At 38.2% G+C, this 71906-nt stretch overlaps 4 protein-coding genes across 4 annotated transcripts; 3 read left to right on the top strand and 1 right to left on the bottom strand.

Moving 5' to 3' along the window:
- Positions 1-4513: 4513 nt before the first annotated feature.
- Positions 4514-9859, top strand: LOC142643124 (receptor protein kinase-like protein At4g34220). The gene is made up of 2 exons (XM_075817664.1): positions 4514-6513; positions 8993-9859. Exons 1-2 carry the CDS (start codon positions 4866-4868, stop codon positions 9655-9657), a joined length of 2313 nt encoding a protein of 770 aa, XP_075673779.1. The 5' UTR covers positions 4514-4865; the 3' UTR covers positions 9658-9859.
- Positions 9860-16201: 6342 nt separating this feature from the next.
- LOC142643125 (putative carbohydrate esterase At4g34215) lies at positions 16202-18354 on the top strand. The gene is made up of 2 exons (XM_075817665.1): positions 16202-17078; positions 17844-18354. The coding sequence occupies exons 1-2, from the start codon at positions 16518-16520 to the stop codon at positions 18063-18065; spliced, it is 783 nt and encodes a 260-aa protein (XP_075673780.1). The 5' UTR covers positions 16202-16517; the 3' UTR covers positions 18066-18354.
- Positions 18355-26464: 8110 nt separating this feature from the next.
- Positions 26465-30662, top strand: LOC142642195 (D-3-phosphoglycerate dehydrogenase 1, chloroplastic-like). The gene is made up of 5 exons (XM_075816542.1): positions 26465-27304; positions 28214-28590; positions 28667-28777; positions 28866-28961; positions 29747-30662. The coding sequence occupies exons 1-5, from the start codon at positions 26743-26745 to the stop codon at positions 30416-30418; spliced, it is 1818 nt and encodes a 605-aa protein (XP_075672657.1). The 5' UTR covers positions 26465-26742; the 3' UTR covers positions 30419-30662.
- Positions 30663-31547: 885 nt separating this feature from the next.
- On the bottom strand, positions 31548-39379 carry LOC142642017 (sodium/proton antiporter 1-like). The gene is made up of 10 exons (XM_075816365.1): positions 39024-39379; positions 38195-38371; positions 37933-38061; positions 36503-36679; positions 35731-35837; positions 34553-34673; positions 33497-33558; positions 32524-32826; positions 32003-32297; positions 31548-31919 (listed from the first exon to the last, which is right to left on the bottom strand). The coding sequence occupies exons 1-10, from the start codon at positions 39276-39278 to the stop codon at positions 31809-31811; spliced, it is 1737 nt and encodes a 578-aa protein (XP_075672480.1). The 5' UTR covers positions 39279-39379; the 3' UTR covers positions 31548-31808.
- Positions 39380-71906: the final 32527 nt, after the last annotated feature.

Below are 71906 nucleotides of genomic sequence, written 5' to 3' on the forward strand. Positions count from 1 at the left end.
GATTTCCTAATGTATTTATTTTTAATTAATGTCAATTTTTATTTAAAAGGAAAATATTTCCTATTATAAGTTGAAATTTCAAAACCCATCCTTTCAAATAGAAATAAAATCAAAGCCCATAATAGTGAAACAAAGATTGAAGAAAAAGGAAATGAGGTAAGAGTTTTGATCGAAAAGAGAAAAGAAGAACATTATTTTTATCTTCTAAAAGTGATAAAAAAAAATTAAAAGAACTCAAATTATTAATATAATGATTTTTTTATATAATAATTTATTCTTCTTCATAAAAATTTGTATACGAATCATAAAATATAAGGATGTTTAGTTTAGATAATAAACTCTAAAATTTTAGGTGCATGAGTAGAGTTTTAAAAATGTTACATTTTCATCATACATGAGTTTATATTAACTAGAATATTGAAATTCACTAGTCGTACTAGATGCTTGTTTAACTACTAATATTATTTTCATGTAAATTGTAAATGAAATTTTGAAATAAATAAAAACCACATAATAACCTATTTATGTGTAAAAAAAAAATTAACACAATATAATTAATGCCATTCTAAAAAAAATTCTTGCATTAAAAAAATATGCATTCATATTAATGGTTTTGATTTATTTATGTGCGTATCGTGTACAAATTTTATTCTTATGAAATCAAATTCTGACTGTTGTCAAAGATTATTTATGCATTCTCTCAATTATTTTATTTTTTGCTTTTTGCATTACTTTATACACCTGCTAAAAGCTCTGTAAACTTTCAATATGAGATAACTAAAAATACAAACCCACCAAATTCTTTCCACATCTCAATCTACATAATATTTTTCACACGAAAAATGTTATATCAAATAATTTGTGCTAGTAAATCCAAAATAAATAATAAAAAAATAAAATTGCTTGATCACAAGGATGGCTATCGATCCACTTGTTACGTCCGTGACACTCAAAAAAGTAAAGTGCAAGGATGAACAGAAGTTTAAAATTATTGGCCCTCTTTCACGGGTCTTGTCTTGTTTACTGATTACTACAGCTTGTAGTGCCAAAATTCAGTTCAAACTCAATTTGATGACTCTGCTTGCCAATCAAGAAAAGAAAAATATGTACAAACTGCCGCGCCAAAACAACCTAACTTGATGCAATTTTGAAAAGAATATCATCACACATCATTATCATAATTTGAAGTTTTGAACTCGAATAAATCATTATAAGACAGAATGGTCTTATTTGGTCTGTTATGCTCATGATAGACTCTGGCACTTTCACAGAAGCATACCACATTTCCTCCACAAATCACTGTTAGGGTCCATTTGAAAATCGCTTATTTTCTTAAAATCGATTTTTTTTTTTTCTAAAAGTGTGAAAAAAAAAAGCTAAAAATTGAACTTTTAGGGCAATAGGACCTGCTTTAGAGAGAAGGTATTTGGTATCAAATAATACCATGTCAGCAGTATCAAAATCCAATAAGTATAAAACATGTTAGCAAAAAATGACTAACATACTAACAATTGAATTAATACATGTGTTAGTGGGTAGTTATTTTTGCACATATCTCTCTCGTTTATTGAATTTTGATACGGATGATGTGGTATCATTTGAAACAAAATACTTTTTTTACTTTAAGAGCAAAAATAAGCTAACTTTTTCTCAGATCCCAAACGAAACCTTGTCACATGAAGAATTGTTGCAAAAAAATTGCACATTATTTTGGTGGTACTAAATTTTTTTGTTTACCAATAGTAACAACTATAGGACAAAGAGGTAATCATATAGAAATACATAATTTAAAAAAGTGTATTGTTTTGTCTTAATTATATATGTTTTTTGAGAACTAATATAGAGTATTGTCCACAGCATCATGAAAACTAAGAGTCCGTTTGGTACATGTGTTTAAAAACTGAAAATTATTGTTTGAAAACATTTATAGAAATACGTGTGGATGAAAAAATGCGTGAAAATACGTGAAATGTTGTTTAAAAACTGAAAATAGTTGTTTGAAAACTAAAACCAAACACCCTCTAAATTTCTTGTCTTCCTGCTCTTCTCTCTTTGATAATTCCCATTTGTCAAATTTTCACTCTGGATCGTTGAGCCAACGTGTGCTAAGCTCCACATTCTAACTTGACTTGTCATTTTATCTTTTTTAGGATATAAGTGCATATGTGGCTAATGCTTCACTCGGTTATTACTTATTACAAAGCCAATCAAAATTGGATGGTGACAAAAAAGGCCCCAATAACCTCAAAGTACTCCATCTTTCGTTCTACCGGAATTGCATTTCTTCAAAAGCTCCATTCTATTAAGCTTTTCTAAAATATTTTAGTATATATAAAAAGTGTGGACATTACGTATGCATTTTTTTAATATCCAAAAATAAGAACTCATGACCATGACCAAAAGTATCAATGGTGCTGGATTTTTTTATATCCTTGTTGATGGAGTTGTGTGACTTTTTTCTTAATTTCAAATACGCATGGATGAAAAGTAAATGGCCTACCAATTAATAAAAGCATCACAAAATGGTATAATGCTGTTTAATATTAGGATTACCCATGACTTGCTATCTCAAGTATGAATATATATATATATATATATATATATATATATATATATATATATATATATATATAATTACAATCATAGGATATGATCAACTGCCAATATTATAAAAAGGGGAAGGTAGGGAAAGAGAAGAGGATTAGCTTGGGATGTTAAAATTTTCAGGTGTGTCCAAGGGTGGTTGCTGCTGTGGCTTGATAAAAGGTAGAGTAGTTACTATAATAGGTGATGGCCCATTTCCAACAGTGAAGTTGGGTGGAGTCCTTTTAATTCTTGACTATATTCATTTTCATGTCAGTATGTGAAACAGTTTAATCTCTTTTGCCCCCACTTTCCTTTCTTTTTAACTTGACTCTTCTGATGTGGGGTACATACATATTAACATAGGCAAAAGTTAGTAAGCACGTATAGGTGTTTATTAAGATTGTACAAAATGGATCCTATTTAATAAAAAAAAATTAAATAAATAAATAAAAAGGACATAAAACTAGGCATTTTAGTTATTTTAAAATTTTTTCTTTCTACAGAGTTGATCCCACTGAAAAATATAACATAAAATTCCAAAAAAAAAAAATTGTAACCAAAAAAAGTAAAAAATTGTGATTAAGGGTAACACAACCCGTTAACGTATATGTCTTTGCAAAATTGCCCCCACTATTGTTTGACTGTTCAATAAATACAAAAACAAAATGTGGTACAAAGCATAAATGCACAAAACAGGACCAAGGAAGAGCTTGCTGCTAAAAGAAGTGCTGATATCTCTGCTTTTCCATATGATGTTCATATAAAGTTTGAAAGCAATGCCTCTTTTAAAATGTATATATATATATATATGGAAGAAATGTTTGCTAAAGCCAATGGTTTAGCCGAATTGCGTTTAGCCACTAGTAATCCACCACAAAAATTGACAATTCATCAAAAACTGTCTTAGTTAACCTTGTCATTACAAATATTAGAATTAATGCTTTTACCTCCTCTGTTTTTCAATTTCATAAAAATCTTCTTAAAATGATTGATTAATGTATGCCCTAAGAACATCCATTAACTGAAGTTATAAAATATTAGTTAGAAACAAATTGGTGAGGGTCTATAGCTTTGCTACCTAAAACCAATAATAAAATGGTGGTTCAGGGACCCCCTTGCAAGTTGGGAGTAGTTAACAAGCATTGGCTTTATTGAAAAATTTGACTTGCAGGCATTACAATGGGATGATGGCCGTTCATTTGTCACTATATGTAACCATATGTGAGTTAAATATAGAATGTATTATATAAAAGATGCTAAATTGTAAAGAATTTTGACAATTTCTTTATAAGAATTGGAGTTCTATGTTTTATACACTAATATGCATCATTTATATTCTTTTATCCTGAGTTAAAACTCATGACAATTGAAAATCTTAAAGTTCATTTTATTAATATGGGTAAAAAAGTTGTAAAAACAAATTTGTTATATGAATTAAACTGATAACCATGATTCAAACTAAGTGTTTATATTAATAACCACAAGATCTAACTAAGCATGGCGGTCAACAAAAGTAGGAAGCACTCCAATAAAAAAAAAGAAAAAAGTAGGAAGCACTAAAAAGCTCAATATAACCCGTAATCTTTTTCCTTAAAAATAAATTGTTGCTAATGAGGACATCCAAAAAGTTCTCCTAAGTAGGTTGTTAAGATCATTTTGTGTTGTCTAAATTAACTTCCACTCATAGTAAAAATTGGAAACCATTTTAACAAAATCAAAAAATAAAATTTTGAGTGAGTCACTCAATTGCAGCAGGTTGGACTTGGTTCCTCTGCAACATGATATGGGCTCCAACTCACTTGGGTGTTCTGTAGCATAAAAGAGATTCCTCTCTGCTTTCCCTAGTTTCAATAACAAGGACGCCCAAGTTTACTAAAGAGTAATTCAGAAAGAGCTGGAATTGGCAGAGGCAGTACAAGAGGGTGGTGCCTATTTTCATTTTTCCCATGTTCAGTTAAAGTACCATTTACTACTACTCAACTGCACAGAGTTAGACCCTGACCATCCCTTTGCTTTCTCTTCTACTTTCACTGCTTCTCTCTGTAAACTCACACCAACTTGTCTTCCATTTTCTTAATATCAATCTTTTATTACCTCTCATTTTGCTCGCTGCTCTCCACAGCCACTTCCTTGTTGCATCTCACACCAAAGTTTATAGATTTGGTCACCAAAACAACCATACATGTAGTTGTTCACCCTCTCATTCCTAGACTACCACTATTGCTCTTATTTCTTCACAATGAACTTGTAGCAAACATGCACAACCAGTTCAAGAAACCATGAGGGCCAAATCCAACACCAACAGCCTCCATTTCTGGTGCAGAATCACTTCCTTTGTTCTGCTTCTACTTCCTTCACTTTCTCTCAACTCAGATGGGGTCTCTTTGCTTAACTTCAAGTACTCAATCCTAAGCGACCCACTTTCAGTCCTAAACAACTGGAACTACGACGACCAAACACCGTGCTCATGGACCGGAGTCACTTGCACAGAAATGGGAAACCCTGGCACACCAGACATGTTCAGAGTCACCAGCTTAGTCCTCCCCAACAGTCAGCTTCTGGGTTCAATCGCTTCAGACCTTGGAATGATCACATACCTTAGCCATCTTGATCTCTCCAACAATTTCTTCAATGGGTCTTTGCCTATTTCAATCTTCAATGCCTCGGAGCTTCAGGTTCTTTCACTGTCAAACAATGTCATCTCTGGTGAGCTACCTGAGTTTACTGGTAAGTTAGTAAGCTTACAGTTACTCAATCTTTCTGATAATGCATTGGCTGGGAAACTACCAGAAAATCTCTCTGCTTTACCCAATCTTACTGTTGTTTCTTTGAGGGGTAATTATTTTTCTGGTTTTGTTCCAAGTGGGTTTGATTCTGTTGAAGTATTAGATCTGTCTTCGAATCTGTTTAATGGGTCTTTGCCTTTGGATTTTGGTGGAGATAGTTTGCGTTACATGAACCTATCTTACAATAAGATTTCAGGACATATACCACCAGAGTTTGCAAAGCAAATACCTCAAAATGCCACTATTGATCTCTCATTCAACGGCCTTAGTGGACCTATTCCTGAGTCTCTAGCTTTGCTCAACCAAAAAAGTGAACTCTTTGCTGGAAATGCGGACCTATGCGGCAAACCTTTGACAAATCTTTGTTCGATTCCTTCCACTTTGTCTACTCCACCTAATGACACAACCAAATCTTCTCCAGCAATTGCAGCTATTCCCAAAACCATTGACTCAACCCCAGTAACAAGTTCTAATGGGACTCAGGACCGAGCACAAGGTGGTCTAAAACCCGGTACAATAGCTGCAATAGCTGTGGGAGACTTGGCTGGTCTAAGCCTCCTTGTCATGGTCATTGTGTATGTCTACCACTTGAGAAAGAGAAAGAATACTCTCAATCAAACCAATGCAGCAAATACTTCGGAAAAGAAACCAGAAGTGAGTGCGAAACAAGACCCAGCTGTTGCTAAAAAGCCAATGGCCTGGTCTTGCTTAGGGGAAGAGATTTCAGAAGCAACAAGTTCTGATGGTGACCAAGACGATTTTAAAATGGAAGTTGTAGATGAAGTGAACCCAAATGATGAGGATCAACTTGATCAGAAAGGTAAGCTTGTGACTGTGGACGGAGAGACAGAGCTAGAGCTAGAAACATTGCTGAAAGCTTCAGCTTATGTCTTGGGAGCAAGTGGAGCTAGCATTGTGTACAGAGCAGTGCTTGATGATGGGAGAGCATTGGCAGTGAGGAGGATAGGAGAGAATGGAGTTGGGAGGATGAGGGATTTTGAGAATCAGGTCAGGGCTATAGCAAAGCTACGCCACCCCAATTTGGTTCGAGTTCGTGGGTTTTACTGGGGAGAGGATGAGAAGCTTGTTATCTATGACTTTGTCACCAATGGCAGCCTTGCTAATGCTAGCACCACTCACAGTAAGCTCTCTCTCTCTCTCTCTTCATTTCTCTAGCGCATTTTAGCAAAATCCCTAGTATTATTCTTTTTTACACATCCAATTTTACACCTAATTTCGCACATTATTGGTTCAAACCCAAGCAATCAAAGATTTGAGATGGAAAAAATATCTAGACACCGACACATAGGTTCAGCTCAGTCGGTCCCAAAAATATGTATACCATGCATGAAACTGACACATACCCATAGGCTCACCTCATTGTATAAAGCGAATTACATGCATTAACATTGCATTGTGTGTGATTGGTATCTGATTTGAATGATTTTGTTGTACATGAAGATCCTGATATTTTAGTTGTTCCACATTGTAAAATTACAGAAAATGGTGTTAGACATAGTTAACAATCTCACCCAATATATTACCTCCAACATAAATAGGATTTATAGAGGATAGTCAACAAATAATGGTGGTACCAATAAAACCATATCGTTGTTGAATGGAAGAGGATCCTCGACTTTTATCCTGACTTGTTAACCTAACACATGCCAATGCATGTGTCATTTTCGAAAAAAGACCCTAGCTGACTGTGACTGTCTCAATCTCTTTCTTTCATTCCTTGTAATTTTAGGCATATTAAGTTGTGCTAGTGATGACACTGAGTCACTGACCAGTGAGTGAGCACGCATTATTGTGTTTGTTTGTGCATTTTTTATTGTTTGTGTAAGTTGATGATTGAAAACTTAGGAATATGATTCCCTCCTCGATCCTTGTGTGGCTTTGAGAGAAAAACAGTGAAGACTGATCGAGAATGTAATGTAAATGCCCCACTATCTGGACCCGATGTTATTGATGGTTTGCTGATCATATATAGCTGTTATTTCTTTTTTATTTATGTATTTATTTTATATACCATACCATGGTTGTTATCAAATATCAATCATGACAATTGGAACTTTTTATAATAAAATTAATAAATAATTTTACCATTTCCTTTTTGTTCAGTACATTATATGATTTAGACATTAGAGGAATAGAGCTAACTGTTCTAGGTTATTGTTACTTTTCAAATTTGTATTCCCCCTTCGATATTATGATGGGTCCAAGTTAATAACTTTTGCGTAAAAAACTTTCCAATTGTTTTTAATTTTTAATTTTTAATGTGGATGTATTATAGGATATGATTAAATAGTTTAGCAAAACATAGTACTTTGCTAATTGCTACACGAATTCCAAAACATATATGGTCTGGAGCTAATATTTTTATATACTTTGCTCAAGGCATGTGGAATCCATTTAATAATAGGGTTTTTTTTAGATAACATTTAACTATAGGTTTAAATGCCAACTGTAGTAACTAGGGATGGCAATTTAGATCCGGCCCGCGGATACCCGGCCCGGCCCGACCCTAATGGGCCGGATTTTACCCGGCCCGATAAAGAATAGGGTCGGGTATGGGTTTTAAAAAAAAACCCGAAGCGGGTTCTGGTCGGGTCCGGGTTTTATAAAAAAATCCGAAACCCGACCCGAAACCCGCCCCGGATAAAAACCCGGTTATGGAGGATAAGACATTTTGTAAGAATTTCTTAGTCTTTTTCATTTGTTAGTTGGAGGATAAGACATTTTGTAATTTCCTAGACTTGTGGGATTTATTTTGTAACTTTTTAAGTGATTTGTTGATTTAAAATCTTAGTTGTGATTTATTGATTTATGATTAACTTATAATTTGGTTTGATTTGGTTGCCCTATAATGTGGCCTAAATGCCAAATTTTGGCATTTGGGCCATGTTAAATGGCTTGAATAGGCTTGAATCTAGGGAAAAAATTTAATGGGCTTCAAAAAAAAAAAAAATTTTGTTAGGCTAGATTTGGGCCCAAGAAGATAAACGGGGCCCGCGGGGCCCGTGGGGCCCGGCGGGGCGGGTATGGGCCCCGGGAAAAAAACCCGATTAATAATCGGGCCAGGTCCGGGTTCCGGGTCTTGGCCCGCGGGTCGGGTCCGGGTATGCAAAAACCCGGCCCGAACCCGACCCGTTGCCATTCCTAGTAGTAACTAATATATTCAACTACATTGTGCCTTTCAAAAAAAAAAAAAACTTACATTGTGTAATTTACTGAAATTCGTAGTTCGTTCGAAATCAAAATTTGGGTTTTCAGAGGCCCCGCACAAATTTGACAGTTGAGACCCTTATCAAACTTTTGTTGTTATATTAATTATGTGCTCACTTTTTCTCTATATCTATATAGTTTCTTTAACAACTGAACTATTTAATTTAAGAAAATTTTAATAAATGTCTTAAAAGTATTGGTTTAAAAATTATTTTTAAAAATGTTCTTATATGAAAATGATAAAAAAAAATTTTAATATTGTTAACAGCTTTTTATATTTCCCATAAAAGTTGTATTAAAATTTTTCTAATATTGTTTATTAACAACAGTCAGAAGGTAGTCTTTAGTATGAAACTTTAATTTATGGTTATCAATGTTTTTGTTGAATTCAGAAAAAGCAGGCTCATTACCAAGTCATCTTCCTCTTGAGGTCCGGGTCAAGATAGCAAAAGGAGTAGCTCGTGGACTAGCTTACATCCATGACAAGAAACACGTGCATGGCAACATTAAACCAAGCAACATTCTCTTAAACTCTGATATGGAACCCATAATCAGTGATTTTGGTCTGGACCGGCTTGTCTTAGGCAACACTAGCCACAAAGCAAACACTTCAGCCCGGTTCTTGGGAATTCAAAGATCCGCAACCACTCGTGAAGAATTGTCTAATCCTGGTCCCAATTCTTATGCACAAGTTGGCTCCTCAATGGGAAATGCATCATCATCACCATATCAAGCACCCGAGTCCTTAAAGAACATCAAGACCAACCCCAAGCATGATGTGTACTCTTATGGGATAGTTTTGCTTGAACTCTTAACTGGGAAAGTGTTTTCAGACCAGGAATTGAGCCAATGGACCGGCGGTTCAACGGCCGAGGAAAAGAACCGAGTTTTGAGGCTGGTTGATGTGTCAATCAAAGCTGAAGTGGAAGGCAAAGAGGATGTATTTCTGGCTTGCTTTAAAGTAGGACTAAGTTGTGCTTCTTTCGTACCACAAAAGAGACCGTCAATGAAAGAAGTCCTTCAATCCCTAGAGAGGGTCTCAAATTCCTTGTGCTAATGATGTACTTGGGTCCCACTTTTGTGTTCTTTTTCATCTTTTTTTGACTTGAATGTTGCATAAAGTGCATTAGGAATGTGGATAACCGATGTGAAAAGTGACGTATGTTTGACTGATTGTAATCAAATTTTTAATATGTATAAGATACTTTTGGTGGTGATTGTAGTTGATGACAATTTGCAAGAAAAAGAGGTTCTATAAATTAAGAGTGAGTATTGGCTAGAGAACCTGTTTTGTGGGGTTGGGTATGTCATGTGTAATATGCATCTCTGGCTGGCTTTGATGTTATGGCCCTAGTTAATTAAGCACTCTGCATTGCAGGTTCTTTAATTTACAATGTGATCTTTGATGAGTTTGGTGTCTTGTTGGATCATAATGGATTAGTTGGTTCTTATTAATAATTTAATATTGAACAGCTCCAACGGGTAACCATAAATAAAGTGGAGTAGGAGTTCAATTATTAAATGATAGTTTAATTGACTTAAAATTATTAAAAGTTTAACTACAAAATTTATTGAAGCCTTAGGTTATAACCTTACTCAATATTTTTTTTATTAGAAGTGAATTTTGATAAATTCACAATTGGATTACATTTTTTTTTCTTATATCCTCTATGTTTGTAAAATTTTTTAAAAATTAAATATCAATAACTATATCATCAATAAATTGTTTAAATTGCAAGCTTTTGTAGTTTAAAATTATGCATAAAATATAATCTTATAAATTATATAGTAAATAGTATCTAATTGACACAAAGTTTGTCATATGTATTAAGATCGCAAAAAACATACAATCCAACGGTTAGATTTTTAAAATTTGTAATAATGTTAATGATATTAAGTAAAATTGTAGTCTTAGATTACAATTAATTTTATAGCTAAATTTTATCTTTATTAAAAAAAAAAAAAAAAACCTTCCAATCTTTATAAAATGTTAGGTAGAATTCTGAAAATGTTAGACTCCAGTTGAGCAATAACACTCAGAAAAAAAAAAAAAAAAATCGTTTCAATTTGAAATGATTGTACATTTCTATCATTCTAAACAATAACAGAACAAAGAAAAGCCAAAAATTATTGATTAAACTTTTATGTTTTATTTATAATTTACTCATAAAACAATTTGGCATAATAAAGGGGATAGAGAGGGAAAGCTCAAAATTGGTTACTTGGTTAGTCAAACACAAATTTTTATTAAGGGTTTTCTCATTTTCTTTATTTCATGACCATTGTGAATGTTGAAAAATGAATAATGGAGATGAACAATGGATTCAAAATACTGAAACAATTTCATAAATTTATTAAGACTTTAATTAACAAAAAAATAAATATATAACGTTTTTATTTATTTATTTTGTTTATGCTTATTTTAATTAAGGGAAAAACATTTCTTTTTACATTTTTTTTTATCCAATATATCTATCCGACCTACGCTGAAACCGTGCTTAACGTTATCAATGAGCCTTTTGTATATTTAATTTCCCAATACTACTTTGTTTAATGTTATTATTAAACATGACAAATTCTTCTTGGGTCTGTTTCCAGCACAATGATACCCCTCCTGACTTATGAAACACCTTTATTGGAGTTCTCTTTCAAATTTCAATTTTCAATAGACTTTTTTGTTTTTAGAAAAAAATATATATATATTATTCTTAGAGCATCAGCAGTGGGCCTTTCAAATGTCAAATGTAAGATACATTTGGCATTCAGGCTCAAAATATGCTCAGCAAAGGAATGGTTAAACTGGGAAAGACCAAATTTTATTTGGCATAGTACTAGAATACCATCTTAAATGTAAGATGGTACTGTAGCTGAATGGGATAAAATTTTTTTTTTTTAATACTCTCTCCCCTTTTTAAGCCGGGAATTTCTCTCTCCTCTCTCATTATTTCTCTTCTTTTCTCTCTCTTCCTTCTCTTTTTCTCATTTGCTCTTTGCTCTCTTCAAACCCAAGACCCTGTGAGTTTTGACAACGGTAGAATCGGATGAGTCCGATGGGTCAGCGTGAGGGCTCTGATGGGTTTGAATCAGAGCTCCAATGGCTCCGATAATGATTCTGACGAGGCATCGATGGTGGGTTTCTTTGGAGGTGTGGGTTTTGACAATGGTGGAGATCGTGGGTTTTGATGGCGGTGGGTTGGTGGGCTGGGTTTGGATCGGCGTGAGGGCTCCAATGGGTTTGAAACTCTTGGATTGTGTTCTGCTTTTGTTTGGTGTGAAGATGAAAGAAAATAAGAGAAGGTTCTGGGTTTTGTTGTTGTTTTAGTTTGCCTTTTTGATGGATGAGAGCGTAGTTCAACTCAGCTTTGTGTGTTTTCTGTATGAATTTTCTTCTGGGTATTGTTTGTCTGGTTAGAAAATTGGGATGGAAAAGAAAGTTTTGATGAACTGTGGATTCTGTCTTGATTCTTAATCTTTTTTGTCGTGATTTTTCAAGAATGAAAAAGTTTGTTTCAAAAGAGTGATTACTTGTGTTTATGTGTGTGTGGTGATGGGTTTGGATAGGTGGATCGGTGTATCATGGGTCTATGTGTGTGTGTGGCTCTGTGTGTTGAAACCGGTGCTAGAGGTTAAGGGAGTAAAATAGGAAAAGGAATAGAAAAAGAGAAATAGTATAAAAAAAAAAAGGAATAAAATAGAATATTTAAATAAAATGGGAAAAAAATAGAATTTTGGGATGTTGGGTGTGTTATAAAATGGTATGATATAATTGATAAAATAGTTTTTTGGGATGGTAAAATAGGATGGGATAGCATTTCTTGATGTTGATGCTCTTAGAATGTTAGTTGGACAAGTATAGGTATTTGCAAGTGTTGTTCCTTGTGTTTGTAGAATGTATGGCACACGTGAATTGAAAATGGTTGATAGAATTATGAGGGGAATAAGAGTGGAGAAGAAGACTGATAGAATTTTTAGGTGAAAAAGAGTAGAAAATAAGAACCGTGGAAACTAAAGTAATATTAGTGCTGTTTAAATAGGATACAAGTTTTATATAAGTTAAATTCTTAGATTTTAAACTGTATTACTAGATACGCGAATTAACCAAATACAACACAGACCAAGATGGGACAGAATCTCTACAAAAATCTTAGTGTCTTTGTTTTTTTTGTTTACAGTGTGTACATCAATCATTTATAAATCTTTGCAAAGAATCTGCAAAATTCTCAGTTTTACACTATGCACATCAATCATTTTTTCTTCCATAAATTTCTCTCATGGACAAGAATCTGAATAAGAATCTATGTACTTTTCTTAGAGGAAGAATCAAATTACTAGAATCTATATTATTTGTTTAATAGGACAAATCAAACAAAATGACATATACACAAACCAAACTACTTCGGTCAATAGACTCCTATGTATGATATCAGTAGCTTACGTTTTGTTGGAAATGAACAAAGAATATATTCCAGTTACTCTGGAGAAGAAGAAAGGAAAAGATGAGGTGACGTGAGTGACTCGTCCAAAATTTTTTTTTTAACTAGACAATTCTCTCTCTTTCTCTCTCTCTTCTCCAATTTTCGACAACTCCGTTACCATAATTTTTTTTCCCACAAATCAACTGAAACAATTTTTTTTTCCTTCTATTTCAGCAACAGCATTGCCACAAATCAATTGCTACAATTTTTTTTCTTCAATTTTCGGCAACTTCATTGCCTAAATTACTATTAATCTTCAAAATTCACTCTATTTTTTTTCCTCTATTTTCGGCAACTTGGTTGCCATAATTGGTTTTTTTTTTTTTTTTTCTTTTTCCCTCCCATTTTCGGCAACTTGGTTGCCACAATTCATATTTTCTCTCTCCTCACTCCCCTAGAATTTCGGCAACTTAGTTGCCACAATTGGTTTCTTTTCAGCCACTCCTCTTTCGGGCACTTCACCTGGCAACTGGGCAGCAAATTCGGGCAGTAAGAATTTCGGTAATGAGATTACTGAAATTCAAATCCTTCCATCACGTCACTTGACTTTTCTCTCTCATACTTTTTGTTAGAATTTCGGCAACACTGTTGTCAAAATTCACTATCTTTCTTCATTTTGCCAAATAACTTTGAACAATACCTATAACGCCAATAAACTCAGTTTTCTGCAATATTCAGCCAAAAGACTCATTCCAACTGCCCTCTATGTGATCATAGGAGTTGCAAAAAAGGGCACATATGCCTTCGACATAATAATTTTGCTACCTGTTCCGATTAGAAATAGGTCATATATATTACTCAATCTCAACTTTGTTTCTGGTTAGAGCCAAACTGAAGCATAAGGCTTGCCTAAGTATCTCAACTGCCCTAACAGTGGTCAGAGAGTATCTCACAAACACAAATTTTAATCTACAGGATAAAACTCTTATTTCAGTTTATAATTTACAACTCAAAACACTATCTGCTGTATACATACAGATACCTACCCTCTGTAGTATAAGATTGTAATCAGATACACACTACTATCCTTATATCACACTAAATGCCTATGTCTCCATACTCAACCACCAACCCTTATATCCAGAGTCCAGTTCATCATCTTTACCAAGGGCCTGTCAGAGTCCTTCTCAAGCATTGTCTTTTACCTCCCCACTGCCGATTCATTGTGTCTAATTTCTGCAAAAACAAGTAGATAAAAAGAGTTGCTTAGCCTCCAGCTCTACCAGTAATATTAATCAGCAAGTGTCGGTGCATTTTCATAATTTACAACAATAATCTGTTTAAGCAACAAAATGAAATCTTGCTTCACTTGTTAAGTTAATGAATTAGTGAACTGGTTTTGTTTCTGAATATGTGCGTGCACGCATGAGAGAGAGAGAGTTAAATATGCATTTTCTTGTGAATTCTATTTCCTGACTGCCACCTTATTTGGTTCATGACTCTCACCCTTGGTCATGGTAATTTATTTGTAAGACGCATCTTTAAATTCAGTACTTCATTGCTTTCTCATATACAAAGTGTATACAACATAATGCATAAAGGTCTTGAATGTGATTCCCATCAATTGTTAAGTAGCAACTTGTTAGACAAGAAATACTAACGTTGTCCCCAAGGTATAGGCTTACTGCCAAGAAAAATAGGTGCCAAAAAAAATTTGATTTTACTGATAAGCCTTCTTCTTTTTTTATCAAAAAAATGATTCTCAATAACAAGTTTTGTTTCAGTACATCCACTCTTTTAATGCGCTATTTTCAGTATACATTGACAAGAACTAAAAACTCTTAACCATTAAGCTGCCACAGATTCAAATGGAAGAAAAAGATGTCTACTCTAAGAAATACCCTTTTTATGTAGCCTGCTAACTTGTAAGAAAGATCGTGGACACAATGGAGCGATTTGTTCACTGAAACCCTAAAGAGTGTGGATTGTTACGGGTATATGAAAATGTGTTTTGTTGTTTGATCGAATACTCTGTATCAAATATAAAAATGTAAGATAACGAGACAACTCAAGGGGACATCTACCTGGTTTTTCTGCATTTCAATAATTTCTTCCTGCAAAAAAACAGAATAAGATCAAATTAGGTCTCTCACAACCAAAATTACCAAATAAATGACCAAGATTTTTTTTTTTTTGTTGTTAAAGATACCTGTTTTCTCTGTAATTCTTGGTTCATTTCTTTAAGTTTTGCAACTTCTGTTTCCAGTTCCAAGGTATAGGTCTACCAGAAACCCAAAAGAGAAACAACTTCTATAAAAAAACATATCGAAATCTCATAAATTTATATAGCCATTTCTGAGACACGATTCAACAAAATATCTTCACTTTCAAATAAATAAAATCACAATGATATGGACTTTTTTTTTCCTAAGTTATATGATTTAGCCTTTTAGACATTAGCCAAGTTAATATGGAAGAGATTTACTTTTTTTTCCTATTTATGAGATTTATGTTATACCGGCTGTCTAAGTGGACACTTCACTTGATTGTCTCCCAAAAGCCACAAGTTACTACAGATCCTAGAAGCCAGATCTGTGTAGTAGCTTTAGAAATCATTGGCTGCAATGTTTATCTTGGGACTGTTCTAGGTGGAGAAGCCTTCCTGCTGCATCAATTTCTTTTTTCATCAATATTTTTATTATAAGTAATTAAACTGTAGAAATACACACACACAGAAGATCCCCAAATTATTACTATCTGAAATTAAGGAGATAACAAAATCAAGAAATGAAGAGCACTACAAGCATCCAGTTATACAAAAACCTCATGAAACATGAACTTAGTAAATTTAATATAAGTTTGAGCTGTTGAAGGTCCTTTTGTTTCACTTTCTCCATAAACAATAGTTTTACTGCTGCTATTCACTAAAGCCATATATTCTCTCAATTATCAGATAGAAACGACTATGGATAGAGTATTATAAATTAAAATAAACTTCATATTAGCTGTAGCCCTGCACTTGCATTCTATATGTATTTTAAGGATATAAAGTTATATAGGACTTTAAACCACACCAAAATACTTGCTACAGGGGTTAATTTTTATTACACAATTGGCAGGCATAAAAAAGCAAACATAGTAGAGAGTGAATTGTTGTAGCCCAATGGATCTTAAAGTTTTTCTATCAGAAACCCAAGTCTCACCAGGCTTAAATCTTTCCCATAATCTCCATTGGTACAATTACAAACAGGCCTCTAGTCTAGAGTGCTTAGCCCAAACACCGAAGTTTTAGAAAGAAAAGCTTAGGATACGACCACTCATGACTCATGACTCATGACATGCCCAATGTCCATGTGCCCCTCTTTATGAACAAAAATGGCTACCAACCTTATATTCACTCCTTTTTAGTTTTTACGTTGCTTGAAGTTGAAGCTCTTTGAAACAATACCCAGTTCAAAACAAAACCCAAATTGTGATAATAGTGAATTGTGAATCCACGCAAATGGAAACTCCAATTCCCAGTTCAAAACAAAACCCAGAAATGGAATCATCACAAACCAAACAGATCTTCCTCCTGTCAGGTCAGAGCAACATGGCCGGCCGCGGAGGCGTAACCAAACACCACAAATGGGACGGCGTCGTTCCACAAGAGTGCCAACCCAACCCCACCGCAATCCTCCGATTCAGCGCCACGCGCCACTGGGAGGCGGCGCGTGAGCCGCTCCACTCCGACATCGACACCAAGAAGGTTTGCGGGGTGGGGCCCGGGGTGTCGTTCGCCAACGCGGTGAGGGAGCGCGTGGGGGTGGTGGGGCTGGTCCCTTGCGCTGTGGGTGGGACCGCCATAAAGGAATGGGCGCGTGGGGAGCAGTTGTACGAGAGCATGGTGATGAGGGCGAAAGAGAGCGTGAAAGGTGGTGGAGAAATCAGGTGTTTGCTTTGGTACCAAGGGGAGAGTGACACGTCGCATCAGCATGATGCCGAGGCGTATCAGGGGAACATGGAGAAGCTCATCGGCAATGTGCGCGAGGATCTCGGTTTGCCTTCTCTTCCAATTATCCAGGTTATTAGCCTTGCATTGCATTGCATGTTTTAATATTTACTTTGGTCTCTATTCAAATTTCAAAGCTAATTGACTCTTTCTATATAGAGATGTTAATGTTTCCATATACTCTAACTCAATTGACACCAAGTCCAAGTGTTAGGGAGAAATTCAAGTACAAGGGTTAGCAGCATATTGGCATTTGGTTAGTTCAATATGAAAATAATAAATTCATTTCACACCCAACTACATTAGTTTAGTTTATATGAAAAACAATAAATTGATACAGACAATTTCACACTTACTTACCTAATTTGCCAAGTTTTGATTGATGCATGATAAAAATATTATACATTTATTGCAAATGTGTGTAACATTGTACATATTTTGCGTGTCTATAATATTAATTTACATTGTTAGTATAATGTAAACTAAGAGTTCTTCATGGAAATATGTACTGACATCATTAACTTCTCTTCTTTAGAGGCTTGTAACTTTTTATGAGACTTGTAACTAAGTGACATTGACTGCTCTTCTATACTTGGAAAACCGAGATTCAAAAAATTCCCCAAATTTTAAAAGCAGTCCAATGTTCCAGATGTGTATATAATTACAGACTAAGACAAGGAAAAAAAAAAAGGATGGAATAAGTTAGCTTTTGTGGCACCCACGGTTGCTAGGTGGGATCATTATGGACCTGTTTAGGTCGCACCTAAAATTTCATTATTACGGGGATAGTAAATTTGGTTCATCATATTTTGTACTGATTGCGATGGAATTATACAGGTTGCAATTGCATCAGGGGATGAAAAGTACATAGAGAAAGTTAGGGAAGCACAATTCAAAATCAGTCTCCCAAGTGTTGTATGCATTGATGCCAAGGGTCTTCCACTCAAGGAAGATAATCTTCATCTAACCACAGAGGCCCAGGTTAAGTTGGGCCACATGCTGGCTGATGCATATCTCACCAATTTTGCTCCACCTCAAATTCTTCCTCCTCATCCTTGACTTCAAACAATGAGGAATCCATCCTCTCCCCTCCTTTCAGGTTTTGCAAGTGGTTTTCCCTTTGATGAGCTTTAAAGTTTCATGACGATGGGCTTGTTTTGTTTACATAATTTGCTTCTCTAAATTGATACTAAACACAATAAATATGATGACAAGACAAATTTCACAATATTGTTCGCAACAACTGAGAGGTAAATTGTGATTGGCATACAATAGAAATGATGTTGTTGTACTTGTTCTCAAAAAAAAGTATCATTATTGTTCTAAATATGTCGAATTTTTTATTTTTTCAGCTTTGTTCGGGTATATTGGGCCTAAGTATGTAGCATTTATTTTGGTTTGGTGGGCACTTGCCCAAAAACAGAGTGATAGATGGGCCTCGGTGTTTACATCAGAAAGAAGTGAAAATTTTCCAGCATTCTATGGACTTTACACACACACACATACCAAAGAAAAGTCTTCTAGTATAACATCGTAGTCCTTGTATAAGGTAATTCATATTGATTGAAAAGGCTGTAGGCACTCCAAGCCAAAAGGTGGGATGGCTAATTTATAGTAAACCAAAGAACACTCCCTTACAAACTGGTACAAATGTAACAAATCGCATGAAAGGGAAAGGAAGACCTGCTCTAATAGACTAATACCAAACCAAAGTAAAAGACTGCAGCATATGCGTCATCTAGTACATTGAGTAGAGAATGCCCATCTCCATAAACCCATTCACAAAATCCTAAAATGTTGCACAGCAAAGAATTAAGAAAAAGTATGTTGGGGAATAGTACCTGACCATCTAAGTGAAAAGCCTAGAATAGAGCTACAACAATGGAATGCAATAACTCGTTGGACCAAACTCCAATATGTTTGAAGAACTTTGAACAAGTAAAAATCTTTTCTACTGCTACAAACCTTTGGCGCAATGGTCATTGTACGAGTATAAGTATTTGTGAGTTGTAGGGGTCAAAAGCTGAGGTTTAAGACTCCAAAAGAGAGTGTCACATACATATGCACTTAAATTAGGCTAAAATAAAATTTTATCTCATACCAAAAAAAAAAAACAATTATTTTTTGTTTTGTATAGCAACTAGCATAACAGAAGATCTCATAAAAGGAGTAGGGTCGACTCTAAACATTCTGAGGGCTAAGAGAACAACCAAATTGAGGCATTTTTTGTTTTTTATTTTTTTTTAGAAAGTTTCAACTTATGACGTTCGCTCCTAATGATAGCTTTTTATCATCAAACCAAAACACCAATCAGTTTTGTATTTAAATATTAAAAAGTATTTATTTAATATTTTATAAAATTATTTATTATAAAGTATAATTTTGAGTTTGAGTTTGAAGAATAAAATCTTCTTGATAGTATGATTGATCCACTAACTAAATCAAGTGGTTGAGTACAATCTAAACAATAATGCATATATATTAGATTAAACACAAATATTATATATTATTTCTAAGTGTCAAGAGTCTTGTAACTTAATTAGTTGGCACCTCCTAGTATTTTCAAAAAAATTGAAAAATAGTTGATTAAAGGTTTTCAAGTCGGTCTCTATCAAACCATGATAATGTTATTGTAAGTGCACAATTGCACCTGGACCCAAAGACAATTATGGGCTCAGGCCCAATGAGCCTTAAACAATGAAATTTGTAGAATGTGGGCTTGAAATCTAGATTTGAGGTACTGAGAACTTGATAACAGACTATGGTGTGCAAACACTTGTAAACAATGAATGATAATTGCAGATGGACCTCCTCGGACGTGAGCCGAGGACTACTTCAGTATTATTTCTCTTTCTTTCTTAAAGGTTACAATTCTTTTCTCCCTCCCTTGGTTACAGACTGCCCCCCCTAAATACTTCTTCCCCTAATGCTTTATCCACGTGTCGCTCAAATCCCCTCCCCTCTAGATATTTCTTCTCTTAGTGCCTTTGAATAGTAACCAGAAGTTTCAGTTCTACTGTTCAGGGGTCACTTCCCCATTAATGCGGTCAGGAAGGTAGGTGCAGAGTCTTTAATGTGGAGGTGGCAGCCTTTGCTCATGATATTTTTCTAACACTGGTGTATCTAGAAGGTTCAGGGTTTCCCCCTCTTAACCAACAGTCTTTCCGGAATTCTGCCTTGACCTTCGTAATGAATCTCCGAGTTCTCTTGGGTCTGTCCGAGGAGAAACTCACCCTCGGATGTGTCCTCGGACCCTCGGCGTATGGGCTGATTCATAGTAAGAACAGATCGGCCCTCCTTGCTAGAGCCCAAAGGCCCAAATGCCCGCTTGGGTCCTTTTACTCCCCACAGTTATAATCATTTAATAATTAACTAAAATACAAAATAAATGTATTTAATTTGTAAAAATTAGCAAAATAGACTGAAAAATATCTAAAGAAATTTAAACAACTTTCAAATGAAATTTTTCACTTTTTTTTTTTTTATAAAATAGAAAATTATTAAAAAAAAGTTGTATTTAGTAATCCTTCAAGTATAAAGTATTTTAAGTTATAATAAACCAATTTTCAAAATAGATTCATAAAAAGCATATTCACATGCAGAAGCATAATTCTTAAATCACAAATAAATTTAGCAAATATTTTTTTCCATTCAATTCAAACAATTTGTAATTTCTATCACCTTTGGATTGTTCAAAGCGGTTTTACCAATAAAAAATTTTGGCTAATATTTGATCATTTAGGGTCTAGAACTCTAGATTTGGCCAAAGCATGCTAAAAGGCCGAAGCAAGTATCTTGGTATAGACCATGTGTTATGTGCTAGACTTATTAGTTGGATTGTTGATTCACCTATTTTATTTTGGGAAAGAATTTGCTGCAATCTTCTATATAGCAATTGCTGCATATAGGTAAGGTGACAGCCTAAGAGAAGTAACTAGTGTCTAAGGGTAATGTGCATAACTAGTTGCACATGACCAACTTAAACCATGATTTAGTGTCACACTCTTGAGCTATCACTCTGCCCTGTATGCAGCATTTGCAGCAAATCCACTCTCTTTTATTTTTTATTGACTCTACCTTGCATTTTATAATAAGTCTAAAGAAAGATTATTTTTTATAGTTAATTTGGCCAAAATACATAATTGATTTGTAAAATTTTCTTCTTCTCGAAAAAAAAAAAAAGATTTGTAAAGTTTTCTTACTAAAATGTCTTTGAAGGTTGAAACGAATGATGTTGGTCTGATTGGGAAAAAACTAATTAGGGGTAATTACAGTAAACCCACGTGCTTAAGCTCAAAGTTACTTTGCCTACTCGTGATTTAAAAAGTATCACTTTACCCATCTCGGATTTACTCTATTTGTTTTTTGTAACCCACCTCTGTTAAAAATAAGAGTAAATATGTATTTTTGCACTCCTTTTATGTCTCTCTCCTTTCAACACAAAATCAAAAGAAAATAAGATTAAAAGAAGTAATTTGTAAAAAATTAGAAACTTGACTCAAGAACTCTAATACATCACAAAATGTCATTGCAACACTAAGAAGAAAACAACACAAAAGGGAAAATATACTAACTCTTAACTCTATCCATTGTTTCTTCTTACCTGATTTTATTTATTTCTTAGGCTTTCTCTATCTCTCCTCTCCCTCTCTTTATCTCTTTGTTTTGTCTTTGTCTCTTTCATCTCTAACTCTGGTTCACATTGGTGGTAGCTTTAGGTCACGGTGGGGATAATGGAGGAGCACAAGAGTGGCGGTATGGGTTTGGGTTTTGATTGGTGGAGGAGCACAACTTCCTTGAGTCTAGGTTTGAAGGAGAAGCGTGACATAGGGGTTGTTATGGTCGATTTTAGATTTTGGGTTGCTGGGATGGTCACACCTTGGTTGCGATGTCTTAGTAACGGATTTTTTTTTTAGAGAGTTGTAATGTAATGAAATAAATGGGTAAAGCCAAACTAATTAATTATCATTAATTCATATAAAAAAATTATCATTAGATGTCCGCTCTCATAATCAAAATAAATTTTCTTCATAATTTGAAAGTGGAGATATGCTAGGGACATTAATTTTGATACAACTTTATGACATGACTCACTACATGGCAAGTTACGATTGGTAAGAATATGTTAGTGAGCCATGTGGAAACACATCCTTATCAATCACAATTCACAACTCACCATTAGCACAAAATTAGGCCCCGTTTGGTAGAGCATTTTAAACATATATTTTCAGTTTTTAAACAATATTAAACACATTTTTATATATTTTTTTACTTATAGGTATTTCAAAAAATTACAAACAATATTATTCAAACTCACCTATGCTTAGAGGACGTTTGGATTCAGCTTTTGCGTTTCTACGTTTTGCGTTTTCACTTTTTTTTTTCTTTTTTTTTTTTGCTGCAGCTGCAGTGGACAAATGCGCACTGCGCGCACTGTGCGTGTACTATGCGTGTACTGTTTACGTACTATTTTATCAATTTTTTATTAAAAATGGGTTCCGCATTACTATTTATACATTTAAAAATTATTTTACTACAGTGTTTTCAGTTTTCAATTTTCAACGATAAATTTAATCCAAACGGACCCTTAATGTTTGTCGCATTTCTCGCTTTAAAAGGGAACAACTAGTACACGAATCCAATTACTCATCTCCTTTTATGGTCCAATCGAAAATGATATATTTTTTTTTTTTTAAGCCTCACCAACTCAAAGCATATGCCATGCCCATACGGGTCCCACAAAGTACTAAAATTTGATAAGTCATACTATGCGGTACAAGTACTGAAATTTATGTTGCTGTTGGAACGATTTCCTGCCACGCGACTTGAAGGGCGTGAACGATGATGCATCCCAAATATTCTTCACCAACCCTAAACCAGTTTTATGACTGATTTTTTGTTTTTGTTTGTGTGTATATATTATATATATATATATATATATAAATTTATAGTAATTATAAGAAAAAAATTATAGTATATTAGAAGGATTTTACATGTATATCCTTAAGGTTTTACCAATTTTAGGAAACTTTATATATATATATATATATATATATATATATATATATATATATTAAAAAAAAGACTATTTTTTAAAAAAAATTTCTTAAAATGAATTAACCGACCCATATTAAGAATGGGCTAAAATAAGCATATCAAGTCTAGGTGATGATAACTGATCGTTAGACTTCCCATAAATATACAAAATATAGTGTGTTGAGTAAGTCCGATATACACAAAAAAAAAAAAGTTTACTACTAGAAGTTCCTAAAACAGCAAAAGTAACTACATTTGTTTGCTTACACATAGAAATAGAATAGATGTACTAAGAGTATCTCCAACAGATTCATCAAATTTTTGTATTATTTAGAGAAAAAAACAGTGACATTTAGTTATTACATACCCACTTTTTCAAATACATTTTCCAACAGATTATCTATCACATTCTCTATCTCATTTAAATATTATTTCTTCATTCATTCATTGTTATTTTTTTAACAACTACACATCTTCCAACATTTTTTTATTCAATATTTGATTATTATAATAGAAAAAAAAAACATTTGAAGAATGAATAGTAGCCCATCAGATTTGATAAGTTACTGTTCATGAGCAAAAAAAAAAAATCAAAGTATAGAGAAGCTGTTGGAAGTTAGTTTTATGGTCTCATTCTCTATTATAGACAATATTTTACCTTTACATATACCATTGAAGATGCTCTAACGCGTCAGAAACGAGTCTACGAGTAACCACAACAAAAGGAAGGCTGGTCAGTTGTGAGGTGTCCACAAATTAAGCTGATCTGGCCATGGGCAAAGCTGGTAATTAGCTCAGTTTCCTTAAATTAGTAACCCTGAACCAAAAACATATTTGTGCTTAACTTGATTAACTCCTCTGAGTAATTCTTTAAGTACACCAGAATTTGAAGAATGAACCACCACCAACTAGGAGTTGATAAGGAATTAATACTGTTTTTGAGTTTTGACATGTTAAACATTTAAACCCGGACTGATTGGTGCATAAAAAACCACCACAGTTTGATTGGCCAGATTTTTTTTTTTTTTAATGAGTGAGACTTTAACCTCAACATCCTAGGGAAAAGAGAAAAATTTGAATATGTGCAAGTGTGCAACTTGTATTTTGTTACTGATAACGAGTCCAAAATAGGGTAACAAGAGATGTTGTATTTGTACTCTGCTTTCTTTTTTTCTTTTCTTTTTTTAAGAAATATTTGTACTTTATGGTCTATTCGAGAACAACTTATTTGGATGGAATTAAAAAAAATTTTTATTGAAAGTATTACAGATAAAAATAAAAATTAGCTAAAATAGTAGAATGAGATTTATAAATAGTACAAAAAATAAACTGAATAGTAGCAAAAATAAGTAAAACACAATCCACTTCTTAGTTCTTACAAGTGAATAAACCAAACAAGACAAATGGTCAATTATATTTGAAATTTTGAATTAGTCAGTAGGACTATTGAAATTTTGCTCTATTTATGTTATAGACTTCAGTGCATGTTTTGACAATCAATTGGCTAGTTTTTTTGGCTTAAACTTTCTATTATTTGAGCTAGTATCTCATGCACCAAAAGCATGAGACCAGCCTCTCACAGGTAGGTGAGCCCCGCACATGTGAGGTCTACTTGCTTGTGAGAGGTAAGTCTCATGCTCTTGACACATGAAAGATTTTTTTCCTATTATTTTTGGGTACTTTTTTATTTCTTATTTTATAAAGTTTTAACCTATGACGTCTACTTCTGATGATTATGCTCTTTATTATCAGATCAAAATATCAATTATCATCAAATCAAAACACCAATTGATTTTTGGTGTAGGTGGTGATTGAATCCCAAATTTTTTATTCAACCATTAGAGACTTTACTAGTTGAACAAACTAGAACCCTATTTGTGGATACTTTATTACTTTTTATATCAATTTTGTGGATTCTCGTTAGCTCCATTGGTAAAATATTTTATCATTAAATAAGAGATCTAAGATTTAATCTTCATCTACACCAAAATCAATTGGTAACTTAGTTTGATGATAAAAAACAATCATCGAAGACAAACACCATAAATTGAAACAATTTTAAAAATAATAATAATTTCAAATATTTTAACTTTCATCTTTTTGAAAATAGTAGTTTTTAGGTTTTTGTCTTCGTCTTGTAACATACAAATAAACTAGAAATTGAAATAAGCAATTCTCAAACCGGGACTGTACCACTCCCTTCGTACATGATCCAGGTACATATTATTGGAACTTTCGTGAACACTGAACAGTAAAAGGCAACAATTATTTTGGAAACCAAAAAGATGAATGATGAATGCTACCGACGAATCGTTTAGATCGAGATTATATTTTATTTTTTTAATATGCAGCAAGTCAATTGGCACACGTACATCTCCCCAAGAAGAACAGATTTGTTACCCCCAAATAGTCCATAGACGTTATTAATGTGGATGTATATTTAACTTTTAGGATCAATTTGTTAAAAGTAGTTTCTCAAAACAAAAACAAAAAAAATTGTTAAAAGTAGGTCAAGGAGTAATTGTATTTAAATGAAGGGTGATGTTAATGAATACACTTAAGACAATTGTTAATAAAATATAATAAGAAAGTTTTGATACAATTTTTATAGAAAATATAAAAAACTGTCAATAACATTTATTATTTTATTATTTTTTCAATAAAATGTTTCTAAAAATAATTCTTAAACCAATGCCTTAAGGGCATTATTAACATTTCTCTTAAAGAAAATAAAGTTTTAAAAAATTATACATAAATAAATAAACTAAAAGTTAAACCAAGCATAATATTGAAAATATACTGAAATTAAATTAAATAACTACTATCAATTTTTCATGATGCACTTCTCTCAAAACACACACACACACACACACAAAATCCATGATACACAAAAAAAAATATTTAAAATTATTTTTTCTAACTCTCAAAAGGCTCATTACATGTTCATTTATAAAAATATATGTATTATTTACTATTTAAACAAATTACTTTTCAAATATCACATACAGGGTCGAAGAAAGATTAGTTCTAACTTCCAAATTTGATTTGAACCCAAACTTTATTAGTATTTTACAATTAATAAATTTATAAAAATGTAATAAAAATTTGAAAAAAGTTAACAACACCTTAGAAGTATTTGTTTAAAAAATATTTTTAGAAACTAAAAAAAAAAAGACAACTGATTTTATTACCAGTTTTTTATATGCCTATAAAATTGTGTCAAAATTTTTCTAAAAAATCTTATTTCACAATTAATATTTTTTATTAACAGAAGGTTAAATTCTTTTTATATATTTAATTTATAGATTATCTTTGTAATCCAAGAACCCAAACACAAAACCATGGTTAGGGGTAGGTCAAACGTCACTGACCAGATGTGTTATTAAAATCCCATCCTCACTCTTACTCTCACTCTCACTCTCACCACCTCTGGCGCGTCGCCTAAAAACATTGGTGATTGGTTTCCATATTTTCTGAGTAAGTAAAAAAAAAAAAAAAAAAACTTACAGATTTAGATTTAGATTTCGTTCAAACACTTTAAAAACAAAAAACAAAAAACCCTGAGATTCGGATCTCTACCAACCAAACCCCATTGACACTATATATAAATACCACACCGCATACACATCTCTCCCACCACTGCATTAATAATTCTATTCTATAATCATCAAATTCATACATACTCCGCCGCCACCGTAAAATGGCCACGTCAGCATCGCAAACTCTCCGAACAACTTCGTTTCTCAAAACGCCGTCGTTGTCGTTGTCTTCGTCTTCGTCTTCGAGACAGTCACTCAGCTCGGCTTTCTCCGTAGCTCTCCGTCCGAGCCGGCGGTTCTCGAAGCCCTTGGTGGTGATCGTTAAAGCTTCTGGCTCTTTGGACGCGAAGCCGACAGTTTTGGTGGCGGAGAAGCTCGGCGAGGCCGGCCTGAAGCTTCTCAAAGAGTTTGCTAACGTGGATTGCTCTTACAATCTCAGTCCCGAAGAGCTTTGCACCAAGATCTCGCTCTGCGACGCGATTATCGTTCGGAGCGGAACCAAGGTTAGCCGCGAGGTGTTTGAATCGTCCGGCGGGAGGCTCAAGGTCGTTGGAAGAGCCGGCGTCGGGATCGACAATGTGGATCTGGCGGCGGCCACCGAGCACGGTTGCTTGGTTGTCAACGCGCCCACGGCTAACACCGTTGCCGCCGCCGAGCACGGTATTGCTCTCTTGGCTGCCATGGCTAGGAACGTTGCTCAAGCCGATGCTTCTGTGAAAGCTGGTCAGTACATAATAACGTTTAACAATATTTTTTCTTTGTGGCATTTCGTCGAATAGTTATTTCGGTGGAGTATGGATCCGTGTTTGGTTTAAGTGCTTTTTGCTTTGAAATGCAGGGAAAAAAAAGTACTTTTGAAAATAGTTTCTTTTGCAGATCTGCTTTCTTTCCTTTTTATTTTAGATTCTGGAATTATTTTTTTGTAGGATTGATTTTATTGATGGTACAAAAAAGTTCAAAGATTTTAGGCGAATATTCTCTCTCTTAATAGATATGCTTTTTAAAATGTTGATTTTGCATGCTGGTTAATACTCTGTTATTGTTTCTTACATGCATACACTTTGGTTTAAAGATTTTATCTTTGCTGATTTTTTTTTTTTGGTTGAAAATTTTAAATTAAAGGGTCTTTTTTTTAATAAAAAAAGAAAAAACTTTCTTAAGAAAAGCCCTTTGGACTCGTCTGTAGACAGTAAAATCTACAGGTATATACAGGGAATTACCCCTGACGGGCTAAGCTGTTTATGCACATACCCAGGAGGGAGAATTCCTTATACTTTGTTTTTTGTTCTTGGAAATTATTTTCTTGTTTGGGGTTTAGAGAAATTTCCATGCTAAGCTTAGTTCCACATGTGGCTAATGTATCTTGATTCTTTCCTCTTGAGCCACCTAGTGGGCAACTTTTAATTTAGCATTACTTGTGGATAAAAATTCAACCCATTTATGAAGAATCTGATTTTTAAAAAAAAGTGTGTGATTGTCTCCTAGTTGGTCTCTGGCGTTTTCTGTATAAGCTATGTTTCTATATTAATTTGTCATATCATAGTTAGTAATTGTGAATATTCTGAAGATATTAGCTTCAAATAGTAGTGAAGACACATCGAGACTTAATTTAACTCAATTTGGTTAATCCAGGAAAATGGCAGAGGAATAAATATGTAGGTGTTTCCCTTGTGGGGAAAACACTTGCGGTGATGGGGTTCGGAAAGGTTGGATCAGAAGTTGCCAGGCGTGCCAAGGGGCTTGGAATGCATGTGATCTCACATGATCCATATGCCCCGGCAGATCGTGCTCGTGCAATAGGTGTGGAGCTTGTGAGTTTTGATCAAGCTATAACAACTGCAGATTTCATCTCTCTGCACATGCCTCTTACACCTACTACGTCAAAGATTCTCAATGATGATACTTTTGCAAAGATGAAGAAAGGAGTTCGAATTGTCAATGTTGCTCGTGGAGGAGTAATTGATGAAGATGCACTAGTGAGGGCACTAGATGCTGGAATTGTTGCTCAGGTTCTTACATTCTCATACTTGATTCACATATATCTTATGGTTGAAGAAAGTCAATGACATGGTCTCTTTGTTTTAGGCTGCACTTGATGTTTTCACAAAGGAGCCACCACCAGCAGACAATAAGTTGGTTCTGCACGAGAATGTTACTGCAACTCCTCATCTTGGTGCCAGTACAATGGAAGCTCAGGTGTGTCTAATGAACAGGATTTACAGTTTTACTAGCTTTATTTTGTCTCTTACCAAGTAAACTGATAATATTTGGGTTTGATGCTCAGGAAGGGGTGGCCATTGAAATAGCTGAAGCTGTTGTGGGAGCCCTTAGAGGGGAGCTTGCTGCTACTGCAGTCAATGCACCAATGGTTCCTGCAGAGGTATCATTGTATCTTTATTTACTTATCAAAAAAAAAATTCATTGTATCTTTATTTTGCTTACGGTGTCAGGATCTGGTATTTTATATCAATTGTATTTTAGACTTTTAGTATATAATGTGGTCCCACCATCATTTATCTATTAGTTTATGTAGCACAATCTAAATTCCTTTCTGCTTTTTGTGATAAGTAGTAAATAGCTTTATTAAAGATAGAAGAATCACTGATACAAATGGAGAAACAAAAGAGTTTTTTGGGGAAAAATAAGAACGCAAAAAATGGATATTCTCTCTCCCCACCAAAAAAAGCTTGGACTTTTCAGCTCATTTGATAGTTATTGTGATTTTGATGTAGTTTCTCTCAGCCTATGTTTCCGGTTCAGGGTTAAATGTTGGAAACTGTTCATCTAACTGTCTCCCTTATCTCAAAATATGGTTAGGAAATGATCTTTTTTTGTTTTGTTTTGTTTTTTTTTTTTGTTTTATTAGATTGCAAATTTATGGTAACTAGATTGACAGGCTAATACAGGCAGTATCAGGAACATACCCATTGTGGTGCATGCAAATTATATGCCTAACTTCTAGATTTATTGTTAATGGTAACTACAAGAATAGAAAATTAGCTATATGCCTTGTCTGCCAAATAATGGCTGATGGCTATTAATTATGCATTGTGTTTGTACTATTAAGAAAGCGGCATCTCGGTTGTTTTCTTTCAACTTTGAAGTGAATTTTAGCTATAAGTAGCACAAAAACATCATGTTTTGTCATTCCTTTTCTATGTTCAGGTGTTATCGGAGCTGAAGCCATATGTTATACTTGCTGAGAAGCTGGGGAGACTTGCTGTGCAATTAGTAGCAGGAGGAAGTGGTGTGAAAACCGTTAAAGTGACATATGCTTCTGCTAGAGCTCCTGATGATCTTGACACCAGGCTTCTTCGTGCCATGATCACCAAGGGTATCATTGAGCCCATATCTAGTGTGTTTGTGAATTTGGTTAATGCTGATTTTACTGCCAAGCAGAGAGGTCTGAGGATATCAGAGGAGAGAATTGTTCTAGATGGTTCACCTGAGAGCCCACTTGATTTCATCCAAGTCCAGATTGCAAATGTGGAATCCAAATTTGCCTCTGCAATATCAGAGTCTGGGGAGATTAAGGTCGAGGGACGGGTGAAGGATGGGATTCCCCATCTGACAAGGGTAGGATCTTTCGAAGTTGATGTCAGCTTGGAAGGTAGTATTATACTCTGCAGACAGGTCGATCAGCCAGGTATGATTGGAACAGTTGGGAGCATTTTGGGTGAGGAGAATGTGAATGTCAGCTTTATGAGTGTGGGAAGGATTGCCCCTAGAAAGCAAGCTGTAATGGCAATTGGTGTTGATGACCAACCAAGCAAGCAAGCTTTGAAGAAGATTGGTGAAGTTTCAGCCATTGAAGAGTTTGTTTTTCTCAAGTTGTAGTGTGGGTCACAATTACTACATCTTTCTTGTTCCTTTTTGGATGCGTGGTATTAGTCATAACCCCATCCTAGTTCCGATTTTGATAGTTTCTATGAGTGTTGTAGCTTGATGGAAAGGAAGAACAATAAATTAGCTTTGCGATGAAAGGTTTGTACTGCATTGAGTTGCCAAGTTGCCAACTTCAATTTTCTGTTTTAATCTGCCTAGTTGTAATCGTATTACTTAATGGATGCATGTTTGGTTCTATCTTGGTGTGTAGTGTTGTAGTCGTGTTCCAGGAAAATTTTACTTTTGTTTTCGCATGGAGAGATTTTAAGTATTCAACCATGATGGCTGATTGATGAGTTTTTTCTTGGAATTTCCCCACCGATAATACTGATTTCCTTAGGAGTTGTAAAGAATGCAAGGATGGCTCGTTGCAATGCAAGCTGTCTTAACTATATTTAATTTTCTTTACTGCTTCAAAAATACATCTTAACGCTCTGTTTGGGAGTTTATAAGGGAATGGAATGAAATTATCATAAGGGAATGGAATGAAATGTATTTAAATAAAGGAAAGGAATGGAATTAAATAACCTTGATTGGATGTTATATATAAAGGAATGAAAATGAATGGAATGTAAGTAATTTTGTTTAGGAGCAACATGGAGGGAATTGAATGAAATCATTTTATAACCATATTACTATTAGACCTCTATTTTAAAATAAAAGGGTTGAATATATAAGGTTATTTTGGGAGTTTTAATAAAAAATCATTAAATTTAATTTCATTCATTCCCTTTCCTCCCAATTTTGGGGAATGAAAATTTGAAGTTTTAATATAATAGAGAAGAATGAATGTTCTCTCCTACTCATTCCATTTCTTCCCACTTAAACTCTAAAGTAAGGGAATAAGCTTTTCATTCCTTCCATTAAAACTTTCAAACAAAAGAAGGGAATAATATTCTAAAATTACTCTTTTCATTCCCTTCCCTTTTATTCTATTCTATCTTCCCAAACGAGGCCTAAAAGAAGGTCAAGTTAAACTCCTTGCAAATACATCACTATATTCAAAGATGTGTACTTCGCAATTGTCTATTGTTATAAAGGAGTGGAAACTGAAACATTGATATTTCCCCAATCATTCTAACCTTGAAAGTAAGACTTGTTGGATATAAAGCATATTATTACATTTCTCACTGAATTCATCATATTGTAAATCTGATTGACATGAGGTCAAAATGATCTCAACCTATCTTTTCTACTGGTTTTCCTTTGACTTTCTATATCTCAAAAACCATGTCCACATTCCGAACAACTAGGTGGTCACAATCTTCACTACACTAATGCGAATTGCCACAATTTTTTACTGCCTTGTTTGAAGCCAGGGAAATAACCAAGCAAAAGCTCTCTATAATTTATGAACCTGAGCTACAGTTGTAGGTAGGGAGATGGGGAGGTTATGTATTGCTAGATAGGCGGCAATACCAGCAGCATAACCAGCAAAAGCAAAACCACTCACCTGCACAAAGAAGAATGACTTCTTTTACTAAAAAGAAAAATAAATGTTTAGTCAATAAAATGTCATTACACAGCAGTCCATACCTTCCGTAAGTACCAAAAGAAGTCCACCTTTTCCATTCCCATGAATGCTACTCCAGCTGCCGAGCCAATAACTAACATGGATCCACCAGTGCCAGCACAATATGCAATCAACTGCCAAAACTCAGAATCCTGGGGGAAGGATGTGAGGTCATACATCCCCATCGTTGCTGCAACCAGTGGAACATTATCTATAATTGCTGATACGACTCCAATTGCACTGGCAATCACTTCACTACTAGAAATGTGAGCGTCAAGGTAATTTGCCAATTCCCGAAGAATCCCCGCAGCCTCAAGGCTAGAGGAAGAAAAAAAAAAGTTTGTTATAATGAAAAAATAATAACTTAGAATATCTCACGTGTATATGTATTAAAGTATGTTTTTTAGGAAATCAAATTAATATATCATAAACATCTTGATGATAATTCTTCCAGAGACATAAATACAGCTACTATGTCTAAAAATATATTATGTAGCATAATAGTACAGGAAACACAGAAGTTCAAAATGTCCTCCATATTCACCTGCTAACGGACAAAAGTATTCCAAGGAAGAAAAGAACTCCTTGAGTGTCAATCCGTGATAAAGCTTGTGGTACTTTTAACTTCTGCCTTTCAGATTCACCATAGTGGATAGCATCAGTTAGAATCCAAAGAACTCCAAGTCCAAGCAGGATACCCATAAAAGGAGGCAAACCGGTTAGGGCCTTGAACACTGGAACAAAAATCAAAGCTCCAGTACCTACAAAAAAAACAAGCTGTCCTCGGGGAGCCATCTGTTCAGATGCCATAACATTGGAAGAATCCTGTCCCTTTCCATTAACTTCACTGGATGGAAGAAGAGAAACTCATATCACATCATCCATAATCCAAAAACTTAAACCTAACCTTTCTAAACTAAAATTCACTGGCTTCGCTTTGACATTACAAGAAGCAAGACTGTTTAAACCTAGAACCTAAGATCACTGAATGGTCTACAAGATCGGATCGTAAAATTGGATTGGGGAATTGTAAGATTTGACACACTGTGTTTAATAACTTAAAAAAAATTATCATCTTATATTGACAAATTTTAGAAGTAGAATAGTTTGGAATGTAGCTCAAAAGGTAAAACTTTTTGTTTACAAGTTATAGATAATTTGTTAAGGTTATATCCTTGCAATTAAAATTTGATACAATGTATACAGAGTAATATGTAAGCATATTCTTATTAACAATATCTATATTTTAGATAAGCACATAAATCACAGCTCACAAGATGATAAAAGTTTTCTATTAAATTGAAAAATACATAAGATCTTAATTAAAAAATAGATTTTTTACAATTTAAATCTAGATTCTACCATGGTTTGGGACTAAGGCATGGTTATTATTCCACCAGATTCTACAACATGGTGTTTTTTAAAGCGTTTCGGATTGTTTGATGGAGTTGGGATTATAAAATCATATGGTTTTACAATTTAAATCTAGATTTTAACAACCATAGCAAGAAGAGTACCTAGTCAGGGACATAAGAGCCAGTGGGACAGCTAGAGAAACAGCTGAGGGTACAAATAAGTCCTGTAACAAAAGAAAATGCTATAATGGGAACTCTTTATTTAATTTCAGCACTGTGCTTTTGTAATTAAACATTCCCAGTCACTGCATTTGAACAAGTATATCTCAAGTGATTTAAGGACCTGGCATTGAAAGAGCCCCAGCTGGGGAATGCTAAACTTTAACCAAATGCTTTATAAGCTTTTCTTATCACTAACTATAAACAGGTTTCCTTCCCCATATATATATATATATATAAAGGTGTTTAAAATTTCATCATTGCAGAGTAGATTTGTATGAGTGAAGTGATTGACACTCAACTTTGCTGTAGTTTAAAATCATCATCAATAAAATTAACTTTTATTAAAAAAGTGAATTCCATAAATTTACAGGAGAAATTTCAACTCCGAGAGTTACAAAAGCTTAACATACCTGAAGTCCAAAGTTTGAACAGAAAAGTGTTTTTCACCACCACAGTTAACTCACATTATACAGCATTTACACCCCCAGTTTTTTTCAACATAGATTCATTTGGACCATTTCATTATATGATCCTGCTTAGCTCTCTTTCTCAGACACATATGCAGCAGATAAAGAGAGAGCAAGTATGAATTGATTACATTAAACACTAAAATCTTGCAAGCTTCACCTTTTACATAGCGTATATTTAGCTACTTGGAACACGCAAGCACACATGTGCATCCAACCGCACACATATCCAGTCTGGGAACCGAACTCCTAGTACTGCAGTCAGGTCATTAAATTCAAAAGTTCTATATTCTATTACGTTTTAGTGACATTAGGGGAAGGCAGTCAGCTAATGATGTTTTGGTTGGATCTCATTGGATTAAATATGCAACAGCAGCATGAAATGTATTGTATCAAGACAGTATAATGAATACCTTGGTGAGAATAAATCACATGCATCATGCATAAGTCCCATATATGGACAATGTAAAACATAAATGCAGGCATATTCTGTACATGTGATGATTTAGTTAGAATGATGTTAAAAGACCTTCATTGTCTGCAAAGTTGATATCTGACCATGTATCCACAGCATAGTAGTGGTAACATCACCTATGGGAGTCCATGCACCACCTGCATTTGCTGCTATCACAACAACAGCTCCCAGAAGCCTGTCAATTAAATCTGAATCAGAAAATGGAGACTTATTAATAAAATCAATAATTGAAAAAGAAAAATATGATTAGCAAGGACTTGATCTAAATTTTTCGAGAAGAGATAAGAAAGCAAGCACACAGCCAGTTTCAATGAAGCAGAGATCTCCTTAAAGCCATTAAGGTCAAGCTATTTGGACATGGCAGCAGACAAAAGTGTCTGAGAAACACAATTATCCTGTTATGATATCGTTATCTGCACTTCAACAGCATCCCCTTAAACATTTTTAGTTAAGATAAGGTTCATGACTACGAAGGCAATAAATTCTCTTAAGTTTTGCACAATTTATTGTCCTTGATTCTGGAAAGAAATAAAAAGATGATATACATTTCATAAGTATTTACTTTCAAATAGCCTTCTACCAGTCATGTCTTCTAAGATTGTGGCTCAGATAAGGTAAGTAGATGGTTGGAATATGCAGTGACAAATAGAAAACCTATCTATCATATTAGAGAACCCCTAGTAGATAAAGATCGAGAATAGGATCTTTAATTCTTTATCTTCCTTGCTGATGTGACAGCAAACTCCACATTCTTCATGATAACCATCTTGTACTTTGGTAAGTATTAAGAGTGTTGGAGCATATCAATATATAAATCATACCCATGCCCATCATTTTAAGCTTTTAGATTAACTATTTGGTTAATATGGTATCAAAGCTAAATTTCCTGGTTCAAGCTTCCACGCTTTCTGATAATATAAGATACACAAACAAAACAACCCCCCTTGGAAATGCGCGGAATTAAGAGATCCACCATTAACACATATTCCTGAAATGCATTCTCAAGAAAATAATTACAAAAAAGATACATTTGAGAACCAGAGCTCTAAGTTAAACAACTTAATTTCATATAGTTTTTGAGGATGGTACAGTAGAACTCAAACTTGCTGTAGTGAATATTTTTGTTTGAATGAACTGTTGAAATTCAATACATGACAAGAGACTAATTTTAATGCAAAACTCATGAAGATTTAAATCACATGAGATAAAATAGAGTAATAGTCAGCTCATACTTGCGAAATTCTGATGGAGGTACTAGTTTCCTCAATAAAGAAACCATGACAATGGTAGATGTCAGGTTATCAAGGACCGAACTAAGGAAAAAAGTCACCAAACCGATCTGCAATTTTCATGACTGTGTCAAACTTCATAAACTGATAAGGAAATGTAGTGTAGAAGGAAAAGGCTGATACAGGAAGATTTAGAATCAAATAGACCACTAAGGTCCCTGCAGAGAAATGCATTGGTGGAATAAGACAAGTTATAGCTAATTTCTATAAAAATTAAAATTAGAAAATTCAATATTTTGGAATTTCTTACTGAAAGAGGGACTAAGCATCATAATTATGATAGAAAATTAGCTAGTAATTTCTGTGTATCATTTAACTTAAAGAGAAGAATAGCAATTCCATTTTTTGATGAATCAGCAGGAAAAACACTTCAGCATCGAGGAATGATGCTGACAAGCAATGTTCGCTAAGGGACATGGATAACCTACCCCTATATACCAACTAATCCAAGTTATTCGATTGATGTACAATAGAAACTGAAGTTTGGACTACAGTGAACAGACAACTTGGTTTGCCCAAGGTTTTTATCAATCTATCCTTTCTTTTTGTAATTTTCCAAGGCTTTTGTTGACCACCAAACCAAATACCAATACCATGAGTGATCAAAACCTTGGACCATAGGGCAAAATGTAGTTTAGATGCCAAGATTAAATTTGATATACTAAAACTTCAACACTAGTTAATATGGTTATGTCAGCAAAAATAGTGCACTCACCACCCAGAGGAGAGTCCGCGGCTTTCGGGTGGTTATATTGTCGGTAACCAGCTTAAAACCTTGATGAGCGTCAATTATCTCCACAATGGTCATTGCACCAAGCAAGAAAAATACTATTTCACTGATTTCTGCAGATGCATTCGTTAGCTCTGAAACAGCTATATCAGTTGAAGGAGCCTACACAAGTCAAACACCCACACAAAGTAATTAAGATTGAAAAAAAAAAACCCCACATTGCAACCAATACGTTTTTAACAGATATAGCCACACCATTGTAGTAAGAGGCATCAAGACCTTGAAGTTTATATAAAAGGATAAAGAAAGTAGATTGCACTAAAAACATTAGCAGTAACATTAAATACATACAATAAGTTTATTTCAGATGACAACTTACAAGAAAAAGTTATTATTTCACAATACCAAACATATAAAAAGTTTACAAGAATCATCAGACATAAATATCCTCATCTCTCTTCCTCATGGGGGCTGTTGTTGGGGGGAAAAAAAATTCCTTTTTCCATATAAATGATTCTATCTAGAGATAAACAATAATACTAAAAATTGTTCCTCATACATATCTTTGAATAAAACATAGACGAGATGGTCCCGATACACACAAAGCAACTAAAAAAGAAGAAGAAATAGAACTGGTATAGGGCCTAGCCAATGCATCCAGCTAGCAAGGTTAGTCTGAATGAAAAATATTTATGAATTAGATTCCCAAAGTAGCATCAATGTATAGATATTCTTAAATGATTCGAATTTGACTGGTAAGAGTAGAAATAATACTTGACTTTAAGGAAGCCTTACCCTAATCTCTATTACATTAAAAAAAAAAAAGTCCAAAATGCCTTCAGGATCATTAGAGTATAAACTAGATAAAAAAAAACACTAAACTCACAAAAGAGCAACACTCTGAATATACTGTTTTAGGGAGGGGGAGGGGGGGATTCAATTCAGCACCTGTCATATCTAAAGCTAAAAATTAACAGACGTGTTCAAAAGTTTGATCTCATTTCATATCATAAGTAACCATATTTTTTATTATCAATATCTGGCAGAAGAATTAGTCAGTCCCATAAGCAACTTTGATGTCTTAATCTCAACACCAAACGAAGTAACAAACTCATCAATTAAACCGATGTTAATGGTGGTCCTAGTGAAAGTGATGTTGCACTAATCACAATTTGTCATCTCCACAAGTAGTGAAATTTGTAATACTGTTATGTCTATAGCGATGTTGAATTTACGTTACTATGCCAAGGAATTCAGCATTGAAAAAGGATATATCAACTATAAACAGCCCATAAATGCCTACTTGGATATATGAAGCCTTCCTTGCCACTAAAACTTATATCATAGAAGGAATCATCAACGGGTCATGGCTAGATAATATGTCATTAATTTCAAGTAGTGAGAAAGAATCTTACCCCAATGGTACGCACTGCCCATAAGCTCACGGCCATCAGTAATCCTACTCCACTTTTATTGAAAGCTAAAGATTCTTCAAAAATGATGCCTGCATATCCTACTCCAAATAGCAATGCCATCGCAACATCCTATATCACAAGACACGATCAAAACAACCAAGGTTATAACTCAAGATAAATTAGTTCACTTTTTCCTGAAAGGCAGGTAATTATCACAGGAAACCCACAAAACAAAAGATAGCTCAAAAAAACAAAAATGGACCTGATTTGCAGCAACCCATGATTGGTTAATTGCCACTGCCCCTGTTGCAGCTGCTGCAATTACTGCAAGAGCTTTCAGCAAATCAGTCTTGGGCTGGTAAGTGGCTTCAAAATCGCTTGAACTTATTTCGTCTAGTGAACATAAAGGATCACATGATCCAGATATTTGTGTCAGCTCCTGATAACATAGCAGAAAATATATAAGCTCTATATTAATGATAACAATATTGAAACACATTAAATTGAAATCTTCACATTATAATTTGAAATTTTTTTCTTTTCTTAGATTTTCATGATTCGCAACAGCAAATGGAAAGCAGCACATCTAACTTATGCAAAACGAAACCCCATTGCCATGATGACATGACATTAATTTGCCAAAATAACAAATGCACATACTAGTACTATTACCAAATATGCAATTTAAATCCCACCATCCAGGGTTTTAACCAAATATTAGTTTAATTAAAAGGGAAAAACTTAGGTATAATTCTTTAAGTATTATACCTTAAGTTAATCCATTAAAGTCAAACAGTGTTATCTTCTCTACAATTAAATTCAAACATGTGACTTATGACTATGCAGCCATGTGGTTAAACTTAATTGAAGAAACTTAAGTACAACACCTAAGTAATTGTAACTATGTATATAGGAAAAATCCTAAAAGAACTACAAAACAAAAATCAAATTTTCATCACTTTCCCGAAGCCCATTAATTCAATGCACCGAACTTCACCAAAATCACTCATTCAAACTCATAATCTAGAGAAATCACCAAATGGGTACTCTAAAAAAGTGAAAATTTTGTAGTAAGAATGAACAAGAATAACCTCTAGCTGGTTCTCAGAGTTATAGTTTGGTTGAGGCTGTGACGAAGAAGAAGAAGAAGACGTAGAGCCTCTGGCCTTATCTTCAGCTCTAGCAAGAACCCCATTGCCAAGCAATCTTGAACCTCTGGTTCTACACAGAGATGAGCCAAAGCAATGATGGGAAGGAACTGAGTTTTGGGTTTGAGGAAGTGAATAGTTCTTGAAATGGCGGGTTGAAGATAAGTGGGTCCCAATTGAGATTGAGAGGGAAGCCATTGGAGCAGAGTAAGGAGTTTTCAAGGAGAGCTGTTAAGGATTGAAGAAGAAGAAGAGGGTGGGTTTTGGGTCAGTGACTCAGTAGTACTGTTGTGACTCTCAAGCTTAAGCTAGTTAATTGTAATAGTAAGTTAACAATTTAGTAACTAAGTAATTTAATAATAATTTACACAAAAATTGTAAGTATTCAATCCTCCGTATATCAAAAATTAATTAATGTTTAACGATCACAAAAAAAACATACGTCATGAATTGAAATTCTCTCTGAACAAATTGGAAACTATCTCTGTAATGATTCTCAATAAATAATTCTCAAAAACTTCCAAACATGTATCGATATTAGAGAGTTATTACACTTGGATAGATGAAAAAACTGCAGCTATTACAAGTGAAAAGTGTTACAACTCACAATTGAATGATTTCGAAACATTGGATATTTTAGTTACAAAAGGATTTTTTTTCATATGGAGAATTGGATGCTAGGAAATATCACGTCTTGTATTCTGGGAAAGACTCCTTTAAATAAGCTTAGACAGAAGCCACTTGAGTCTTGAAGGATGAATTGTCTTCTTCCATTTAGTTATTTTATGAAATGAATTATGATGGCACATATTTCGCATTAACTAGTAATAGTCCCATGTGATGCACAGCTTGATGATGTTCAAAAATTATAAAATAATTAAAACTAAATTATTAAATAAATAGTGATAATAAATTATAAAATAAGCTGTGTGGGTAAAAATGGTCAGAACATGCATTTGGGTCTTGGGCCTGATTTGGTGGTGTGAGCCTGTCCGAGCAGAGCCTGTGAGACCCACCAGCCAACTCTTGCTAGAAAGATTGGTGGGATTGTTCAAGGAGAGGCGTCTCCTCGGCTAAATCAAATGAAGATCATATGACATGTCGTGATGTTTCGGAAGAGAATTCTGGAAGGCCTGATGGGTAAAGATGTGTTCTACATAATTGTGGAGAGGAAGAGCGTATGAGAAATATTAAGGGAAAAGTTTGCTACCACTGCATTAAAGACCCTGCACCTACCTCTCTGGCCGCATTAATGAGGAAATGATCTCTGAACAGTAATATTCAGCCTTTTAGCTATTATTTGAGGGCTTCCAGAGGGCGGTAGAGAAAGCAAAAGATCTTGATCATTGATTTGTGTTACACGTGGAAGGTGAAGGGAAGAGGGAAAGTGATATAAAAGGAAAAAGAGAAGGAAAAATGGGGGAGCTTCTTCAATTGTAAATTATTGTTAAAAGAAAGAAAGGCAATACAAGCTATTCTCGGCTTATATCCAAGGAGAATATTTGTTATTCTTATCTATTGATTGTGTAGATAGTGACAATCTAGCTCGCTTATTTGTTGTCCAATATCCCTAAAATCTAGGTTTCAAGCTCATGCTCTACAAATTTTATTGTATAAGGCTCTTTGGACTTGAGTCTATCTAGTGATTGGACTAGGTACAAATTGTGCACTTACATAAGCTTTAAGTTATGATTGTTTAGAGTTTAGACTTTATTCGTGTATATCTCTTTTTATAAACATAGATGATAAAACTTTATTTAAATTAATTTTTATTAAATCTTATCATTTAGTCACTAGCTTTGTAGCTTAATATTCTGATAAAACATTAATTTAATAAGATGTAACACGAGGAAGAAAAAACAAAAAGCAAAAGCGTGGATTGTGTGGGATTCAAGTTTTACATTTTTTTTATAATAGACTTTTAGTTTGAATAGAATTCAAATTTGTTTAAAATATATATATAAGCAGAGACCTCATACCAAAGAGCATGAGGTTCTGGCATGTAGTGTACTCTATGAAGAAAATTGAAATACTCTTAAGCAACATAAGAGATAAAAACAAATTAATTATTGACTTTTTGTTTTCTTTGATTCAATATTTTAATATTTTTTTAATTAAAAAACAAATATTCTTTGTATCATTTGGTTTAATATTCCAAGACTTTTCATCTCTCACACATACACACAAAACTCTTTGCATTTTAATTCACTATTTTCACTTCTTACACTTCTACCCTTTTATATATATTTACCCATAATCTTTTATGTCATCCCATGTCAAATACACATAGTTAAAAAATGATGTCATTTACCTTTAACATTTTTGCAACACCTTTCTAACTCCAACATTGTTGTTTTGTTTAATCCTACCCTGTTTGAGTTTGTTACAACCAAAGAATGAGGGCTTACATTTTATATTGAGTGACAATGGTGATTACGATCTTAATGTCAAGGTCGGACGTTGTAGATTTGCTGGTTTTGTAAATGATGTGATTAACCGTGGGTGTTTGGGATATGTATTTTGCTTTAAAATTAAGGAGAAAGAGAAAGACACATTCTATATCAACTTTTATTCTATAATTTTTTCCAATTTTTTCCTTATTACTTCAATTGAATAATTATAATGGATATGTGTATGTAATTTATAATTGTTTGCTTTTTATAATGAACTTATTACTAATAAAGTTCTATAACAAATGTGCTATAGTACATATACAACACTCTCCAAAATCATCTTACATAAAACATTACAATATTATCCGTGCATTGCACAGGTAACTTACTAGTTATTGTTAAATCTTACCCCTTAGAGTCCGTTTGGATAGAACTTATTGCTGAAAACTGAAAACACTGTACAAAAATAATTTTTTAATGTGTAAAAATTAATGTTCATCCCAAAATGTACTGTTCATTGGCCTAAAATCACTGTTCATGGCCAATGAACAGTGACACATGCGCGTGGAAAAAAAAAAGGGCCAGACGTGGACGCAACTGTGCTATCCAAACGCCCTCTTAGTCAAAACATAGGTTTTTTGTTTTTAAAAAAGAAAATGTGGGTTATTGTGTGAAATTTTAGTTTATAAATTTTTTATAATAACTTTTAATTTAAATAGAACTTGAATTCGTTGAAATTAAAGGATAAAGTTTTACATAAATTAAACAATGGACAAAAAGTTTGGTTACAAAATTGGTTAAGCCTAGGTTATAACTTTACTCAATATCTTTTTATTAAAGGTGAATTTTGACAAATCCACTATTGGATTACATTTTCTTCTTATATCCTCCATATTTGTAAAATTCTCAGAAGATCAAAAATCAAAAGCTATGTCATCAATTGAATATTTAAATTGCAAGTTTTTGTAGTGTCAAATTATGCATACAAAATAAGTTTATAAATTATATAGTAAATAACCTTTGATTGACACAAAATTTGACATACATATCAAAAGCATAAAGAACACATAATCCAATGGTTAGATTTTCAAAATACGTAGCAATATTAAAGTTGTAGCCTTATGCTACAACCAATTTTCTAGCCAAACTTTTTCTTAAACAATTATTAAATATTATTCCTTAATTAGTGAGAGTAGTCACTTGGTGCAATCACAACTTCTAAGTCCAACTTGACGTTGTAGATTTGTGGGTTTTGTAAATGATGTGATTAATTGTGGATGTTTTTTTTTTTTAGGGACAACTGTTGGTGATTGAGATATGTATTTTTTTTTAGAATTAAGGAGAAAGAGAAAGAGAAAGATACATTCTATATCAACTTTTATTCTAAAATTTTCTCCATTTTTTTTTCTCATTACTTCAATTGAATAATTATAATGGATATGTGTATGCCATTTATAATTGTTGCTTTTTATGATAAACTAATTACTAATAAAGTTCTATAACAATTATACTATAATACATATACAATATTCTCCAAAACCATCTTTCATAAAATATTACAATATTATCCTTACATTTTATGGGTAACTTAATAGTTATTGTTAAATCTTACCCCTTAGTCAAAACATAGGTTTTTGGTTTTTTAAAAGAAAATGTGGGTTGTTGTGTGAAATTTCAATTTCGAAATATTTGATAATAAATTTTAATTTGAATAGAATTTAAATTCATTGAAATTTAAAGAAAAACTTTTTACATAGATTAAACAATGGACAAAGAGTTTGGTTACAAAATTGGTTATAGTCTAGGTTATAACTTTACTCAATATCTTTTTTATTGAAGATGAATTTTGACAAATCCATTATTGGATTACATTTTTTTCTTATATCCTTCATACTTGTAAAATTTTAAGAAGATCAAAAATCAATAACTATATTGTGGGGGGGTAAAAAGATCCTGATGGGAACATGGGCCTTTTGGGCCGTGTTAAGGAGGGCCGACCTGACCCTGGGTTTAGAATTTGTTAATACTATGGGTCGGCCCATGCGCCGAGGATCCGAGGACCCAGCCGAGGGTGAGCTTACCCTCGGGTGAGCACCGAAGAACTCGGGATTTCATAGTAAAGGTTAGGGGATGGCACAGTTAAAGCCAATGGTTAAAAGGGGGAAACCCTAGAATGCCCCAGAAGCACCGGTGTTGAAGAAATGTCAAAGATAAAGGCTGCTACCTCCACATTAAAGACCCTGCACCTACCACCCTGGCCGCATTAATGGGGAGGTGACACTTGAACAGTGAAAGGGAAACTTCTAGTTACTGTTGAAAGGCACTAAGAAAAGAAATATCTAGGCTAAGGGAGGAGTTGGGGCAACACGTGTAGAAAGTATTAAAAAAAAGAGTATTTAAGGGAGGACCTAGAACAGAAAGGGAGGAGGACTTTTTGTAACCTAACAAGAAAAAAGACAAAGAGAGAGAGAGATAATATAAGAACAGCTCTCGGCTTACGTCCGAGGAGACCTATTTACATTACTCCTTGCTGTTTCCAAATACTGGCAATCTTTAGTTTGTCATTTAATCTTCACTCACTTCTAACCTGGGTTTCAAGCCCACTCTCTACAAATTTTTATTGTTTAAGGCTCATTGGGCCTGAGCCCATAACTGTTCTTGGGTCCAGGTGCAATTGTGCACTTACAATTGGCGCCGTCTGTGGGAACCTAGTCTAGAAGTAGTAGGGATATTATGGCAGGCTTAGGCTCTCACCATGCAGAGTCACAAGGATCACAACCGGAAGATCATTTCGAACGTCTTGAACATCTTAGGGATCGTGAGGGAAGCGTCCATACAGAATACCCAGGGGCTAGCCATACTCAAGGAGGGGGTAGCACTACCCACGATGAGGGCTCTAAATCCATGCAGAAGGAAATTAATCGTTTAAAGAGGAAGTTACGCCGTGCTAAACGTAAGGTTTCCCCGTCCTCATCTAGTTCTTCCTCAGAGAAGGATAGGGGAGTTGGCTACAGTTCAAGGTCATATTCCCCCACTAGCGCAACATCCTCTGGCGAGGAGGACGACCAATCAACTCGCAGACGTAAGAAGCTTCGTTCTAGGGGCTTAGGCAACGATACCATGGGTAGAGCGTTGCACCAACTCTCTAAATCTCCGTTTTCACGGAGGATTGAGAGGGGGAGGCTTCCCAGGAGGTTCACCCAGCCCACCTTTACCATCTATAATGGCCGGACTGATCCGGTGGAACACGTGAGTCACTTCAACCAAAGGATGGCGGTGCACTCTCATAACGAGACTTTGATGTGTAAAGTCTTCCCCTCCGGCCTTGGGACTGTGGCTATGAGATGGTTTAACGGTCTCAAATCGGGGTCCGTGGGCTCGTTTGGGGAGTTAACTAGGGCATTTGCTTCGCGCTTCATCACGTGTAGCGAGTCCCTCGGCCATTGGATTCGTTGCTATCCATGGTCATGAAGGAAGGGGAGACAACGAAAGCATACTCCGACAGATGCGGGAGATGTTTAATGAAATAGATGGCGACTTTGATGAGGTGGCGCTTAATACCTTTAAGGTAGGCCTCCCTACTGATCACGACCTAAGAAAGTCTTTGACGAAAAAGCCCGTCCGCAGCGTACGCCGTCTTATGGATCGTATTGATGAATATAAAAGGGTAGAGGAAGACCAGTAGCAAGGAAAAGGAAAGGAGAAGGTTATCCCGCAGGAGAGAAGGGATTTCAGGTCAGACAGATATCACAACAACAAGCCGAGGAGGGATTACTTCGGACAATCCGGCTCGGCACCAGCCGTAAATGCGTGTTCCGAGAACCGGTGCATCGGTTATTAGAAAAAATTCGTAAAGAGCCCTTTTTCGGATGGCCCGGCAAGATGGCGGGGACCCCGCGAGAAGAAATCAAAACCTTTTCCGTCGGTACCATCGGGATGTGGGCCATACTACCGAGAACGTCGGACCCCGTGGAACCATCCGGAGCAACTCGTCGGTGAGGGAAAGTTAAAGCGGCACTTGTGTCGGCCACCGGGCAAGTAAGTCAAGTTGGTTCAAACAACCGGAGGAACAGTTCATCTCGGCCAGCATTGGGAACAATTAATGTTATCTTCGCCGCACTGGTAGGACCGGTTCAGTCCCACTAGGATTATGGCGGTTTCTCATCCGTTGTGCCGAGGATGTAGGTAGCAGGCCGAAGAGATTAAAGAGCACTTTACCTGTCTTGGGTTTCTCCGAGGAGGATAAAGTAGGGACTATCCAGCCCCATGACGATGCTCTTGTGGTTACCCTCAGGATAGGGAATTATGATGTGAGAAGGGTGATGATAGATCAAGGCAGCGGTGCGGATATCATGTACCCCGATCTATTTAAAGGACTGAGGTTGGAGTTGGAAGATTTAACTCCTTATGATTCTCCACTTATAAGCTTTGAAGGAAGGGCCGTTGTGCCGAAGGGACAAATCCGTCTACCCGTTCAATCCGGCACAGAAACGGTTGAGGTAGATTTCATTGTGGTTGACGCGTACTCTCCATATACAGCCATCCTCGTCAGGCCATGGCTGCACGCTTTGGGAGCTGTTTCTTCCACCTTACATGTTAAAGTGAAATTCCCCTCGGGGGAGCATGTTGAGGAAATCCTCGGCGGGTAGTTGCTAGGCAATGCATCTCGGCTGCGGTGCTTCGTCAGTCCGAAATGGAGTCATCAACCTTGACCATCAAGGAGTCATAGCAATTAACGGCTCCGGAGGCACTGGAGCGATGACAGAAGCTGCGGCTGTCTGCGCGGAGTTAGAGAAGTTTGTAATAGCAGATGATCCAGAGAGGTTCTTCCAAGTTGGCATACTTTTGCCATACCAAGAGAAGATGGAGTTGTTGGAATTTCTGAAGGATAATTTAGATGTCTTTGCATGGAACCCCTATGAGGCTCCAGGTGTAGATCCGAACTTTATTTGTCATAATTTAAATGTCAATCCGGCCATTGTTCCGAGGAGGCAGCCACCTCAGCGATCTTCCCGAGAACATTCTGAGGCTGTGAAGGAAGAGGTTCTTAAACTCAAAAGGGCGGGGGCTATCAAAGAAGTTTTCTACCCTGAATGGTTGGCTCATACTGTTGTCGTTAAGAAGAAGAACGGCAAGTGGAGAGTATGTGTGGACTTTACTGATCTGAACAAGGCCTGTCCTAAAGATTCGTTCCCAATGCCACGGATTGATCAACTGGTAGATGCTACTGTCGGACATCCTCGGATGAGTTTTTTGGATGCCTTCCAGGGTTACCATCAAATTCCCTTGGCGTTAAAAGATCAGGAGAAGACTGCTTTCATTACACCAACCGGGAACTATCATTATAAGGTCATGCCATTTGGGTTAAAAAATGCTGGGGCTACTTATCAAAGAATGATGACCCGAATGTTTGAACAGCAACTGGGGAAAAACATAGAAGTATACGTGGATGATATGGTGGTAAAGAGTAAGACGGTACCTTCGCACATGACAGATTTGGCCGACACCTTCCAGATGCTGAGGAAGTATAAGTTGCGCCTTAACGCCTCCAAGTGTTCTTTTGGCGTGGGATCTGGAAAGTTCCTAGCATATATGATCACTCATAGGGGCATAGAGGTGAACCCAGTGCAGGTTAAGGCTATTCAGAATTTGCAGCCGCCTCGGAACCCAAAAGAGATTCAAAAATTGACCGGAATGATTGCCGCGCGAATAGATTTATTTCTCGGTCGACCGGTGCCGTCCTTTCTTTCAGTTGTTGAACAAGTGGAAAGGGTTTCAATGGACCGAAGATTGTGAGTCAGCTTTCCAACAGCTTAAGCAATATCTTTCTCGCCCGCCCATCTTATCTCGTCCTGAGGTGGACGAGGTTTTATTCGCTTATTTGGCCGTGGTATTCATGCGGTGAGTTTAGTCCTTATAAGGAATGAAAATGGATTGCAGAGACCAATTTACTACGTTAGTAAGTCCTTGAATGAGGCCGAGGTGCGCTATTTGCCCTTGGAAAAAGCGCTTCTGGCAGTAGTCCACGCCACGCGCAAACTTCCTCACTATTTTCAGTCTCATACTGTGGTTGTTTTGACCCAGTTGCCTCTCAAGGCTGTGTTGCGTAGTGCTGATTATTCTGGCAAGGTGGCAAAATGGGGAACCATTTTAGTAGACTGTGATGTTAAATACAAGCCTAGCACTTCGGTGAAGGGCGAGGTCCTCGCTGATTTGGTGGCGAGTTTGCGAACCATTGTTAGAAGAAACTTCAAAGGAAGCACACATGGGTGAAAAATCAGTTGGTGTGATCACAGCCGTATCGCCCTCGGCTTGGGAAGTTTATGTGGATGGGGCTGCTAATCATAAAGGGTCTGGGGTTGGACTTGTTCTAATGTCCCCTGAAGGGATTGTCTTTGAAAAATCTTTGAGATTGGCCTTCTCGGCTACTAATAATGAGGCTGAGTATGAAGCAGTCTTGGTAGGCATGCGAATGGTACATAAGATGGGTGGCAAGGAAATCCATGTGTTCTCGGACTCTCTGTTAGTGGTCGGCAAAGTCATGGGGACCATGGAGGCTAGAGACCCCAGAATGCAGGATTATTTGGCCCAGGTTAAACGTCAGCAAGCTGAATTCGACTCCTTTGTCTTAGCTCATGTCTCTAGGAGTGGAAACACTCATGCAGATTCCTTGGCTACATTGGCCACATCCTCGGCTCAAGGTCTACCAAGGGTTATTCTCGTTGAGGATCTGGTAGAACCTTCTCTTGTAACTGCTAATGCACCTCGCATCCATCTAATAAGGCCTGGTCCTAGCTGGATGGATTCGATCATATCTTTTCTTAAAAATGACATCCTTCCTGAAGACAAGGTCGAAGCAGAAAAGGTACGTCGAAAGGCGCCGCGTTTCTGGTTGTCCGAGGACCAGAAGTTATACAAACGATCCTTTTCAGGACCGTATTTGTTGTGTGTACACCCTGAATCAACAGAATCATTGCTGGAGGAATTGCATGAAGGAATTTGTGGGAGTCACACTGGGGGAAGGTCCTTAGCCCATAGAGCCCTGACTCAGGGTTATTGGTGGCCTAATATGCAGAGGGAGGCTCAGGACTATGCCAGAAAATGTGATCAATGTCAGAGATTCGCCCCTAATATCCACCAACCTGGAGGGGTTCTTAACCCTCTCTCCAGCCCTTGGCCTTTCGCGCAATGGGGCTTGGACATTGTAGGGCCATTCCCGAGAGCTGCTGGAAACAAAAGATGGCTGCTCGTAGGGACAGACTACTTCACTAAATGGGTCGAAGCTGAGCCCTTCAATTTGACAGCAACGCCTTTAGGCAGTACTGTGGTGACTTGGGCATCACAAATAGATACTCTACCCCAGCTTATCCTCGAGGAAATGGACAGGCCGAGGCCGTTAACAAGGTCATAGTCAACGGGCTCAAGAAGAGGTTGGATGATGCGAAAGGCAGATGGGTAGAAGAGCTCCATCATGTCCTGTGGACGTATCGGACCACTCCGCGCAGGTCCACTAGAGAAACGCCATTCTCTATGACTTATGGAGCCGAGGCGGTGATACCATTGGAGTTTGGATTTCCTACTCTAAAGACAAGTTCTTTTAGTCTAGAGAATAACAAGGAACTTCTAGAGAGAGATCTTGATTTACTTGAAGAACGGCGTGAGGCAGCTATGGTCCAAATGGCTTATTATCAGCAGAAGCTAAAACAAGGACATGATGCCCACGTGAAGCTAAGGCCACTTGCGCCTGGTGATCTTGTATTAAGGAAAGTTGTAGGCACTTCTAAGAACCCAGCATGGGGTAAGCTAGGACCTAACTGGGAAGGCCCCTACCGCATTGTTTCAATAGCAGGCATAGGGTCGTATAGGCTAGTTGACCTGGATGAACGAGTTGTACCACGTCCATGGAATGTAAATAATCTTAGAAGGTATTATTATTAATCAAATAAGCTTTTGTCAATTAATGTTTCAAAGTTATGGTTAGCTCTCATATTTGAAGTTACAATTTTTAAGAATCAAACAGAAACTTGGTTAAGTGCAGTCCTCGGACCACAAACCTTGTGGAAATTGATGTCTTGTCATTTGTTAAACAGCACCTTAGTTATGCCGGGTCTTCGGACCTCCTACTTTGGGAAAATTAACATTTGAAGTTACTGTTTTAAGAATCAAACAGAAACTTGGTTAAGTGCAGTCCTCGGACCACAAACCTTGTGGAAATTGATGTCTTGTCATTTGTTAAACAGAACCTTAGTTATGCCGGGTCTTCGGACCTCCTACTTTGGGAAAATTAACATTTGAAGTTACTGTTTTAAGAATCAAACAGAAACTTGGTTAAGTGCAGTCCTGGGACCACAAACCTTGTGGAAATTGATGTCTTGTCATTCGTTAAACAGAACCTTAGTTATGCCGGGTCTTCGGACCTCCTACTTTGGGAAAATTAACATTTGAAGTTATTATTTTAAAGAATCAAACAGAAACTTGGTTAAGTGCAGTCCTCAGACCACAAACCTTGTGGAAATTGATGTCTTGTCATTTGTTAAACAGCACCTTAGTTATGCCGGGTCTTCGGACCTCCTACTTTGGGAAAATTAACATTTGAAGTTACTGTTTTAAAGAATCAAACAGAAACTTGGTTAAGTGCAGTCCTCGGACCACAAACCTTGTGGAAATTGATGTCTTGTCATTTGTTAAACAGCACCTTAGTTATGCCGGGTCTTCGGACCTCCTACTTTGGGAAAATTAACATTTGAAGTTACTGTTTTAAGAATCAAACAGAAACTTGGTTAAGTGCAGTCCTCGGACCACAAACCTTGTGGAAATTGATGTCTTGTCATTTGTTAAACAGAACCTTAGTTATGCCGGGTCTTCGGACCTCCTACTTTGGGAAAATTAACATTTGAAGTTACTGTTTTAAGAATCAAACAGAAACTTGGTTAAGTGCAGTCCTCGGACCACAAACCTTGTGGAAATTGATGTCTTGTCATTCGTTAAACAGAACCTTAGTTATGCCGGGTCTTCGGACCTCCTACTTTGGGAAAATTAACATTTGAAGTTACTGTTTTAAGAATCAAACAGAAACTTGGTTAAGTGCAGTCCTCGGACCACAAACCTTGTGGAAATTGATGTCTTGTCATTCGTTAAACAGAACCTTAGTTATGCCGGGTCTTCGGACCTCCTACTTTGGGAAAATTAACATTTGAAGTTATTATTTTAAAGAATCAAACAGAAACTTGGTTAAGTGCAGTCCTCGGACCACAAACCTTGTGGAAATTGATGTCTTGTCATTTGTTAAACAGCACCTTAGTTATGCCGGGTTTTCGGACCTCCTACTTTGGGAAAATTAACATTTGAAGTTACTGTTTTAAAGAATCAAACAGAAACTTAGTTAAGTGCAGTCCTCGGACCACAAACCTTGTGGAAATTGATGTCTTGTCATTTGTTAAACAGAACCTTAGTTATGCCGGGTCTTCGGACCTCCTACTTTGGGAAAATTAACATTTGAAGTTATTCTTTTAAAGAATCAAACAGAAACTTGGTTAAGTGCAGTCCTCGGACCACAAACCTTGTGGAAATTGATGTCTTGTCATTTGTTAAACAGCACCTTAGTTATGCCGGGTCTTCGGACCTCCTACTTTGGGAAAATTAACATTTGAAGTTACTGTTTTAAAGAATCAAACAGAAACTTGGTTAAGTGTAGTCCTCGGACCACAAACCTTGTGGAAATTGATGTCTTATCATTTGTTAAACAGAACCTTAGTTATGCCGGGTCTTCGGACCTCCTACTTTGGGAAAATTAACATTTGAAGTTACTGTTTTAAAGAATCAAACAGAAACTTGGTTAAGTGCAGTCCTCGGACCATAAATCTTGTGGAAATTAATGTTTTATCATTTACAGTTACAATTTTGAAGAATTAAACGAAAGATTGCTTAAGATTTATCTTCGGACGATGGCTTTGACTAAACTTAACTTTTGATTGTGTCTGGATGTTAATACCTTACTGTTTATTAATTCGGATCTTAAGTTTCATATCTTCAAGTGTTAAGCAATTTTGTATAAGGAATGGTCCTCGGATCTTACATCCTACTAGAAACAGTGTTATGCATAGTAAGGGCTTAATCATTATATGAAGTCCTCTTTCCTTTTTAATCAAGGCATTGTTCAAACGTATTAACTATCTCACCTTGTATTAAATCTTTAGTAATACACGCATGACTATGTGGAAGTTATGATTGTGCCATCCTTGGAGTTAGATTTTCATACTCTGAGAAACTTTTGATATGACTTAATGGGAAACTTTTGTGATAAGTACAAAAAAAAAAGGTAAAGTAGAAACAGAGACAATCCAAGTGAAAAGTAAACGAAATCGTTCTTCATTAATCAATTGAGTATGCATTACATATAATTCAAAAAAAAAAAAAAAAAAAAAAAGGAAAAAGAGAAGCCCTAAGCTAAGTCCTAAGCTGTTGGAGGAGGATCTTGCTGAGAGGTGCTAGTGCCCTCGGTCTTTCTCAACTCCAGCTCAAAAGGAGTCATAACCTGTTTTCCTTTATCCGCTGTCTTCGTTGAAAGGACGATGGGTTCCACTGTCTGGCTTAAATCCTTCTCTGCATCCCCTCCTCCTTCCTTCTCTTTGTTGGAACCAGAAGGTTCTGTAGGATCGGGAATTTGCTGTGGGACCATCGGAGGTAAAGTAGGAAGAGTCGTCTCAGGGGTAGGAGCAGCAACAGGAGCCTCTTCAATCTCCTGTATTTCTAGGGGAAGCCAAACGTTCTCGGACTTCCTCAAATCCGAAGATTGGGGAACTCCTGCTGCGTTTAAAGCTTCCCCCCATACTTTTTGACAGTATTCGCGGCATAAAGCCGCGAACTCCTCTGTCAGCTGCTCCTCGGTGGTTGCTACCCCTTCATCGAAACTTGCTTGCTTGGCAGCTTGAAGAGAGAGTTGGAAGGAGCTGGCTTCTTCCTTCATCAGCGCCAGTTGCTCCTTCAGATCCGAGCACTCCCTTTGAGCTTGGGAGAGCTCTTCATCTCTTTCACGAAGGAGCTTGCGCTGTCCTTCTATCTGGGTCTTCATAGTCTTCAAGTTTGACTCGACCCCGTTTTTCTCTCTCCTCAGCTCTGCTACCTCCGAGGTCAGCTTCTCATTCTCGGCAAGGGCTGTGCCCAAGGACTTCTCAGTCTCCAACCTTATTTCGAACTCAGTTCTGGCTACTTTCCGAGTGTCTTCAATAAATTTTTCAGCTACAAAGACCTCCTGAATAGCCTGCAACAAAGTATGATGGAGTTAGGAATAATGAAAACAAACTTACTTATAAATATTGTTAAAAGGAGAAACACTTACCAGCGCTAAGTCTCTTTTTAGGGAGAGGAATAGTTGTGGCTGGCCCATTTTTTCCAAGGTCTCCATGTCCTTGGGCGGCGAAGAGGGCGTTCCGGGACCTCGGCCGGGTGGTGAGCATGGCCTTGTTGAACCGCCCTTATACCGGGCTGGCAGGAGATGGGAGCGCCGTCCGCCTTAGATCGGGGACCGGGTGGTCGGTGCTCGGCGCACTACGGCCTCATCCCCGATTTCCCCAAGTTCGGTGAACGGGCTCTACCCTTGCCCTTGTCCGGCCCGCCGCTGGGGCCGGTGGGAGTTGTTGGCGTGGTTTCTTGGGGTCTTTAGTAATCGTCCCCTCATCATCCCCCTTCCTCTTCTTCTTGGGATCCTCGGCTGGCAGTTTTGGCTCAGCAGGAGGAGGAGGAGGAGGTAAAGCTGGGGGAACTTGGGACGTCCCCGTTTTCTTTTTCGCTGCAACTTTGGCAGCCCTGTTGGTGAGGAGACCCTCCATTCATCCCATGTCTTCTTCTACGTCGTCCTCGGGAAGGGCAACCACAAACCCAGCAATTCCAGAGGCCTCGGTGGCTTCTTCTTCCTCGTCGGAAAGTACCACAAACTGGTTCCCGCGAGGTCTCTCGGTGTCTTCGAGATGGAATTGATCTATCTCGTCGTCAAGTGTGTGTGAAGAAGACACCTGCTCTTCTGGAATGACAGTTGTTTGTGAGTGCACGGCGAGGGGGACTGCTGCTATCGGCCGGTTGTACAAAATAGTGTTAGGAGTGTCCGGGAGGTTACGGTCGTCCAAAAAATGGCGCCGAGCTACGTTGATCCTCTTCCGTCTTCGGTCGCCTGCAATAATGGCGTCCTCTATCTCTTGGAAGTCTTTGGAAAGGGGAGTGTATCCGAGAATGAGGTGAGCAGCCCGGAGTTGTAAGTCTTCGCTAACGAACACCTCGGAGCGAAGTACTCGGTTTAGATCGGCAACGTTACAGTGACTCAGACGAGGACGCACGTGCTGCTTATCTGCAAAAAGGACGTCAAAACAATCAAACCTGATTAGATTCACACAAATATTTAACAAGTTTAAGTAAATACAAATACGCGTTTTTGTGTGTGTGTTAGGAGAGGTTGTGTTGTGGGGAGATTAATCCTAACGGCGTCGCACCTGGATCCCCCCACTGAACTGGGCAGTGGAAGCCATCGTGCCAGTTCCCAGACACGATCAAGTAGTCGTCCTTCATGCCTTTGTTTGATTTGGGCAGACAGGAGATTAGCCTAACGGTGCTGGACCGAGATTTCATGTAATAACCTACCTTAGAGAGTTTGTGGGACTCATATAGGAACACGACATCGTGCCATGTGAGGTTTAAACCCATCTGCTCGTTTAGAGCATCTACACTACCTAGAACTCTAAAAACGTTTGGAAGGCATTGGTCGGGGCACAACCGGTGGTTGCGAAGATACTCCCTCATTACGGGTTTCATTGGAAGGGTCATCCCACCCTCTATGAAGGCTATCATAGGGATGATAACCTCTCCCTCTTTCCTAGAACCGGCCACGGCTGTTGCCGGGCAGTATTCTATCCCTACGTCACTGGGAATATGGTATTTAGCTCTAAAGCCTTCCATCCCAGCGGCGGTATCAACTAGACACTTAAATTTTCCCATTACAGAAAGACGATAGACTAAACTTTAAAAGGGAGAGTGTTTGTATTGGTAGCCGAGGACAAATATCGAGGAGAAGAGGTTAAGAATAGGAGCAAGAACTTACAAGGTTGAAGGTGTGCAAATCTCCACGGTTTTCTGCAAGGTAAGGTATGATGGCTGATGTCTTGATGGGATTACCCCCTGAGGAATTAAATGAAGGCGCGGGTTCCCGAAGCGTCACGACGTGCGAAAAGGCGGCCTCGAAATTATGTCTGTCCCGCCTAAAATTTTGTGGAGTAATTAGAACCGTTGGATGCCCATCTCACCGTTGAACGTGGGAGACAAAGAGTAACTTACAGTAATAAATGCGCGCGTTTTCGAAAATAAAACCGCCAAGTGTCATCTTCTGGGACGCGAAACGATTTCCACACGTGCCATCACTTATAAAGTGTGTAGAGCAGGTTCTCGTCAGATCAAAACCCTATTTTTCTCCTCGGACGTTGAAAATTAGAGTTTTGAGGGGCTATTGTGGGGGGGTAAAAAGATCCTGATGGGAACATGGGCCTTTTGGGCCGTGTTAAGGAGGGCCGACGACCACGGGTTTAGAATTTGTTAATACTATGGGTCTGCCCATGCGCCGAGGATCCGAGGACCCAGCCGAGGGTGAGCTTACCCTCGGGTGAGCACCGAAGAACTCGGGATTTCATAGTAAAGGTTAGGGGATGGCACAGTTAAAGCCAATGGTTAAAAGGGGGAAACCCTAGAATGCCCCAGAAGCACCGGTGTTGAAGAAATGTCAAAGATAAAGGCTGCTACCTCCACATTAAAGACCCTGCACCTACCACCCTGGCCGCATTAATGGGGAGGTGACACTTGAACAGTGAAAGGGAAACTTCTAGTTACTGTTGAAAGGTACTAAGAAAAGAAATATCTAGGCTAAGGGAGGAGTTGGGGCAACACGTGTAGAAAGTATTAAAAAAAAGAGTATTTAAGGGAGGACCTAGAACAGAAAGGGAGGAGGACTTTTTGTAACCTAACAAGAAAAAAGACAAAGAAAGAGAGAGATAATATAAGAACAGCTCTCGGCTTACGTCCGAGGAGACCTATTTACATTACTCCTTGCTGTTTCCAAATACTGGCAATCTTTAGTTTGTCATTTAATCTTCACTCACTTCTAACCTGGGTTTCAAGCCCACTCTCTACAAATTTTTATTGTTTAAGGCTCATTGGGCCTGAGCCCATAACTGTTCTTGGGTCCAGGTGCAATTGTGCACTTACATATATCATCAATTAAATATTTAAATCGCAAGTTTTTGTAGTATAAAATTATGGATACAAAATAAGTTTATAGATCATATAGTAAATAACCTTTGATTGACACAAAATTTGACATGCGTGTTAAGAGCATAAAGAACACATAATCCAACACTTAAATTTTCAAAATACGTAGTAATATTAAAGTTGTAGCCTTAGACTATAACCAATTTTGTAGACAAACTTTTCCTTAAAAAATTATTAAATATTATTCCTTAATTAGTGATAGTAGTCACTTGGTGCAACCACAACTTCTAAGTCCAACTTTTATTGTATATGATATGATATAATATGTGTGGGGGGTAAAAAGATCCTGATGGGAATGTGGGCCTTTTGGGCCGTGTTAAGGAAGGCCGACCTTCTCCTGGGTTTAGAATTTGTTAGTACTATGGGTCGACCCATACGCCGAGGATCCGAGGCTCCTGCCGAGGATCCGAGGCTCCAGCCGAGGGTGAACTTACCCTCGGATGGACACCGAAGAACTCGGGATTTCATAGCAAAGATTAGGGGGTGACACGGTTAAGGCCAATGGTTAAAAGAGGTGAACCCTAGAATGCCCCAGAAGCACCGGTGTTGGAGAAATGTCAAAGATAAAGGCTGCTACCTCTACATTAAAGACCCTGCACCTACCACCCTGGCCGCATTTATGGGGAAGTGACACCTGAATAGTGGAAGAGAAACTTCTGGTTACTATTCAAAGGCATTGAGAAAGGAAATATCTAGGCTAAGGGGAAGTTGGGGCAACACGTGTACAAAGTATTAAAAAGAGGAGTATTTAAGGAGGAACAAAAAAGAGAAAGAGAGGACGGACTTTTTGTAACCTAAAAGGAAAAAGAAACAAAGAGAAAGATATAATATAAGAACAACTCTCGGCTTACATCCGAGGAAGCTGATTTACAATATTCCTTGTTGATTCTAAGCACTTGCAATCTTTAGTTTGTCATTGAATCCTCACACACTTCTAACCTGGGTTTCAAGCCCGCACTCTACAAATTCATATTGTTTAAGGCTCATTGGGCCTGAGCCCATAACTGTTCTTAGGGCCAGGTGCAATTGTGCACTTACAATTGGCGCCGTTTGTGGGAAACCTAGTCTAGAAGAGGTAGGGATATTATGGCAGGCTTAGGCTCTCACCATGCAGAGTCACAAGGATCACAACCGAAAGATCATTTCCAACGTCTCGAACATCGTAGGGATCGTGAGGGAAGCGTCCATACAGAATACCCAGGGGCTAGCCATACTCATGGTGGGGGTAGCACTACCCACGATGAGAGTTCTAAATCCATGCAGAAGGAAATCAATCGTTTGAAGAGGAAGTTATGCCGTGCTAAACGTAAGGTTTCCCCGTCCTCGTCTAGTTCTTCTTCGGAGAAGGATAAGGGAGTTGGCCACAGTTCAAGGTCGTGTTCCCCCACCAGCGCAACATCCTCCAATGAGGAGGACGACCAGCCAACCCGCAGACGTAAGAAGCTTCGTTCTAGGGGCTTAGGCAACGATACCATAAGTAGGGCGCTGCACCAACTCTCTAAATCTCCGTTTTCACGGAGGATTGAGAGGGGGAGGCTTCCCAGGAGGTTCACCCAGCCCACCTTTACCATCTATAATGGCCAGATTGATCCGGTGGAGCACGTGAGGCACTTCAACCAGAGGATGGCAGTGCACTCTCACAACGAGACTCTGATGTGTAAAGTCTTCCCCTCCAGTTTGGGACCTGTGGCTATGAGATGGTTTAACGGTCTCAAATCGGGGTCTGTAGGCTCATTTGGAGAACTAACTAGGGCATTCGCTTCACGGTTCATTACGTGTAGCAGAGTCCCTCGGCCATTGGATTCCCTGCTATCCATGGCCATGAAGGAAGGGGAGACACTGAAAGCGTACTCCGACCGATATTGGGAGATGTTTAACGAGATAGATGGTGACTTTGATGAGGTGGCTCTTAATACCTTTAAGGTGGGTCTTCCTACTGACCACGACCTACGAAAGTCTTTGATGAAAAAGCCTGTCCGCAGCGTACGCCGCCTTATGGATCGTATTGATGAGTACAAGAGGGTAGAGGAAGACCAGCAGCAGGGGAAGGGAAAGGAGAAGGTTATCCCGCAGGAGAGAAGGGATTTCAGGTCGGACAGATACCACAACAACAAGCCGATGAGGGATTACTTCGGCCAATCCGGCTCGGCAGCACCTCAGGCAGTAAATACTGTGTTCCGAGAACCAGTGCATCAACTACTGGAGAAAGTTCGTAAAGAGCCCTTCTTCAGATGGCCAGGAAAGATGGCAGGGGACCCTGCGAAAAGAAACCAAAACCTCTTTTGTCAGTACCATCAGGATGTGGGCCACACTACTGAGAATTGTCGGACCCTCTGGAACCACTTGGAACAGCTTGTCAGTGAGGGAAAACTGAAGCAGCACCTGTGCTACCCTAACGGGCAGGGCAGTCAACCTGTTTCGAACAACCAGAGGAACAATTCATCCCCACCTGCATTAGGAACAATTAATGTTATCTTCGCGGCGCCTGGTAGGACCGGCTCAGGTCCCACTAGAGTGATGGTGGTTTCCCATCCCCAGGCCGAGGATGTGGGTAGCAGGTCGAAGAGGTTGAAGGGCACCTTGCCCGTCCTAGGTTTCTCCGAGGAGGATAAGATAGGGACTATTCAACCCCATGATGACGCTCTTGTGGTCACCCTCAGAATAGGGAACTATGATGTGAAAAGGGTGATGATAGACCAGGGCAGCGGTGCAGATATCATGTACCCTGATCTATTCAGGGGGTTAAGATTGAGGTTGGAAGATCTTACTCCTTATGATTCGCCGCTCATAAGTTTTGAAGGGAGAGCCGTTGTGCCGAAGGGACAAATCCGTTTGCCCGTTCAATCCGGCTCAGAAACGGTTGAGGTGGACTTTATTGTGGTTGACGCGTACTCTCCTTATACAGCCATCCTTGCCAGGCCATGGTTGCACGCTCTTGGAGCTGTCTCCTCTACCTTGCATGTTAAAGTTAAATTTCCCTCAGGGGAATGTGTTGAAGAGGTCCTCGGCAGCCAATCGGTGATCAGGCAGTGCATATCGGCTGCTGTCTTGCATCAGACGGAGGCCGAATCTTCGACCCTGGTCACTAAGGAATTATAGCAATTAACTGCTCCTGGTTCATCTGGGATGGTGACAGGGGAGGAGACATATTGTGAGGGGTTGGAGAAGTTTCCAGTAGCCGATGACCCAGAGAGGTTCTTCCAAGTCGGTGTACTTTTGCCACACCAAGAGAAGATGGAACTGTTAGAATTCTTGAAGGACAATGTTGATGTTTTTGCGTGGGATCCTTATGAAGCTCCGGGCGTTGATCCGAGCTTCATTTGTCATCACTTAAATGTCAATCCAGCTATCGTTCCGAGAAGGCAGCCGCCTCGGCGATCCTCCATGGAACATTCCGAGGCTGTGAAGGAAGAGGTTCTTAAGCTTAAAAGGGCTGGTGCTATCAAAGAGGTTTTCTACCCCGAATGGTTGGCCCATACGGTTGTTGTGAAAAAGAAGAATGGAACGTGGAGGGTATGTGTGGACTTCACTGATCTGAACAAGGCCTGTCCTAAAGATTCGTTCCCAATGCCACGTATTGATCAACTGGTGGATGCCACTGTCGGACATCCTCGGATGAGTTTTTTGGACGCCTTCCAGGGTTACCACCAGATTCCCTTAGCATTAGAGGACTAGGAGAAAACTGCCTTCATAACACCAACGGGGAATTATCATTATAAGGTCATGCCATTCGGCTTAAAGAATGCTGGGGCTACCTATCAAAGAATGATGACCAGAATGTTCGAACAGCAAATGGGGAAAACCATTGAGGTATATGTTGACGATATGGTGGTGAAAATCAAAGCAATATCCTCACACGTGAAAGATTTGGCCGACACTTTTCAGATATTGAGAAAGTACAAGTTGCGCCTCAATGCCTCAAAGTGCTCTTTCGGCGTGGGGTCGGGAAAGTTCTTGGGATATATGATTACTCATAGAGGCATAGAGGTAAATCCGGTGCAAGTCAAGGCTATTCAGGACTTGCAGTCTCCTCGGAACCCAAAAGAAATCCAGAAGTTAACGGGAATGATTGCTGCCTTGAATAGATTCATATCCCGGTCGGCTGACCGGTGTCGCCCTTTCTTCCGACTGTTGAATAAGTGGAAAGGGTTTCAATGGACTGAGGACTGCGAGTTAGCTTTTCAACGGCTCAAGCAATATCTTTCTCGGCCACCTATTCTGTCTCGCCCGGAGGCACATGAGGTTTTGTTTGCTTACCTGGCAGTGGCCGTCCACGCGGTCAGCCTGGTCCTGATAAGAGATGATGACGGGGTGCAAAGACCGGTATATTATGTTAGTAAGTCTTTAGGTGATGCCGAAGTGCGTTATCAACCTTTAGAGAAAGCGCTCCTGGCCGTGGTTCATGCCACGCGGAAGCTTCCCCATTATTTTCAGTCCCACACGGTGGTTGTTCTGACTCAGTTGCCCCTCAAGGCAGTGCTGCGTAGCGCCGACTACTCAGGAAGGGTGGCAAAGTGGGGAACCATCTTGGGGGCTTTTGATGTTAAATACAAGCCTCGCACCTCGGTGAAGGGCCAGGTCCTCGCTGACCTGGTGGCAGAATTTGCCGAACCATTGCTGGAAGAAACTCTGAAAGAGGCCCACATGGGTGAAAAATCAGTTGAGGCAATTACAGTTGCGGTGTCTCCGATTTGGGAGGTGTATGTGGATAGGGCTGCTAATCAGAGAGGGTCTGGTATTGGACTCGTTCTAATGTCCCCTGAAGGAATTGTCTTAGAAAAATCTTTAAGATTGGCCTTCTCAGCTACTAACAATGAGGCCGAGTATGAAGCAGTCTTAGTAGGCATGCAGATGGTACGTAAGATGGGTGGTAAGGAAGTCCATGTCTTCTCGGACTTTCAACTGGTGGTCGGCCAGGTCACGGGGACCATGGAGGCTAGAGACTCCAGGATGCAGGAATATCTAGCCCAGATCAAACGTCAGCAAACTGAGTTTGGTCCTTCGCCTTAACCCATATCTCTCGGAGCGGGAACACCCATGCAGACTCCTTAGCCACGCTGGCAACTACCTCGGCTCAAGGTTTACCTAGGGTTATCCTCGTTGAGGATTTACTAAAACCCTCTGTTGTCAATGCTGACGCATCCCGCATCCATCTAATAAGGCCTGGACCTAGCTGGATGGACCCGATCGTATCCTTTCTTAAAAATGACCTCCTTCCCGAGGACAGGGCTGAAGCAGAAAAAGTACGTCGAAAGGTGCCGCGTTTCTGGTTGTCCGAGGACCAGAAGCTATACAAACGATCCTTTTCAGGACCGTACTTGTTGTGTGTGCACCCTGAATCAACAGACACATTACTGGAGGAACTGCATGAGGGAATTTGTGGGAGTCACACTGGGGGAAGGTCCTTAGCCCATAGAGCCCTGACTCAGGGCTATTGGTGGCCCAATATGCAGAGGGAGGCTCAGGACTATGCCAGAAAATGTGATCAATGTCAGAGGTTCGCCCCTAATATTCACCAACCTGGAGGGGTTCTCAACCCTCTCTCCAGTCCTTGGCCTTTCGCACAATGGGGCTTGGACATTGTAGGGCCATTTCCGAGGGCAGCTGGAAACAAAAGATGACTTCTTGTGGGAACTGACTATTTCACCAAGTGGGTTGAGGCCGAGCCCTTGGCAAATATTAGAGATGTTGACTCCAAGAAGTTCGTCTGGAAAAACATCGTCACTAGATTCGGAATACCACACACACTCATCTCAGACAATGGTGTCCAATTCGATAGTAAGGCTTTTAGGAAGTATTGTGGTGACATGGGTATCATAAATAGATATTCCACCCCAGTTTATCCTCAAGGAAATGGACAAGCCGAGGCTGTTAACAAGGTCATAGTCAACGGGCTCAAGAAGAGGTTGGACGATGCGAAAGGTAGATGGGTAGAAGAGCTCCCTCATGTTCTGTGGACGTATCGGACCACACTGCGCAGGTCCACTGGAGAAACGCCATTCTCAATGACTTATGGAGCTGAGGCGATGATACCATTGGAATCTGGTTTTCCTACCCTAAAGACGAGTTCTTTTAGCCCAGAGAATAATAAAAGACTCCTAGAAAAGGATCTTGATTTACTTGAGGAACGGCGTGAGGCAGCTATGGTCCAAATGGCTTATTATCAACAGAAGCTAAAACGAGGGTATGATGCCTACGTGAAACTAAGACCACTCGCGCCAGGTGATCTTGTACTAAGGAAAGTTGTAGGCACTTCTAAGAACCCAGCTTGGGGTAAGTTGGGACCCAACTGGGAAGGTCCCTATCGCATTGTTTCAGTAGCAGGCATAGGGTCGTATAGGTTAGTTGACCTAGACGAAAGAATTGTACCACGTCCATGGAATGTAAATAACCTTAGAAGGTATTACTATTAATGAAATGTGCATTTGTCAGTTGATATTCCACAGTCATGATTAGCTCTTTTATTTGAAGTTATCATTTTTAAGAATCAAACAGAAACTTGGTTAAGTGCAGTCCTCGGACCACAAACCTTGTGGACATTGATGTCTTGTCATTTGTTAAACAGAACCTTAGTTATGCCGGGTCTTCGAACCTCCTGCTTTGGGAAAATTAACATTTGAAGTTATCATTTTTAAGAATCAAACAGAAACTTGGTTAAGTGCAGTCCTCGGACCACAAACCTTGTGGAAATTGATGTCTTGTCATTTGTTAAACAGAACCTTAGTTATGCCGGGTCTTCGGACCTCCTGCTTTGGGAAAATTAACATTTGAAGTTATCATTTTTAAGAATCAAACAGAAACTTGGTTAAGTGCAGTCCTCGGACCACAAACCTTGTGGAAATTGATGTCTTGTCATTTGTTAAACAGAACCTTAGTTATGCCAGGTCTTCGGACCTCCTGCTTTGGGAAAATTAACATTTGAAGTTATCATTTTTAAGAATCAAACAGAAACTTGGTTAAGTGCAGTCCTGGGACCACAAACCTTGTGGAAATTGATGTCTTGTCATTTGTTAAACAGAACCTTAGTTGTGCCGGGTTTTCGGACCTCCTGCTTTGGGAAAATTAACATTTGAAGTTACAACTTTTATTCAAAGTTATCTCCTTATTATGTCTGGATGTTAATGCGTTACTGTTTATTAAACTCGGATCTTAAGTTTTATATCTTTAAGTGTTAAGCAATTTTGTGTAAGGAATGGTCCTCGGATCTTACATCCTACTAGAAACAGTGTTAGGCATTATAAGGGTTTAATTGTTATATGAGGTCCTCTCTTCCTTTTAATCGAGGCATTGTTCAAATATACTAACCATGTCACCTTTTATTAAATCTTTAATAATATGCGCGTGATTATGTGAAAGTTATGATTGTGCAATCCTTGGAGTTAGATTTATTTACTCTGAGAAAATTCTGTAATAAGTACAAAAAGAATAAAGTAAAAACAGATACAACCCAAGTAAAAGTCAAATAAAGTTGTTCTTTATTAATCATTTAGGTATGCATTACACATAAAGGTTTAACATGGAGAAATAGAAGCCCTAAGCTAAGTCCTAAGCTTTCGGAGGAGGATCTTGCTGAGAAGTGCTGGTTCCCTCTGTCTCTTTCAACTCCAACTCAAAGGGAGACAGAACCATTTTTTCATTTTCTGCTACTTTGGTTGGAGGAACATTGGACTCCATGGCTTGGTTCAGTCCCTTCTCGGCATTTCCGCCTCCTTCCTTGTCTTTATTGGAACCTGAAGGTTCTGTAGGATTCGGAAGAGCAGGAAGAGTTGTCTCAAGGGTAGGAGTAGCAGCAGGAGCTTCTTCAATCTCCTGTATTTCCAGGGGAAGTCAAACGTTCTCGAGTTTCCTCAGATCCGAAGATAGAGGAACTCCTGCTACGTTTAAAGCTTCCCCCCAGACTTTTTGACAGTATTCTCGGCATAGAGCCGCAAACTCCTCTGTCAGCTGCTCCTCAGTGGTTGCTACCCCTTCTTCGAAACTCGCCTGCTTGGCAGCTTGAAGAGAGAATTGGAAGAAGCTGGCTTCTTCCTTCATCAACGCCAGTTCCTTTTTCAGATCCGAGCACTCCCTTTGAGCTTGGGAGAGCTCTTCATCTCTTTCACGAAGGAGCTTGCGCTGTCCTTCTATCTGGGTCTTCATGGTCTTCAAGTTTGACTCGACCCCATTTTTCTCTCTCCTCAGATCAGCCACCTCTGAGGTCAACTTCTCGTTCTCAGCAAGGGCTGTGCCCAGGGTCTTCTCTGTCTCTAGCCTAATCTCCATCTCAGTCCTGGCCTTCTTCCGAGTATCTTCTATAAATTTCTCGGCTGTAAAGACCTCCTGAATGGCCTGTAACAAAGTGTGATGAAATTAGGAATAGTAAACAAACTTATGAATATTGTTAAATATGTAATCTTCCTAAAAAGGGGTAAACTTACCAGCGCTAAATCCCTTTTTAAAGAGAGAAATAGTTGTGGCTGGCTCATTTTTTCCAAGGTCTCCATGTCCTTGGGCAACAGGAGAGGGCGCTCCAACGCTTCGGCCAGGTGCTGGGCATGACCTTGTTGAACCGCCCTTATGCTGGATTGGCAGGAGATAGGTGCGCCGTCCAGTCTTAATTCGGGGGACCAGGTGGTCGGTGCTCGACGTACTTCAGCCTCGTCCCCGATTTCCCCGCTTTCAACTGAGCGGGCCCTACCTTTGCCTTTATCTAGCTTCTTCTGCTGAGCCGGTGAGAGTTGTTGCCTTGGTTTCTTGGGGTCCTTACTGATCGTCCCCTCAGTATCCCCCTTTCTCTTCTTCTTGGGATCCTCGGCTGGAGGTTTTGGTTCAGCTGGAGGAGGGGGAGGTGGTAAAGATAGGGGAACTTGGGACGTCCCCGTCTTTTTCTCTACAACCTTAGCAGCTCTGTTGGTGAGGAGACCCTGCATTCTTCCCATATCTTCTTCGGATCCGTCCTCGGGTAGGGCAACCACAAACCCTGCAATTCCAGAGGCCTCGGCGGCTTCTTCCTCCTCGTCGGAAAGTACAACAAACTGATTCCCGCGAGGTCCCTCGGTGTCTTCAAGAAGGAATTGGTCTATCTCGTCGTCTAGTGTATGCGAAGAAGACACCTGCTCTACTGGAACGACAGTTGCTTGTGAGTGCACGGCGAGGGGAATGGCTGCTATAGGCCGGTGATACAAAACGGTGTTAGGAGCGTCCGGGAGGTCGCGGTCGTCCAGAAAGTGGGACCGAGCTACGTTTATCCTCCTTCGTCTTCGGTCACCCGCAACTATGGCGTTTTCTATCTCCTGGAAGTCCGAGGAAATGGGAGTGTACCCTAGAATGAGATGAGCAGCCCGGAGTTGTAAGTCTTCGCTAACGAACACCTCGGAGCGAAGTACTCAGTTTAGATCTACGACGTTACAGTGACTCAGACGAGGACGCACGTGTTGTTTATCTGCAAAAAAGACATCAAAACAAACAAACCTTGTCAGATTCACACAGATATTTAACAAGTTTAAGTAAGTATGAATATGCATTTCTATGTGTGTTAGAAGAAGTTGTGTTGTGGGGAGATTAATCCTACGGCATCGCACCTGGATCCCCCCACTCAACTGGGCAGTGGAAGCCGTCGTGCCAGTTCCCAGAGACGATCAGGTGGTCGTCCTTCATGCCTTTGTTGGATTTGGGCAGGCAGGAGATTAACCTAACGACACTAGAACGGGACTTAATGTAGTAACCTACTTTGGAAAGTTTATGGGACTCATATAGAAACACGACATCGTGCCATGTGAGGTTTAAACCCATCTGCTCGTTCAGAGCATCTACACTACCCAAAACTCTAAAAACGTTTGGGAGGCACTGATCGGGACACAACCGGTGGTTGCGGAGGTATTCCCTAGTTACAGGTTTCATTGGAAGGGTCATCCCACCCTCTATAAAGGCTATCATTGGGATGATAACCTCTCCCTCTTTCCTAGAACCGGCCACGGCTTCTGCCGGGCAATATTTTAACCCTACATCACTGGGAATACGGTATTTGGCCCTAAAGCCTTCCATCCCAGCGGCGGTATCAACTAGACACTTAAACCTACCCATTAGAAAGGAACGAAAGGCTAAACTCTAAAGGGGAGAATATTTACGAAGACAGCCGAGGACTGTATCCGAGGAGAAAAGGTTAAGAATAGAGAGAGCAAGAACTTTCAAAGTTGAAGGTACAGGTTTCCACGGTTTTCTACAGGTAAAGTATGATTGTTGATGTTTTGATGGGATTAGTCCCTGATGAATTAAATGAAGACGCAGGTTCCCGAAGCGTCACGACGTGCGAAAAGGCGGCCTCGAAATTATATTTGTCCCGCCTAAAATTTCGTGGAGTATTGAGGGCCGTTGGATGCCCATCTCACCGTTGAACGTGAGGGACAAAGTGTAACTGGCAGTAATAAATACGCGCGTTGTTGAAAATAAAACCGCCAAGTGGCGTCTTTTGGGACGCGAAACGATTTCCACACGTGCCATCACTCACAAAATGTGTGGAGTAGATTCTCGTCGGATCAAAACCCTATTTTTCTCCTCGGACGTTGAAAATTAGAGTTTTTAGGGGCTATTGTGGGGGGTAAAAAGATCCTGATGGGAATGTGGGCCTTTTGGGCCGTGTTAAGGAAGGCCGACCTTCTCCTGGGTTTAGAATTTGTTAGTACTATGGGTCGACCCATACGCCGAGGATCCGAGGCTCCAGCCGAGGGTGAACTTACCCTCGGATGGACACCGAAGAACTCGGGATTTCATAGCAAAGATTAGGGGGTGACACGGTTAAGGCCAATGGTTAAAAGGGGTGAACCCTAGAATGCCCCAGAAGCACCGGTGTTGGAGAAATGTCAAAGATAAAGGCTGCTACCTCCACATTAAAGACCCTGCACCTACCACCCTGGCCGCATTTATGGGGAAGTGACACCTGAACAGTGGAAGAGAAACTTCTGGTTACTATTCAAAGGCACTGAGAAAGGAAATATCTAGGCTAAGGGGAAGTTGGGGCAACACGTGTACAAAGTATTAAAAAGTATTTAAGGAGGAACAAAAAAGAGAAAGAGAGGACGGACTTTTTGTAACCTAAAAGGAAAAAGAAACAAAGAGAAAGATATAATATAAGAACAACTCTCGGCTTATATCCGAGGAAGCTGATTTACAATATTCCTTGTTGATTCTAAGCACTTGCAATCTTTAGTTTGTCATTAAATCCTCACACACTTCTAACCTGGGTTTCAAGCCCGCACTCTACAAATTCATATTGTTTAAGGCTCATTGGGCCTGAGCCCATAACTGTTCTTGGGGCCAGGTGCAATTGTGCACTTACAATATGATACTTCCTTTGTCCTAATTTGTTTGTCCTGTTTGAAAAGTCAAATTTTTTAAGAGAACATAATTTATTATCTTGTTTACCTTATAAAGATGTATAAGTTTACAAAATTACCCTTAAATAAATTTATCAGTTTTTTTTTAATAAAAAAAATAGTTATTCCTAATAAGGCAATAAAAAAGGTGCCCCAATTAGATTGTTTAAAAAAAAATATATATTTGTTAGTTTTCTTTTCAAATAGTTTTGAAAATAAAGTAGAGGTATAATATGAATATTAGTAAATTTATGACTTTTATTTTTAGAAATAGGACAATATTTTGAGATATCCCAAAATAGAATAGAGAACAAACAAATTAGGATGGGGAAGTAAATGATAAAGTTTTATCTAAATTAAACAGTTGTTATATATTATCCCTTAATTGAGGAAATATATCATGATAAAAAAATATATAATTAATCTACTAATTAGTGAGAGTAGTCATTTAGTGCAACTATGACTTCTATGCTGAATTTGTTGAAATTTAAGTAATACAGTTTTACCTAAATTAAAGAGCTGTTATCCTTTAATTGAGGAAATATATCATAACAAAAAATATATAATTAATTTACTAATTAGTGAGAGTAGTTACTTGGCGTAACCTTAGTATAAAATACTTGCTTAGAGACTTCACTGAAAGCTTCTTCTTATTCTTCTTCTTCTTCTTTTTTGTTTTGTTTTTTTTGTTTTGTTTTTTTTTTTTTCCTTTTGATATTGATAGATAGACAAATAGTGGGAGAGAGGAGGATGTGGAATTTTAATCATAGGTGATAGCTGGCAGGGCAGTACCAATATGACTGAACTATCACTTGAGCCCACTTCTAAACCCAAATTTAAATTGTGTTTAAGTGTGCTTTTGTGATTTGTTCCATAAGTTTTGCTTTTTGTCTTTTGTCTCAATTTATTTACATATAATATATTTTTAGTTTTTTGTAACACATTTAACATGAGAGTTACCAAAAATTATATCTTTTGATAAACACTATAATTTACAGAAAATAAACAATTCCTAGATGGACATTAAGCTAACCAAAAATGATATCTTTTGACAACCAATTATAAGCTAACTTTTTGCCTAAATTATCCAACGTTTGTAATTCCCACACTATTTTTATTTAAAGTTTATTTGAAATAATATAATTGGATGGTCCTCTCTCCATCTATCGTGCCAAGTAATTCATTACCGGAAATTTCAACTTTTAAAAATAAGCTAATTTTTAGCTTTTTTGACTCACATCATGCAAATTAGCTACTAAAAATATGTAATTGTCAAATGGACACTATATGAATTTATTTTTATCAACTTATTTTGTTTTAAAAAATAAGTTGAATCAATTAAAAAAACCAAGGTAGAAAAGAAAAGCATGTTAACTAAAACAATCAAACCCTATATCATTAATTTATTAGAGCAAAGTATATTAGTTTAGTTACAAAATTAGTTGTAGTTTAAGATTATAACCTTACTAAATATTTTTTTATTGGATTTGAATTTTGAAAAATTTATCATTGGATTACATGTTATTCTTATGTCCTCTATGCTTGCAAAATTTATAGAAAATTAGAAATTAATAGCTATGTTATCAATATATTGTTTAAATTGCATGTTTTTGTAGTTTAAAATTATGCATAAAATATAAGTTTATAGATCATATAATAAATAATATCCGATTGACACAAATTTTGACATGAATATTAAGAGCATAAAGAATATGCATTTCAATAGTTAAAATTTCAAAATATATAGTTGTGGGGAGTAAAAGGACCCAAGTGAGCATATGGGCCATTGGGTTGTAACATGGAGGGCCGACCTGCTCCAGGATTAAACTCTATGATTTGGCCCATACGCCGAGGGTCCGAGGATACAGCCGAGGGAGAGTTTCACCTCGGACAGATCCAAGAGAACTCAAGATTTCATTATAAAGGTCAAGACACAACTCTGGAAAGACTAATGGATAAAGGGGGACATCCTGAATCTTCTAGATGCACCAGTATTAAAGAAAATATCAAGAGTAAAGGTTGCCACCTCCGCATTAAAGGCTCTGCACCTACCTCCCTGGCCGCATTAATGGGGAGGTGACCCCTGAACAGTGAGGAGGAAACTTCTAGTCACTGTTCAAAAATGTATCAGGGAAGGAAGTATAAAAGGGGGGTAAAGGCCAAAGAAAAAGGGGCGGTAGCTAAGAAAGAAATTGAGAAATTGTAATCTTTAAGGAAGAAAGAGAAATACTAAAGAAGTAGTCCTCGGCTCAAGTCCGAGGAGATCCATTGAAATTATTGTTCGTTATTTACCTGTATTTGTTTATAAAAGCCTGTTATCGAGCTCCCAGTACTTCTAACCTAGGTTTCAAGCCCACACTCTACAAATTTTATTGTTTAAGGCTCATTGGGCCTGAGCCCGTGATTGTCTTTGGGTCTAGGTGCAATTGTGCACTTACAATTGGCGCCGTCTGTGGGAAATCTAGTCTAGAAGGAGTGGGAATATTATGGCAGGCTTGGATTCTCACCATGCAGAGTCACAGGGATCACAGCCGGAGGATCTTTTCGAGCGTCTTGAGCGTTGAAGGGATCGTGAGGGAAGCATTCATACAGAATACCCAGGGGCTAGCCATACTCATGGTGGGGGTAGCACTACCTACGAGGAGGGTTCTAAGTCCATGCAGAAGGAAATCAATCATTTGAAGAGGAAGTTACGCCGTGCTAAACGTAGGTTTTCACCGTCCTCGTCTAATCCTTCCTCGGAGGAGGATAGGGGAGGTGGCTACAACTCAAGGTCGCACTCCCCCACCAGTGCAACGTCCTCCGGTGAGGAGGACGACCAGCCAACCCGCAGACGTAAGAAGCTTCGTTCTAGGGGCTTAGGCAATGATGCTATGAGTAGGGCGTTGCACCAACTCTCCAAATCTCCATTTACACGGAGGATTGAGAAAGGAAGGCTTCCCAGGAGGTTTACCCAGCCCACTTTTACCATCTACAATGGCCGGACTGATCCGGTGGAGCACGTGAGTCACTTTAACCAGAGGATGGCGGTGCACTCTCACAACGAGACCCTGATGTGTAAAGTTTTCCCCTCTAGCCTGGGACCTGTTGCTATGAGGTGGTTCAACGGCCTTAAATCGGGGTCTATAGGTTCGTTTGGGGAGCTTACTAGAGCATTCGCTTCGCGGTTCATTACGTGCAGCAGAGTCCCTCGGCCATTAGACTCGCTGTTATCCATGACCATGAGGGAGGGGGAGACGTTGAAAGCATACTCCGACCGTTATTGGGAGATGTTTAATGAAATAGATGGCGACTTTAATGAGGTGGCGCTTAATACCTTTAAGGTAGGCCTTCCTACTGATCACGACCTGAGAAAGTCTTTGACCAAAAAGCCCGTCCGCAGTGTACGTCACCTCATGGACCGTATTGACGAGTATAAGAGAGTAGAGGAAGACCAACAGCAAGGAAAGGGTAAGGAGAAGGTTATCCCGCAGGAGAGAAGGGATTTCGGGTTGGACGGGTACCACAATAACGGGCCGAGGAGAGATTACGTTGGGCGGTCCGCCTCGGCGGCATCTCGAGCCGTGAACACCGTGTTCGAGAACCGGACATCGATTTCTTGGAGAAAGTTCGTAAGGAACCCTTCTTCAAATGGCCTGATAAGATGGCAGGAGACCCTGCGAAGAGGAATCAGAACCTCTTTTGCCAGTACCATCAGGATGTGGGCCACACTACTGAGAACTATCGGACCCTTTGGAACCACTTGGAGCAGCTTGTCAGTGAAGGAAAACTGAAGCAGCACCTGTGCCAACCTAGCGGGCAGGGCAGTCAATCTGGTTTAAACAATCAGAGGAATAATTCGTCTCGGCCGGCTTTAGGAACAATTAATGTTATTTTTGCTGCACCTGGCAGGACCGGTTCGACTCCCACTAGGGTGATGGCAGTTTCCCATTCTCAGGCCGAGGAGGCAGGTTGCAGGCCGAAGAGGTTGAAGCTCAATTTGCCCGTCTTTGGATTTTCTGAGGAGGATAAAGTAGGGACTAACCAACCCCATGACGATGCTCTTGTAGTTACGCTTAGGATTGGGAACTATGATGTGAGGAGGGTGTTGATAAATCAGGGCAGCGGTGCAGATATCATGTACCCTGATCTATTTAAGGGGTTAAGATTGAAGCTGGAAGATCTTACTCCTTACGACTCGCCACTTATAAGCTTCGAAGGGAGGTCTGTTGTGCCGAAGGGACAGATTCGTTTGCCCATTCAAACCGGCTTAGAAACGGTTGAAGTGGACTTCATCGTGGTTGACGCGTACTCTCCATACACGGCCATCCTCGCCAGGCCTTGGCTGCACGCTCTGGGAGCTGTCTCCTCTACTTTGCATGTTAAAGTTAAATTCCCCTCGGGGGAATATGTTGAGGAAGTTCTCGGCAGCCAATCGGTGGCCAGGCAATGCATATCGGCTGCAGTATTGCATCAGACAGAAGCCGAGTCTTCGGCTTTAATCACCAAGGACTTATAGCAGTTAACAGCTCCTGGTTCATCTGGGATGGTGACAGGAGAGGAGACACATTGTGAGGAGTTAGAGAAGTTTCCAATAGCCAATAACCCAGAGAGGTTCTTCCAAGTCGGCATACTTTTGCCACACCAAGAGAAGATCGAATTGTTAGAATTTCTGAAGGACAATATTGATGTTTTTGCGTGGGATCCTTACGAAGCCCCGGGCGTCGATCCGAACTTCATTTGTCATCATTTAAATGTCAACCCAGCCATTGTTCCGAGAAGGCAGCCACCTCGGCGTT

Source organism: Castanea sativa, chromosome 7, assembly GCF_040712315.1.
Source record: "Castanea sativa cultivar Marrone di Chiusa Pesio chromosome 7, ASM4071231v1".
Taxonomy (NCBI): Eukaryota; Viridiplantae; Streptophyta; class Magnoliopsida; order Fagales; family Fagaceae; genus Castanea; species Castanea sativa.

What these genes read in the sequence shown, in the direction of transcription:
- LOC142642195 (XM_075816542.1), top strand. Translation starts at nt 26,743, where the DNA reads ATGGCCACGTCAGCATCGCAAACTCTCCGAACAACTTCGTTTCTCAAA. An exon ending in ATGCTGGAATTGTTGCTCAG is followed by an intron (nt 28,591 to 28,666) that starts GTTCTTACATTC and finishes TCTTTGTTTTAG; the next exon opens with GCTGCACTTGATGTTTTCAC. An exon ending in CACCAATGGTTCCTGCAGAG is followed by an intron (nt 28,962 to 29,746) that starts GTATCATTGTAT and finishes TTCTATGTTCAG; the next exon opens with GTGTTATCGGAGCTGAAGCC.
- LOC142642017 (XM_075816365.1), bottom strand. Translation starts at nt 39,278, where the DNA reads ATGGCTTCCCTCTCAATCTCAATTGGGACCCACTTATCTTCAACCCGC. An exon ending in CAACTTTGCAGACAATGAAG is followed by an intron (nt 33,559 to 34,552) that starts GTCTTTTAACAT and finishes CTTTTGTTACAG; the next exon opens with GACTTATTTGTACCCTCAGC. An exon ending in TCTTTTGGTACTTACGGAAG is followed by an intron (nt 31,920 to 32,002) that starts GTATGGACTGCT and finishes TTCTTTGTGCAG; the next exon opens with GTGAGTGGTTTTGCTTTTGC.
- LOC142643124 (XM_075817664.1), top strand. Translation starts at nt 4,866, where the DNA reads ATGAGGGCCAAATCCAACACCAACAGCCTCCATTTCTGGTGCAGAATC. An exon ending in TAATGCTAGCACCACTCACA is followed by an intron (nt 6,514 to 8,992) that starts GTAAGCTCTCTC and finishes TGTTGAATTCAG; the next exon opens with AAAAAGCAGGCTCATTACCA.
- LOC142643125 (XM_075817665.1), top strand. Translation starts at nt 16,518, where the DNA reads ATGGAAACTCCAATTCCCAGTTCAAAACAAAACCCAGAAATGGAATCA. An exon ending in CTTCTCTTCCAATTATCCAG is followed by an intron (nt 17,079 to 17,843) that starts GTTATTAGCCTT and finishes GGAATTATACAG; the next exon opens with GTTGCAATTGCATCAGGGGA.